Here is a 56,163-nt window from a genome sequence, read left to right on the forward strand (position 1 = left end):
CTCGCCCCATGCTAAAACTAAATATTCAAAGGACATGAATTTAATGGGCTACTGGATACAGGTGCAGACCTTAGCATCATCTCTCGTCAAGAATGGCCAAAACATTGGCCATTACAACAAGCCACTCAAACACTTCGAGGCCTAGGAGTGGCAACTAATCCCCATAGAAGTGCAATGGTATTAGATTGGAAGGATCCTGAAGGATGTGAAGGAACTATACAGCCATATGTATTGGATCATCTTCCTGTAAATTTATGGGGACGAGATGTCCTAGATCAATTAGGTTTGACATTAACAAATAACATCAACCAAAATGCACCCACTATTATGACTAGACAAGCTTTTAGGAAAGGAAAAAGATTAGAAAAACAAGAACAAGGTATAGCAGCACCAATACAAATAGATCAAGGAACGGACAGACATGGGTTGGATTTTCAAAAAGGACCACTGAGACAATAAAAATCACTTGGAAATCAGAAAGACCAGTATGGGTTCCTCAGTGGCCCCTGACTAAAGAAAAGATACAAGCAGCCCATGACCTGGTCAAACAACAATTAGCAGAAGGACATATACAACCTTCTGTATCTCCCATAATACTCCCATTTTTGTCATCAAAAAGAAATCTGGTAAATGGAGATTATTGCAAGATTTAAGAGCCATTAATAATGAGATGGTTATTATGGGACCTGCTCAATCAGGGATTCCTCAATTGTCTGCCTTGCCAAAAACTTGGTATGTTTTAGTTATAGATATTAAAGATTGTTTTTTTTTCAATTCCAATTCATCCTGAGGATAGTCCACGTTTTGCATTTACTATCCCTGCACTGAATCATGAAGGTCCTGATCAGAGATATGAATGGAAAGTACTCCCTCAAGGGATGGCTAACAGCCCAACTATGTGTCAAATTTATGTTAACAAAGTAATCCAGCCACTTAGAAATCAAAATCCTGAACTACAAATATTTCACTATATGGATGATGTATTATTAGCACACAAAGATAAAAACACATTGCTAGAATGTTATGCCACACTTACAAACTTATTAAAAAATTATAGTCTAGAGATAGCAATAGATAAAGTACAATTAAATTTTCCAATTAATTATTTAGGAGTTCTATTATCCTCAACCATGGTCCGTCCACCAAAGATTCAAATACGAGTAGATCAACTCAAATCACATAACGACTTTCAAAAGTTATTAGGAAACATAAATTGGACAAAGCCTTATCTAGGTATACCAACAGGAGAGTTGGGACCTTTATTTGATATCCTAAAAGGTCCATCAGATCCAAATTCACCCCAAATGTTAACGCCTGAAGCAAGAAAGGCATTAAAAATCATTGAAACATATATGGAAAATATGCATTTGGATAGAATTGATATAAGTTTGCCTTTATTATTTATTGTACTATCAACAAAAAAATATTCCTACAGGAATATTTTGGCAAGAAGGTCCATTATTATGGATACATTTATCTTATTCTCCTAACACTATTCTTACTAGGTATCCTGAGGCTGTATGACAATTAATACTGAAAGGAATAAAAGCAGCAAAGGGAGTGTTTGGAATTTCTCCCAATAAAATTATTACTCCATACACTATGAATCAAATTGATGAGTTAGCTAATGAGTTAAATACTTGGGCAATAATCATGTGCAAATCTAATGTTTCATTTGATAACCACTTACCATCTAATCTTTTATTGTCTTTTTGGTCATTGCATCCTGTAATTTTTCCAAAAATGACAAGAAAAACACCTATCATGAATGCTCCAAATATATTCACTGATGGGTCAAATACTGGTACAGCAGCAATAGTTACACCTGATCAAACTTTTACATTTTTAGTACCCAAACAATCAGCTCAAAAGATAGAGCTTAATGCAGTATTACAAGCTTTTGTGATGTTTAAAGATTCTGTATTTAATTTATTTTCCGATAGTCAGTATATAGTTAATGCTATAGTATCCCTTGAAGATGCTGGTAGGATTTCCCCTTCCTCTACTGTTTTCTCTTTGCTTTCCACTATACAAAGTCTAATCTGGGACCGAAAAGATCCATTCTTTATAGGACATATCAGGGCACATACAGGATTGCCTGGAGCCCTTAGTTTGGGCAATGATTTAGCAGATAAAACTACACATGACATACATATTTTCTCTACACTAGAAGAAGCTACAAATTTTCATAAAAAGTTCCATGTCAATGCTAATACTTTACAAAAGCATTTTAAAATAACTAAGGAACAAGCTAGACAAATAATAAAACAATGTCAAAATTGTGTGACCTTTTTACCACAAGTTAATCTTGGAGTCAATCCTAGAGGATTGATACCTAACCATATTTGGCAGATGGACATCACACACTTGCCAGAATTTGGAAAATTAAAATATTTGCATGTTACAGTTGATAGTTCTTCTGGATTTTTGATGGGCTCCCTTCATGCTGGAGAAAAAACTAAAGATGTTATAGCTCATTGCTTACAAAATTTTGCCACTGTGGGTGTTCCAAAACAGTTAAAAACAGATAATGCCCCTGGTTATACTTTTACCTCTTTTAAACAATTTTGCTCAACATTTGGCATTACTCATATAACAGGAATCCCATACAATCCACAGGGACAAGGCATAGTTGAAAGAGCTCATCAAACTATTAAAATGTACTTATTAAAGCAAAAAGAAGGAATTGGGAAGGGGTATATATTCCCCAAAGATAAACTTCAAATAACCCTTTTTACTCTAAACTTTTTAAATTTGGATTCATCAGGGCTTAGTGCTGCGGAAAGGCATATGTGTCCAAAAAATGTACATAAGCCCAAGGTACTTTGGAAGGATATTCTAACAGGACAATGGAAAGGTCCTGACCCAGTCATTGTCTGGAGTCGGGGGTCTATTTGTGTGTTTCCACAGGGAGAACAGCAGCCGATTTGGATTCCAGAGAGATTAACTAAGGTCCTGACCCAGTGATTGTCTGGAGTCGGGGGTCTGTTTATGTGTTTCCACAGGGAAAACAGCAGCCGATTTGGATTCCAGAAAGATTAACTAAAGCGATTTCTACAGACCAAAAAGAAGATGATTTGGCTCAAATCCATAACAACTGATATCCAAAACTCCAGTTTGGCTATTCTTACATCTGCGACAGAACCAGGATGCTTTTTTCAATATCTATTTTATTATTGCCCTTTCCCACATCATGAAGTTCTATTTTGTTTTTTGAGCTCATACAGACCTAGGTTAATGTTTTGCTGATCAGTTCTATTTTTTGACTATAGAGTTTTTAAACATTGCAATGGAGATTTCACCTGTAAAAAGTTACAAGGCCTTTACTATTGTTATGTGTTGTATGTATTATGTGTGCACACTTGTGTTTTGTGTTATATGTTTGAATGTACGTATGTCCATATATCATATATGATGAGTGCTCATGAAAAAATGGATCCAAATATTTTTTTTCCATGTGATTTAAATGGTTTAATTTAAATTGTGTAAACAGCTGTTGAGGATTGTTTTAATATATGAACAAAAAAGGAGGTTAACAGATCTGTTTGTTTACTTTCACCTTTCCTTTTCATTATATTTAATAATTCTGTTCAAGATAAGGTACATTGTTAAGAAAATTGTTTTCTTTTAGTGCCTTCTGGAATGTTACATAATTTTTTCTTTAGCCATTATTGCCAGAATTCCATATGCTGATGGTGTCATCGGTGGTACAATTTTTCCAAAAGGAGCTATCACTGAACTGCTTGCAGAACTTGCCTGGACTATGTATCACTTGTATGCATTGTGAACTGACTTGTATGCTTTGTGAACTATCTGTTGGTACAGCGACTTGTGGTAGTGTTGGGGTATTTTTGCTGATGGTGTCATCGGTGGTACAATTTTTCCAAAAGGAGCCGTCAATTGGCTTGGTGTATCTTCCTCCCTTCTGCTTGTCATGGTCGTTCAGCTAAAATTTGGGGGCCAACAGAGGTGAGACAAAGAACCTCATCCCCCCGCTGGTACAAAGACCTATCCACAGGTGTGGCTGTATACTGGACCAGTAGTCAGTGACAGGTAAGATCCAATTGCAATGGTACCAACCTAAGATAGGAGGCTGATGCCTTGAGGTCAGCTCATCTGATAACGGGTAAGGACCATATGTACTATTGGACAACCTAAGGCAGGCACGGTCCCTAAGCCACATGCTTGTTGTTTAAACAGAGAGGGGGAGATGTTGAGAGCCACAGCTGAAGGGGCCCCAGCAAACTTCCAGCTGCCAGCAAAAACTTCCAGCTGCCAGCAAACTTCCAGCTGCCAGCTGATGATTGGCTCATAGCGGCCCCAGCAAACTTCTAGCTGCCAACTGATTGGCTCCTGTGAGGTGATGCTCATTGGGCTGTTTCCCCACCCTTTCAGACCACGGAGCTGCTCATTGGGTGACTTTTTTTGGCTCTGCCCATGTGACCCAGCCAATCAGCCTCAAGAGCAGGAGGAGTGGGGGAGGTTGAGAGGCTTGTGGGAAGCCGGTGGTGGCAGTTGGGCTCTGAAGGTTTTCCCGAAGAGCTGTTTTATTTGGCGTGTGTGATTCTAAAAATAAAGTTCGTTTCTTTTGACAAGTGGCTCCTGAATTGTGCCCAGCCAGACTGCGGCATACAGTTATTGCCCAGTCAGTTCATACCAATTAGGATGGACGATTAGTTACAGTGCTCACAATCCAGTTACTTCACCTCTGAGTATTCCTGAATTAACACAGGATCTTTTTACATAGGGAGTAAAGCACTTCAGGAGATTCCAAAAGACTGTCTATTGCTCTGAACTATTCAATTTCCACCACTTCTGTGCTTGGACTGTTAGGGCTTAGGAATCCTGACAGAGGAATATGCCATCCCCCAACACCCTTCAGGTAACCCTTTAAAATAGCCAGAGGAGTAAAGGGCAGGGAGGAGGCTTTTCGTCCTGCTCCTTCTTACCTTACCCATATGGACTGCTCAATTTGCATCCTCTACCTGAAACTCCTAAGGAAGAAAATATTCTTTTTTGTGTGGGGGATTGTATGGGTGACGAAGACACCCAATATCCATATCTGGTGTCTGACAGCCTTGGTGGTGGGTATTCTCCTTAGGGAAGGATGGGGCTGGCAGGCCTCTGAGGATGCCTCTTCTAGGGTAGTGGATAACCCTCCTGGATCCCATCTTCAGGGCCTTGTTCAAGAGGGGGCCAAGTGACCCAATCATTCCCACTGTGTTATCATACAGGTAGGATGGGATGACCTCAGTACTGGCCCTCGATTAAATGTTAGGTGTTTTAAAAGAGGGGAAATTTGCTGGAATCTAAAACTGAACATTCAAAACAACCTGAAGAGGACAAGAGGACACAGGATGTTGGATATCATAAAATAAAGAAGAAATTCCCAGCAGCATAGCCACTGCCACAGCTGGGTAGAAGCACCACCCAGAGCAGCCCCTCTGTGAGCAAAGTGGAAGGATAGAAGAATTAAAGGAACCCACATTTCTAGGATCCCGGAGGTGTGTGTGGTCATGGAGTGTTTAGAAATCAAGGACATTGCTTGATTAAACTGAAAGATGTGCTGCACAATATCCTTGGAAGGAAAGAACCAGCCATCTCCCCAGGCCATAGGAAAGGACAAGGGAAGGAACAATTTTGCAGCCACTTCATGGGGTTCGGCACCTAAAAGAGCTGACTCTTGGCAAACCCGAGATTGGCCTGAAATACAGGCCCAGGAAACACACGGCAGGACATAGGGTATTCTTACATGACCTGCAGAAAATCAAATGTGGAGAGAGGTTTAAACTGGGGACAACTGGTTGTGAAAACCTGCTGCACTCTGCCCCTCCCCCTCCAACCTGGCTGCTTGAAGGAATGGCCAGTGATTCAGAAGGATGACAGCCGGAGAGAGTGAGTTTTGAGACTAAACCCAACACCAGGAAATGTGGGTGCCACAGGTGACATAGGGGACTAAGTACTGGCTCCTCCACCACACAAGTGGAACCCAGGGGAAATCCCTGGGGACCTGTCTTCCAGAGTGGACTGGTAATTACTGGGCCCTGGATGTGCAATGATTTAAAATTTCCAGGCCAATTGGCATTCAGTGAAGGGCCTGGAGTTCACCTAAGCCTAAATCCTGCCTCCAGGAATTTCACCTATGGGGTGACCTCCCTCACTGCAGCAATCCAGAAGGTGCAGCATCATATTCCAGACGACCCTACCTGAAACTGAGAAGAGAAGCTGAGAATCTTTTGAAATCCAACAGAATGAATTTTTTAACTTTGCATTGAGTTTTTTTTTTCTTTTCTCTATTTAATTGTGACCTTAATGGTATATGGACATTTATACGTACACATATTTGGTTTGCTTTTCTCATTTCTAGCATCTTTGAAATGAGTTATTGTTTTTGTGGACTAGGATGTTTGATTATTATATTTTAGTTTTGTTTTGTATCTTTTATTTTTATTTTTAATTATTAAAAAATTTTACTTTATATATATTTTTATTTTACCTGTTTCCCTTGATTGTCTTTCTCTCTTTTCTTCTGCTAACAGCCAATCTTTATTGTTCTCTCTTTCACTCCTCCTTTAATGTTTTATTTCTATCTTATCTCCTTCTCCCTTGTAATTATCTAATCTTATACCACTTCTGTTATCTCCCTGTCCACCATTGGAAATTGTAAATTTTTTTTTGCAAATGTGCTGTTTTTATTGTAGGCAATAACTGATCATATCATTGCTGTTTATTGTGATAATTAACATTGTAGATGTCATAGTAGGAACTATTTGTTTTAATGCTGTATATTGTTTGCATTGGTTGTTTTAATACTTGACTCCCCTAAACAGTGAAGTACTGGAAACCTTCAAGAACACTGTAGATCCACAGGGGATAAACTCTACTGCTCAGATCCATACTGTCAGATGGCTAGACACACAAGCAACATGAAAATGCAAGGGAACACAGTGGAATGAGATGGACATTATTACCCTAAGTAAAAGTATAAAGACATGAATGGTGTGACTCTACTTTGTGTACAAGCAGAAATATGAAAAATTGTGCTATATGTATAATATAAATTGTAATGCATTCTGCTGTCATAACAAATTAGAATAAAAAATAAAAATAAATTTCAAAAAGCTAAAATGAAAAAGGCAATGTTGGGGTTTTTTAGCCCGCCCCCACCTTCCCTCCTGACCTGCAGGAGAGATTGGGGGAGCACGCCCCGAACCAGGACAGGCCAAGAAAGGTAAAGGTCGACTCGCCGCCTGCCCACACCTAGCCCTCCCTCCCTGGAGGACAATCAGATGCGCCAGGGAGAACTGTCAAAGCAGGATCTCGTTTAATGAGAAAACATACACAGCTAATATAATGTACAGGAGTCAATCAGGATAAAGGTCAGCAGGATGGGGAGAATTTACATCTACACCCACCCTACAGGCAATAATGTATGTGAGGGCAGAGGAGTTCTGAGCCTATCCTAGAGGTGGTCTGATTCTTCATCGCAACCCACGGCAATGCCTCTGGCTAATCGCTAGGTGCTCTCTTAGCCACATGTGGCTCCAGGACTGGGAAGCGGGTAGCAGCCAGCAAGTTAAGTTTCCTCTTTTCTGATGCAACATGCCCCACGTTACATCATGCCCTACATCTCCCTCGTTTTGTTTTATTAGCAGGTGTTTGCCTTACTCGAGAGTGTGCCTGTCTTAGGTTGTCCCCCTCTGGGGATCTTACCTGTCATTGACTACCACTCTGGCTCTTCAGGCAGGGTTGGCAGACCCAATGGGAAGCTTTAAGGACGGGAAATGTCTATCACCTATGAAGGAAACCTTTCTGCTCCCGGCTTACACCTGTATGTCCTGGTAGGGGCCATGACCAACCTCATAGGGTTCCCAGTCAGTATCTTGTAAGATATCTTGTCAGTATCTTGTTGCTGCCAGACAACCATCAGTTGAACAGCTCTGGCTCGATAAGGGAGCCACCCACCATTTTAGCCCAGTCCATAGAAAGCTAGATTGCAGTTCATTCCAACAGGTTTTAAGGTCTTCTTGTAGTCTCTTGATCTCGTCTTGGATGATACCAGAGCGATTGGCATAGAAGCAGCACTCCTCCTGTAGGAGCAGGCATAGTTCCCCTTCTCAAGCGGTAAGTAGGTCCAGGCCACGATGGTTTTGGAGTACTACTGTAGCCAAGGAATGAGTTGAGATTGCAGGTCTAAGATAGTGTTGGCACGTGGTGCATACCATCTATCATCTGCTGAGAAAGCTTATTGCACATCTGTAAAGAAGTATAGAGGCCAGCAAGTCCAGTTCCCATCCCCGTGGCCACGATGAATGCCATGAGGGAGACAATGAGGAGTCTGGTCACAACCAGGCAAAGTGTCCAGAATGGTCTTTTCATTTTTACAATTAAAAAATCATACCTCAGTGTAAAAAGTAACATAAAACTTTACACATCCTATTGATAACAGGTCCAGTTATAGAACATCAATGATATAAATAAATCTCCAATATGTTTTTCTCTTAAGCCTAAAATTACCGTACAACTTTAGAACACCCGCTTGATATAATGCTCTTTTAAAGCTTCTACCTTACAGACTTGTATACCTGGAAGATATGAACACATTAATAGCACCACAATTACACTGATGTTTTTATATTAACCAAATTTAGCTTTTAAAGAAATAACACAGCACAATTCTCTAAAATAACAGTTCTTGTTTAACCAGCTGTTTAATTTTTTTTTAAAGATTACTTGCTCTAGAAACAAGAAACAAAACTTAATAAAACACAATGTTATGGGTAAACTAATGTTTTAAGAAATCTTTGTCCTTTTAACATATGACTGATTGTAAGAACAAACTTACATAGACCTTCTTTATCACTTACTTAAACTCTTATTTATCACATAAAGATTTTCTTTATTTAGGAACACTTTTTTTTCTTCTATTAAATATGAGTTTTATATCTAGAATCTTCTAATTTCTTCTTTCCATCTGTTAACCTCCATTTTTTGTTCACATTTTGAAACAATCTTTGTAAATTTCTGAATTTAGGTAGATTATTTCATAGACCTCAACATTTTATTAGTTTTTTTTGAACACCTAGAAAAACTTGTAAGCTTAATTTTAAATACATCTTTACTTTCATCTGTTTACCCAATTTAAATTGAACTGTTTAAATCACATGAATAAAAGATATTTGCATCCATTTTTTAAAATTTTTCATGAGTGCTCCTCATATATCTGCCAATTTTCTATCATGGGTATGACATATGGACATACACACATACAGACATTCAACGCATAACACAAGTGTGCACATATAACACAATAGTAAAGGCCTTGTAGCTTTTCACAGGTGAAATCTCCATTGCAATGTTTAAAAACTCCACAGTTGATCAAAAAATAGAACTGATCAGAAAAACATTAACCTAGGTCTGTAGGATCAAAATCATGAGCTCAAAAAATAAAACAGAACTCCATGATGTGGGAGAGGGCATAATAGCAGAAAAACCATTTTGGTGTGCCAGCTTTGGAGTATATGTGTGGTTTTGGGAAGAGCATAAGGCAAAATCTACTTAAAATAGATATTGAAAAAAGCATCCTGGCTACCACCTGGGTTTGACTCTGCTTCTGATATCCCATCCTTCTTCCTGTAACTTACATATGGGTTTGAAGGTATTCCCACAAGTAAGCCTCAGGGTATTTTTACATTTGAAATAGGCCTCAATGGTGCTCATTAACATATCTATCCATTAGCCTCCAGGTGTGGGAGAACCATTGTCAGATGTAAGGATGTAAGATGTAAGGATGTCAGATGTAAGGATAGCTAAATTGGAGTTCTGGATATCAGCTGCTATGGATTTGAGATGTTGCTAACCCTGCATTTATAAAGCTCAGGAGGCATGAGAATGGCGTGTAGTCCCCCCCCTTTTTTTTGTATAAAGCAGGGCCAATCCTGAAGGGGCCCCTGGGGGGAATTTCCTTTGGAGGCTCTTTTCCACCCTCTCGAGGAAGGTGGCAAGATCCTTGGTAGCCCTCTGAGTCCCCACTGGCTCCTTGCTGGCAAATTTTTATGCTTCCACCCAAAGCTAAAATGTTCAAATTTTTCATTTTATTATTTTGCCAATTTGAAGGAAACTGTTTTTCTCAGGTGGCGCTGGAAGGCCATTCTCTCTCCCTATCGCCATCCCCCGGCAACCTCAGATGGCCTTGGGGGAGTGTCCCGGACTCGAGCTGCCACCAAGCTGCCACTGGGCCGCACAGGGAGCAAGAGCCTATGAGACTGTGCCTCCAGGTCGGGCGGGCAGGTCAGAGCTCTGGCTCAAGCAGTGGCAGCCTGGGACTCTGCTTGGCCCCGCCCACACAGCACCCACCAGGCCTGGCTCAGCTCGCCCTGGCCTGGGCCAGTGGGCCCTAGGCCGGTGTCTAGGCGGGGCGCCTCCTTTGGGTGACGGGGCTGGAGGGCACCCCATTACTAGTTTAAAGGCTTCCCCCCAATATCAAATTTGGACTTACAATCCTTTTGCCAAATGAAATCCCTTTTTACACTGGGGGCAGGGCATCTTAGGTGGACTTTGATCTTTCCAGACCCTGGAAGATGGTTTCAGCCCAGGGCGAATTAGGCCCATCCTCTGAGATGGTCTTTTTTTGAGGTGTTTTTTTTGTTTGTTTGTTTGGTTTTTTTTGTAAGAGGGCGGAGAATTTCTGTGAGGGGGAGGGATGACAATATGGCGGAGGCCATTCCCCATCCTGTCTACCAAGTGTTCCGGGACAGGGGAAGTTAGTGTGGAATTTAGGGGACCAGGCCAAGGATTGGTGGTAGGAGGAGTAGGTGTTTTGAGGGCAGATAAAAGGGTCTTGAGGGGCCAGGAGAGAAACAGGCAGTCCCTCAGAGGGGGGTCCTCTCCCAGGTTAACTTCCCTCTTCCTCACCAACTGTTCTGTGCGGTCCCAGGTGGCCCAAAGCCCAGGGGTGGAGTGGGACAGAACGGGGGATGCAGACGCCCAGGCGCCAGTGGGGCCTGCAGCAGGCCACGAGAAGAAACACCTGGGGCTCCCACAGGCCGGCCTGGCTCCCTCTGGCAAACCTCTCCCTCCTCCTCCCCCTCAGCCATCTACCAGGACCCCACAAGTGTCAAGGTTTCCCAGACCTTTTTGGCCTGCACATCCAAGATCTCTAAACCTCGGCTTTTGAGCATAAGAGCTGGGTCGTTATGCCTAGTGTGAGATTGCCCCATCTTTCCAGGGATACCCTTACCTCGGAAAACTCGCTTGATACTCTCACTCTTGATAAACTGAGTTCTTCGTGTCCCGCGTGGGGCCCCAGATGTCGGGGTTTTTAGCCTCCCCCCTTCCCTCCAGACCTGTGGGAGAGATTGGGGGAGCATGCCCCAACCAGGACAGGCCAAGAAAGGTAAAGGTCTACTGGCCGCCCACACCCAGCCCTCCCTCCATGGAGGACAATCAGACGTGCCAGGGAGAACTGTCAAAGCAGGATCTCGTTTAATGAGAAAACATACACAGCTAATATAATGTACAGGAGTCAATCAGGATGAAGGTCAGCAGGATGGGGAGAATTTACATCTACACCCATCCTACAGGCAGTAATGTATGTGAGGGCAGAGGGGTTCTGAGCCTATCCTAGAGGTGGTCCGATTCTTCATCATAACCCACGGCAATGCCTCTGGCTAATCGCTAGGTGCTCTCTTAGCCATATGTGGCCCCAGGACTGGGAAGCGGGTAGCAGCCAGCAAGTTAAGTTTCCTCTTTTCTGATGCAACATGCCCCATGTTACATCATGCCCTACAAGGCAAGAGAGCAAATCACCCCAAACAACCAAGGTACTCCAATAACAGAATCCATTGACACTACAGTGGAAGTAATATCAGAGAAGGAGTGTAGAATGCACAGAATCAGACTGATCTGTTAAGTAAAGGGTAGTATAGGAAGTGAAATCAAAGAGAAAAAAGAGGAAGTAAAAAATTACTTCAATAAAGAGACAGAGATTTTGAAATTACTGAATACACTTTCTTCTCAGCAGCACATGGAGCCTTCTCTAAAATAGACCATATCTTATCCATAAAGCAAGTCTTAGAAAATAAATAAAAATAAATAAATAAACAATATCTTGCATCCTATCAGATTGTAAGGAATAAAATTAGAAATCAATGATACAATAAAAAATAGAAGCCACTCTATCACCTGAAGACTAAATTATATGCTATTGAATGGCAAATGGATAGCAGAAAAAATCAGGGATGAAATTTAAAAAAAAATACTTAGAGGTAAATGAGAATAGAAATACAACATATCAAAATCTGCGGGATGCTATGAAGACAGTCTAAGAGGAAAGTTCATTGCATTGAGCTCATTCATTAAAAAAATAGAAAGTCAACAAATAAATAAACTAAGACTACATCTCAAAGGCCTAGAAAAAGAAGAACAAATCAACACCAAAAGCAGTAGAAGACAGAATATAATTAAAATCAAGCTGAAGTCAATGAAATTGAAACAAAAGAAGCAATCCAAAAAATCAACAAAACAAAAAGTTGGTTCCTTGAAAAGAATCAATAAAATTGATAAACGCTTATGTCAGGAGCTGCCACATAGGAGTAAGCATGCATGGACCCTTAGACTTAAGGGACGGAGGTGTGGGACTGGCTTCCACTTGCAGCATGAGAGCAGGTGGACCTCACCTTCACTCGGCAGGAGATTGAAGCTCTGGGAGTGGGCATCACCCAATGAGACTGAAACACCAGTCCCTTGCCACATTTGGGTGTAATTTTCTTAAGTGTCTTCCCCTCAATAAATAGGGCTTCAGGTTGCTCTCACTCTCTTTTGTCACCTCTCTTGCTTCCCTTGTGTGAGCTGGGGCCAAGGAGCCATCAGTGAACCCCAAGAAAAAGGTATTTTCTCTGTCTCTGTGTTTTCTCTATTCAGTGCCAACCCAATTTACCTAGAGTGACCCTGACTAATTTAGTCATATGTTGCAACATGCTTAGCCACTCTTATGAAGAGAAAGAGAGAAAATGCAAATTACTGAAATTCGCAATGAAAAAGAAATATCACAATAGACACTACCTATATACAGATGACCAACAGAACCTATTTTGAAAATTTATACTCTAATAAAATAGAAAATCTTGAAGACATAGACAAATTTCTAGAAACATATGACAGACTCAAATTGAATCAGGAAGACATAGAAATTTTAAAAAGATCAATTTCAAGCAATGAAATTGAAGAAACCATCAAAAGCTTACCAAGAAAGAAAAGCCCAGGACCAGATGGATTCTCAGCTGAGTTCTACCAGACCTTCACAGAAGAACTAACACCAACCCTCTTAAAATGATTCCATGAAATAGAAAAGGAGGGAACCCTTCCAAACAAATTCTAGGAAGCTAGTGTCCTCCTGACACCAAAACAAGGCAAAGACACATCAAGGAAAGAAAACTTCAGACCAATATCCCTGATGAATATAGATGCAAAAATTCATAATAAAATACTGGCAAATCACATACAGAAACATATTAAAAAGATATTGCACCATGATCAAGTGGGGTTCATTCCAAGAATGCAAGGTTGGTTCAATACACAGAAATCAGTAAATGTAATCCATCACATCAATAGACTTAAAAATAAGAATGATATAATATCTCAATATATGCAGAAAAAGCATTTGACAAAATACAGCACCCCTTCACGTTCAGAACACTAGAAAAACTCGGGATAGGAGGAACATATCTCAACATGGTAAAAGCTAAATCCAAGGCCAGAATCATTCTAAATGGAGAAAAACTGAAAGCATTCCCTCTGAAAACTGGAACAAGACAGGGATGCCCTCTTTCACCACTTCTATTCAACATGGTTCTGGAAACTCTAGCCAGAGCAATTAGACAGAAAAGAAAGAAATTAAATGAATACAAATAGAAAAAGAAGAACTCAAACTATCCCTATTTGCTAATGACATGATTCTATATTTAGAAGACCCAAAATACTTCAATATTTCTAAAACTTATAAATAAATTCAGCAAAGTAGCAGGATATAAAATTAACACCTATAAATTAATTGCACCCCTATACATCAGTGATGAATCAAATGAAGAGAAATTAGCAAAACCCCCATTCACAGTAGCCTCAAAGAAAATAAAACATTTGGGCATCAATCTAGCAAAAGAGGTGAAAGGCCTCTACAATGAAAACTACTGAACACTAAGAAAGAAATTAGAAGACCTTAGAAGATGGAAAGATCTCCCATGTTCTTGGATAGGAAGACTTAATATTGTCAAAATGGCCATACTTCCAAAAGTGTTTTACAGATTTAATGCAATTCCAATTAAAATCCCAACAATATTTCTCATATAAATAGAAAAAGAAAACATAAAATTTATTTTGGAGAATAAGACCCACAATAGCCAAAGCAATCCTTAGTCAGAAGAGTGAAACAAGAGGTATCACAATACCAGAATTTAAATTATACTACAGAACTATAGTTACAAAAATGGCATGGTATTGGCACCAAAGTAGACTTGTAGACCAATGGTATAGAATAGAAAACACAGATGCAAACCCACATAAATACACTTAACTCATACTAGAGAAAGGTGCCAAAATCATACATTGGAAAAAAAGATAGCCTCTTCAACAAATGGTGCTGGAGAAACTGGAAATTCATATGCAGCAAAACAAAATTAAATCTCTAACTCTCACCATGCACAAAACTCAACTCAAAGTGGATCAGGAACCAAGGAATTAGGTCAGAGACCCTGCACCTAATAGAAGAAAAAGTAGGTCCAATTCTTTATCATGTTGTTTAGCCCGCAATCAGCACCGGCTTCATGAATGAAGGTTCAAAACGTTGAGAAATCTCTAGGGAGTTTTGAATTAAAGAGACAAGATTCTAATTACCTTTAAACCAGCTCCAGGACGGCTTCTCCTAGCTCCAGCCTCCAGCCACCTATTATGGTATCGAGGTTTACTGAAGAGGCTAGCGAGAGAGAGAGAACACGCCAGGGAGTGGACTTTTATGGGGGAACAAAAAATTCTGGGGAAAATCCCATCCAATGAAGATTAAGGGGGGCAGTGTCCCAAGGTCATGGGCGATGATTGGGTCTTCAGGGTATTGGCAAGACACGCATCCACATGGACAAGCCCTCGGACCTGAGAAGGGTGGGGAAAGCTCTGGACACAAGATGTGCCTAAGCGCCTCTCGCCCAGCCAGGGAGGTAACTCAAATCAAGTGCAAGGATGACCTCCCATAATATTGGATTAGGTCCTGACTCCCTTAACAAGATTCCTAAAGTGCAAGAAATAAAATCAAGAATCAATAAATGGAATGAATTTAAACTAAAAACTTCTTCTCAGCAAAGGAAAAAATCAATAGTGTGAAGAGAAAGCCTAAAGAGTGGGAGAAAAATCTTTTCCTTACACACACCAGAGAGAGCACTAATCTCCAGGATATACAAAGAACTCAAAAAACTTAACACCAAACAACAAATAACCCAATCAATAAATGGACCAAGGAACATAACAGACTTCAGAAATACAATTGATCAACAACAAACATATGAAAAAATGTTCAACATTGCTAGCAATTAGAGAAATGCAAATCAAAACAACTCTAAGATTTTATCTCACCCCAGTCAGAATGACAACTATCAAGAATACAAGCAATAGTTAAGTGTTGTCAAGGATGTGGAGGGAAAAGGTATACTCATACATTGCTGGTGGGACTGCAAATTGGTGCAGCCAGTATGGAAACCAGTATGAAGATTCCTTATAAAACTTGGAATGGATCCACCATTTGACCCAGCTATCCCATTCCTTGGTCTATACCCAAAAGACTTAAAATCAGCATACTACAGTGACACAGCCACAACAATGTTTATAGCAGCTCAGTTCACAATAGCTAAACTATGGAACCAACCTTGATGCCCTTCAACAGATGAATGGAAAGAAACTGTGGTATACATACACAATGGAATGTTACTCAGCATTAAAAGAAAATAAAATTATGGCATTTACAGGTAAATGGATGGAGTTGGAGAATATCATGCTAAGCGAAGTAAGCCAGTCACAAAAATCAAAGACCAAATGTTTTCTCTGATAAGTGGATACTGATCCATAATGGGGGTTTGAGGGCATGGGAAGAATGGAGAAACTTTGGATAGGGCAAAAGGGAGTGAGAAGAGGGGAGGGCGCATGGGAGTAGTGAAGATGGTGGAATGAGATGGATATCATTATCCTAGGCACGTGTATGATTGCATGAATGGTGTGACTGTACATCATGTACAGAGAAATGAAAAGTTATGCTCCATATATGTACAATGAATTGAAATACATTCTACTGTCATGTTTTACTAATTAGAACAAATTTTTAAAAAGAGACTTCTGGCTGTATCTGTGAGGATGTTTTCAAAGATGATTGGCATGAGACAGCAAATGAAAGGGGAAACCCACCCTGAATGTAAGGAGCACTATCCAATAAGCTGCAGGCCCAGATGGAACATAAAGTGAAAGACATGAGGAAGCCTCAGTGGATGCAAGCTATATTCTGGAGCCAGTGCATCTGTCACTGCCCCCAAGGCCTGTGGACATAATGTAATCCCACCAGCAATTCTCCAGGGAGCTTCCAGGTCTTTGGTCTTGGGACTTTGCCCACATTATTGGCCCCCCCTATTCCTGAGGCATCAGGTTCTTGGGTTGAGGAGCTACTGATTCCTCTGGCTCTCCAGTGTGTAAACAGCCTTTGTGGGGCTATGCAGCTTTTGATCCTATAAACCAGTCTGATAAATCCTCTTTTATAATCACACACACACACACACACACACATGCACACACACACACACACACACTCACATACACATACACCCTGAAGGAGAATCTTCTTCTCTTAGGGTTAAAGTTGCCTAAAACCAGACAAAAGTCCTTTTCCTACAATTGGCTGAATTATGACACAAGTTCACTCTCAGCCTCAAGGGCTGAGGGCACTGATTGATTGAAAAACAATGGGATTCTGTAAATTAAGACAGAGATATGTGGGAGGGCCTTAATAATGCTAGAGACACTGAACCCCTGCACTCTGATGGTTTTATTTTTGCCAGAAGAAGTGGCCTCCTCATCTCAGTGGCAGGAGCATCCCCACCACTACCCCTTGTGGGGTTGGCCTCTCCACTTCTCCCTGAGAGAACTAATCTTACAATGTCTATGGAAACAGTAATGACCTTTCATGACACAATGCAAGACAATGCTGATACGCCTGAGGACTCAACCTCACCACCCACCTTTTACCTGTAGACTCATAACCAGACTCAAGTGTTGGCAGGTCCCCTAGAGGTGAAGTGCATAGTGTTGCCCACAAAGTGCTATTCTCTGAAGGAACTTCTTGAGTTTTCTAATTTATACAAGCAGAATTCATGGGAACATGTATGGGAAAGGATTTTAAGGATGTGAAATAATGATGAAAGGACATAAAAGTAGACCAGGATTGAATTTATTGATCTGGACCCATGAAGCAGACATTCTGGGTTTAATGTAGCAACTCACAATGTTAAAGGTACCTATAGTTTATTTGGCTCATTGTCAAAAGGTGAATCAAAAGATGGCCTACTATGACTGAGAATAGAGAGATTGGAATGCTGAAGTAGGGTTGCCATGTAAGACCTTCATGTCCACATGGGAAGGGTCTAGAAGGTGTGCCCTTCACCACCACTTTAATAAACAGATTTGTGAGGGGAGCACCAGCAACCTGGAAGAGCTCTATCATTGTTCTTCTCTGTATGCCAGACCTTACGGTGGGAACCACAGTCACTCAATTGAAAAACTTAAATGTGATCAGTTATAACTGGATCCAGGAATGTCAGGGGCCAAGTGGTGGCATTCAACTTCTAAAGGCAAAGTGAGAGACTCACCATAGTGGATGACAGAGGAGAAGCAATGAACAGAATGGTCTGACTCATGTAGATTTATGGGACTGATTAATCATGGTGGTCCCAAAAGTTATAAAGATGGGAGACCTACTAAATTCCTACTCAACTTAGATAAGCAGAAAAATTCCAAGGTAAATATACAAAAGTTTACCTTGAATCATAAGAATAGAGAATCACAAACCCTCAAACTGATCCCAGACTTGAGCTAGTTTATGGATCCAAAACCCCTTGAGGAAGAACCCAAAAATTTTAATGTTGATCTTTCTCCCATCCTTTCCCAAAATGGCCTATGGTCTTTAACTGTACATTGGTAAAAAGGAAATAATTCTAGGAGATCAAAGTAGAGTCTTATGGTAATCAGCAGGTCAATGGAATTTTAGCCAAGGTCCACTCACAGTGGGTCCAGTATGTTCCTGAATCCATCCTATGTCTCTTTCCCCAGTCTCAGAATGTATATTTGGTATACATATACTCAGCACTTGGAAGAACTTCCACATTGGTTTCCTACCCTGTGGAGTGAGAGCTATTAAGGTGGAAAAGGCCAAAAGAGAGTTATTAGAGCTGCCTTTATCTGAAAAATAGTAAATTATAAGTAAAGTATGTCCCTGGAGAAATTACAGAAATTAGTGGCACAATCTAGAACTAGAAAGATGCAGCGTTGATATTTCTTACCACATGCCCATTAACTCTCCTGTTTGGTCTGTGCAGAAGATCGATGGATTTTGGAGAATGATGATTGATTATCATAAGCTTAATCAGGTAGTGACTCCAATTGCAATTACTATACCAGCTGTAGTCTCCTTGTGTTATGGTTTAGATGTGGTGTCCTTCAAAAGCTCCTGTGTGAGACAATGCAGGAAGGTTCAGAAGAGAAATGATTGGGTTGTGAGAATCTTAACCCAATCAGTGAATTAATCCTCTGGTAGGGATTAACTGGTAACTGAAGTGGTAGGGTGTGGCTTGATGAGGTGGGAACTGACCACAGCTTTGGGTTTATATTTGTATCTGGAAAGTGAAGTTTCTCTTTCTGCTTTCTGATCACTATGTGAGCTGCCTCCCTCTGCCACACTCTTCTGCCATGATGTTCAGACTCACCTCAAGCCCCAAGGAATGGAGCCTACTGTCTATGGACTGAGACCTCTGAAACCATGAGCCCTTAAACAAACTTTCCTCCTCTGGTCAGGTCTACAGTGGTGAATAAGGTGACTAAAACACCTTGCTTGAATAACTTACCTGGCAGGCAGCTAATGACTAGGAAATGCCTTTTTCTCCATCCTTCATCATAAAGGCCCACAAGAAGTAATTTATTTTGCTTAACAAGGCCAGCAATACACTTTCACTGACTTGCCTCAGGGATATGTTAACTTTCTACCCCTGTGTCATAACTTAGTTCACAGACATCTTGAACAAGATATCACACTGGTCAATTACTTTGATGATATTACGTTGACTGGACCAAGTGTGAACTTGTTGGTGAAGCATTTGTATGTCAGTGGATGGGGATTAAAGCCAACTAAAATTCTAGGGCCTCTTACCTCAGTGAAATTTCAGCAATGTGGGGCATGCCAATATAGCCCTTCTCTAAAGTGAAGGATATGTGCTTCATCCAGCCCAAGAAGGAGGCACAATGCCTAGTGGTCCTATTTGGATTTTGGAGGCAGTGCATTCTTCATTATCTAAATGTGTGTTGTTGTTTTTTTTCTGGCTTGCCTGTTATGTGACTCAAAAAGTGGCTAGTTTTGAGTGGGGCCCAGAAAAGGAGAAGGTTTTGCAACAGACCCAGACTGCTGTGCACACTGCTCTGCCAGTTGGACCATATGACTCATAAGACCCAATGGTATTTCAGATGTCTGTGGCAGAAAGGGATGCTGATTAGGGCTTTGATAGGCTCCATTGCGATGGAGGCCCTTGGGATTTTGGAGCTAGGTCCTGACATCATCTTCAGACAACTTCTCCTCCTTTGAGAGACAGTTCTTAGCCTGCTCCTGGTCCTTGGTGGAAACTGAATGCTTGACCACAGGCCCCCCAGATTACCATGCTAAAATAGTAACTCCCTGCTTTTCTGTGGTGGTGGTAACGTACTGTGAGGGGTTACTTTGCATTCACAGTTATTTCACTATTCTCTTGGTCTCCCTCCTTTGCTCCTGTTTTTAGTAGGCCTCTTTATAACTTTGACTATGCTGTTACATTCTTAGGAAGTAAATTTCTTGCATGTCCCAGTAAGCATGTCACCTCCCATTTGCTCTGTTCTTGACTTCTGGCCTTATATCTTACTTCTTGCAGCAGTTTGTACCCTACTTCAGACCACCTAGCATGTTTTTCTAAACACTATGCTTTATCTCACAGACATTACCATCTCAGTTAACAGACAAAATGCATTGTTCAAGATTAGATGTCACACCTGTAAGGGGTAATGCAGAACCCCAGTGACAGGGCACATTCATTGAGAACATTAGAGTCACAAAACCCCGCTTCACCTCCTATCCTTACTGGCAGATTTGGGAATGAGAAAAATGAGTGGTAGAGCAGATGTGACACTTAGGGGAGGATCAGAAAGAGGTACTGTGATAGCTAGTTGCGGGTGGGGAGTGGGCACACCAAGAGGAGGGGAGAGTTGGGAGGTAAGGTCTGTGTCAGACAAAAACTTGCAAAAATACATCATTAAGTGGGATATTGGAAGTGAGTGTTTGAGGTTACATCAGCTGCTAAAATATTGAGTCCTTTCTGAGAGTCAGTTCTACCCAGCAACTTCCAGAAGGCCATAAGCTCCCCTTCTCGGGAGTTCTGCAAGGTGACCACTCAGAGGATACTATGAATAAGATTTGTGTCTCTTCTAAGACTGGATTTTTCTGAACACTCATTAACTTTTAACTCCTGCATATTCTTTTTGTGGTTTCTACTAAGTGTACTTCTACATGCACTTGCTTAATTTAGTCACGAGGTCACTACTGTCTGCTGATATGAGATCAGAACTGGTCACAGCTTGTCAGGAGCATGTGATGGCAAGTTCTCCAACATGTTTTCCATTCTTAGCATTAATATGACATCATTTTTTCAGCTTAATGTGCCAACCAAGTCTGTCTTCTTGGATCATAATGTAGTGTTTCATATCAAAATCATCCTTAATTTCTACAACTGACTGCCAAAATGCTTTCTAAATCTGTTTATACTAATTTGCATAGCTGCTAAGCAATTGACAAAATGTCAAGATTCAACTAAGCACTCTCTTTTTTGAGAAATGCTTACATTTTAGGAATATAATGTAAGAGTTTCCAATTGGTGGTGTGAACCTTGTGAATATATCTGGGCATCATATCATAGTGAATATATTGGCTCTGTTGCCCTACAAACACCTCTGCCAGCCCCCCACGAACCTCCGTGAACCACTCTCACCCAAGCTTGGCTCAAGGCACACCTGTGCCAGCAGAGGGCAGCAAGGGGTTGGAGTATGTGAGATTGGGGGCGTTAGAAGTGTGGTGGCCCGCATGAAGTGACCAGATGGCTTTTTTTTTTTTTGCAGTGGGAGAAAGCCATTAGCCATTCAGTCAGGGACTGGAACTGAGGATAGGGACAAAGAGGAGGATTATGCAGAGTAGTGAAGAATATGGACTGTCCTTGCTCCATGGGTGACAATGAGCACTTTGGACCTTTCTTTCATCACTCCTGACTTGTGCCCCATTAAAGGAGTTGAATGAAGAGATTTCAGAAAAAGCTTGTAATTATTGTGTCCTCTGATCAAGTATGAAATGATCATATGTTAAAGCAGGAGGGATGGAGTTTAGGCCCAGAGAATAAGCATGCTCTGAGATACAGGAACAGAACACCAGCAGGGAGGGAGGCTAGCGTCAACCCTGCCTGAAGACACTCAACTTTCCCATCCTTTGGGGTGGGGTTGGTGGTTTCTACTGGTGCAGACATAGACCTGGGGTACCCAAGCCTCCTCTGTGCTATTTTCTATTCTACATTTTTGCATCCCAGAAGCTGTGACATTGAGCTAAGCCCAGCTCTGAGCTCTAGATATCTGGGTAAACCCCCAAACCAAAAGTAGTCTCAGGGGGCCCTACACAGGGCAGCTATGACAGGACAGCTCCTCCCAGGGCCACCTCATGTGCCTTGGAATCAAGGTCTTGTTGCAGTCTGCTCTTGAGGGTTACAGAGTGCTTCCACTTCCCTTCTACTGTTTCGCCCCCACAATGATCTATGAGGTCAGCAAGATGAGACAGTTTTATTCTAATTTTATAGATGAAGAAATTATGAATCATAGAAGTAAAGTAGCTTGTAGTGTCAGACACTACATTAGAACTTCTCTGTGCTCTAAAAATCCCCTGGTCCTTACCCCTCGCTGCTTCTGCCATCTGCATTGGAATTACTGCATTATGTGTGTGTCCCCCACCTTGTTCTGAAGATGGACAAGCGTCTTTCAACTATGTTCTAAACTCACCATACAGTGGTGACACAAGGCGCATTGGTGTCACGTGAGGAGCAGAGGGGGACATAAAATTTCAGGTAGATCTTTGAGTTCCAGAGGGATGTGTGTGGGCACTTCATGGACACATAAACGGACACACTCTCTTTCCCAGAACTCCCTTCCCTGAAAGATACGCTGCATAGTTGATAGAACCCATACAGAAGGAACGTGGAAACAAGAGTGACGATAGAGAGGTGACATCTGTGGTGAATCTGTCACCTCTGCCCGCAAACAAGCAGCTTACAGAAACTGGGGACAGTTTCAGGAAGGCACAGTTATAGACACACAGCCAGATAAGCTGGAAAGGACATTCATTTGACAGGTCCAGTCCTGTGAGTGGGAAGGAGAGGAACCAAAGCCCACAGAGGACAAGGAGAGCCACAGGCCCTGGGCTTAGCGGTTTTAGTGTAACGTGTTGTCAACAGGATCGCGCACTCGGTGGCAGTGAGGTAGGGAATCCACCAGCAGATAAGGAAATAACAATCTTATCCGGTCTGCAGCTGGTTTCTACAAAGTCCACAGTATCAAATTATTAAAGGTACATGCATTGCCCAGGCTGTTTTAATGCTAATAAAAAGATTATGGAATGAGTTAGAAAAAAACATTTTATTCAAGATAATCTCAAAATTTGGTTACTAATTAAAATATGTGAGTCAGATATCCAAATGTTCCTGTATTTTTAGCTTAAAACTTAAAGTTCTCTATTTTATATTTTAATGTCATACTCACTTATTTTAAAAAGTAAGATTAGATATGGTAAATGAGTAAAAAAAATGTCATCCATGAGAAGATGACTATTGTGCTCAACCTCTTTTGTGTAACCTATTTCTGTGGCTTGACTGTGTCTCCTGTAGTTTATGGGTTATTCAATTAATCCTCAACGCAACAGTGTTGATAGGTAGAATCTTTAAGAGGTGATCCATGAATGGATTAATACCATTATCATGGGGGTAGATTCCTGATAAAAGAATGAATTTCTCTCTCCTCTTCTCTCCATCCTTCTTTCCCTTCCTTTCTGATTTCACCATGGGATAATGCAAAAAAAAAAAAAAAAAACGTGGAGTCCCTCTCCAAATCTCAATCTTGGACCTCTCCAGTCTCTAGAACTATAAGAAATAGATCTTATAAATCACCCAGACTCAGGTATTCTGTTAAAACAGTACAAATTTACTATAATAATACTCTAATTATATGTGTTTCAAAAATACATTGAAATGCTATCTTTAAAAATAAGTTCCTTGTAACAACACTGTCATGTCTTAAAATAAGCAACAGTTTCTTGTTTTGAAGTGATGCAAAATTCCCCTCCCCAAAATATACAAGCATTCTATTCTTTCTAATGTTTTCATATCTCTTTTTGGTTTCTGGATCACCACCTCCACATTCCGCTCTCCACTATGTCAATCTCACAGGCGATGGACTCCCACCCTCATATGCTCCCAAGTTTCTTCTCCAAATAGAAAGAAGGAAATGCTGGTTATCTCTCATAATCAACTTTTATTTCTCAGGACACTTATTCATTAATTTGACATATGCGCTATAATGTACAGGCACTGTTCTATTTGTAGGAGAGAGCGCAGTGAGCAAAGTAAGGACTTTTGATACTTCTTAGATTGTATCATGGTTGATCTTACGGGGAAAAATAAGGCAGGAGAAAGGGAGAGAGCCAAAGTTCAGGGAACCATGATTTATAAATAAGACAAGAAGTACTATTTAATAGGTGATAGTAGCTCTTAAAGAAGAGACAGTCATTTGTGTATCTGGGGTGGGGAGTGTTTTTCTCTAGTGCAAAAGTCTTGAGGTCGAAGTGTGTTTGGGATTCAAAAACAGTGAGAAGTGTACAACAGGCTCAGGAGAGTGTGATAGGAGTTGACATAAGACTGGCAACCAGCTGGCTATGGTGGCACATGCCTGTAATCCCAGCAGTTTGAGAGGCTGAGGCAGGAGGATTGTGAGTTCAAAGCCAGCATCAGCACAAGTGAGGTGCTAAGCAACTCAGTGAGACCCTGTTTCTAAATAAAATACAAAATCGGGCTGGGGAGGTGGCTCAGTGGGCAAGTGTCCCTGAGTTCAATCCCTGGCACCCCACCCCCAAATGGTAACCAATAACCATCATGTGGGGATTTGGAGACCCTGGGAAGGACTTTGCATTTTATTCTAAGTGATATGGGAGACAAGTGGTAAAACAGAGACTACCATGATCTAATATGTTAAAAGTATCACCCTGGTAGCCTGTGATAGATTATAGGGGACTAAGGTAGAAGCAAGGAAATTAGGTGGCTGTTGCAATAGTACGGGTAAGAGATGGTAGTGGCAAAGGTGGCAGAAGTGACTTATTTCTTCCAAGGCAGAGTGTTTAAGTCAGCTTTGTGTTACTATAATGAAATACCTGAGAAATTAACTTATAAAGAGAAAAGATTTTATATAGTTCTTGAGGTTCCAGTCCAAGATTGGGTGGCCTTTTTACTCTGGGCCTCTAGATAGGGAACCAGATAGCAATGGCAGGGACTTTGTGGTAGAGTAAATTGCTCATATCATCAACCAGGAAGAACAGAGAAATGAAGTGATGAGGGTCCCACAATTCCCTTTGAGAGCTTGTCCCCAATGACTGAAGGAGCTCCCATAGACCTCACTTCCTAAAGGTCCACAGCACCTCCCAGTGACACCACTTTGGAGACCAAAGCTTTAACACATGGACCTTTGATGGATACTAGCTGTTATGGTTTGGATATGAGATGTCCCCCACATTCTCCTGTGCTAGTATAGATGATCCAGAGATAAAATGGTTAGATTATGAGAGCTGTCACCTAACTAGTCTATCCTAGTTTGAGTGGACTAACTGGATGGTAACTGTAGGCAGGTAGAGGAGGTGGGTCCCTTCCCCTTCCTCTTGGCCTCCTGGCCACCTTGAGTGGCGCAGTGCTACTCTCCCACACCCTCTTGCCCTGAGGTTCTGCCTCCCCTTGTTCCCAGAGCATCCACCAGCCATGGGCTGCACCTCTGAAACTGGGAGACCAAATGAGCTTTCTCTCCTCAATGCCGAAGTCAGGCTGCAGCAAAATAACCCGGGGGGGGGGGGGGGGTGACGAACAACTTGAGTTTATTGTAGGACAGGAGCGGTATTTATACATTCCACACAGCTTATCTTAATTAGCATAAACTAGATACATCAGTCAACCAAAAAGGAATCTCCACACTTAATGGCTTTCTGGTGTTACTTCACAAACCACTCCCTCTGGCATTTTGCCAGGCGCCATCCAGACTTGTTTACAGACCCTAACACCTCAAGTTGTCCTTGTCAGGTGTTTGGATCACAGGGACAAAAGAGCTGGTTAACACACTGTCCGTATTCAAATCTTAGCGCCTAGAGAATTTGCTGACGGGGGGGATACAGGGCGTGGGAAAGTGCAGTCAAGGATCATCATAATTTTCTGGCCTGAAACACGGAATGATTAAAGCTGCAGTTCAATGAGATGAACAAGGCAGGTGGGAGAGGAGGTAGAGGGTAGGCCAACAAGAGTCTGGGCCCATGTGAAATTTCAGATGCCTGTTAAATAGCCGACTGGAGATGGGAGTGGGTAGCTGAAGGGACAAGACTTGAGTTCAGAAAAGACAGGCCTGGAAATAGGAGGGAAACGGTCAAACCAAAAGACTGAATGAGATCACCTAAGAAATCAAGCTAGAGAAAGTCACCATGAAGTCTAAGCACCGAAACCCAGGGGCAGTTCAATATAAGGAAGAGAGACTAGGCAGCGGCCAGCCTCAGAGAATGAGAAGCCTTAGCAGGGAAAGCACCAGAGAGAGAATGGAGTCTCCTGGTCCAAAGTGTCCCAGAAAGAGGGAGTGATCCACTGCCCAGTGCTTCTGATAAGTTTTTATTTTCTTCAAAGCAATTTACTTTTGCTGACTCTGACACCTGGCACCGAGAAACAGTGGCCTTGACCCCTTCTGGAAGCCAAGGATCCCCATGGCCAGAAGAGGCCAGCCAAGTGCAGTGTGGGGACACAGGGACACTACAGGGCGGGACCCATCGTGTCTGCCTACTGGTCCTCCCACACGCTGGTTCTCTGCTTTGCCTCCTTACCCCAGGCAACCTGCCATGGACACACAGCTGGCTTTCACCAAGCTTTCTTTGCCCTTGTTAAAGGTCTGCGTTAGTTAGTTAGAGTTTCTTCCCGGGGGGTGGGAATCACACTTGGTTTACCTCCAGTTCACAGTCATCGGGATCGGCTCTAAGAGCTGCCTGTGATCTCATCAACTGTCCCTTTTCTTAAACCCAAGCGCACTACACCATACCCTGGGAACCCTGCCTCCGCTCTGAATCATCGTATCTTCAACACCTGTCTCTTTGCCTTTAGATAGACTAACTGCTCTATTTATTCAAATTTTGTGGAGCAGCTACCGTGTGCCAAGCGCTTCTAGACCCTGAAGATAAAATGGCAGACAAGGTCCTTTCCTTCCCCGAAGCTTGTCGTCTCATGGGGGCAGAAGGAAGTACAGACATTTTCCAAGAACCAAATAAACATGTAGAATTATGTCTGTGGTAACAAAAAGGTCGATGATTCTTTCCCCCCTTCTTTTTCTTTTTGCAGTATTGGGGATTGAACTCAGGGGCACTTTACCACCAAGCTATATCCCCAGCCCCCTTTAAAATGGTTTAAAATTTGGAGACAGGGCTTTTTATTCAGGCTGAAACTTGCGATCTTCCTGCCTCAGCCTCCTGAGTCGCTGGGATTACAGGCATGAGCCACTGAACATGGCTTTCTCTTCTTCCTTCCTTCCCTTCTTTCCTCCTTTCTTTCTCCATCTTTCTTTCGACTGGGTCTCCCATGTTGCCCAGGCTGATCTTGAGCTCTTGACCTGCAGTGATCCTCCTCCCAAACATTTATGATGAGATCTTGCTCCTGCTTTTCTTATTCACTGAGGCTTGGTGTAAGGTCTGATGCTTCTACAAAGACGGGAGAGAAACCTCTAGGTCTATAGATGGAGTAAAGTTCACACTGCTGGCAGGCTGGAGGAGGAATATACTGGGATTGAACCCAGGGCATCATACATGCTAAAAATGAGTTCAATTTTAAACACATTTGAGTTTGAAGGGTCTTTGAAACATCCAGTTTGATTGGAATTGAAGCCTATCCCCCCATCCAAAGGCAACTAACTGCTCTTCATTCACTTATTGATGCTTCCAGAAAGAGATACCACCAATGTTCCCAGGTGGGCCCAAACACCGATATGCATTCCACAGCAGCACAGCATCCATGCTGCAGAGGTGCCCAGCAAACCTATTGACTACAGGATCATCACTTCCTTGGCAATATCTCAGTTTGATACAACAGTAGAAAGCTGGTTCCCAGTCAACAGAAACATCACCACCAAGACCAGGCAAGACATTCAGATCAAAAATGTGCCTGCAAGTCTTCATGTATAACCTTTGAGAGTCCACATTTGTCTTCTAGTTAGAGACATTGGGGATCTCCTTGGTAAAGGGGGTGCTCCAACCAATAACAAAAGGACATTTCTATATGGCTCTTCATTCCCAATGCTCACTCCCCAAGGCTGTGGGGAACTGTCAGCCTATGCACTTCAGAGATTACCTATGTATTCATCCCACCTGAGATCTAGACCCCAGGATCTTCTTCTGCGAAAGAAAACCCCATTCCTCCACTTCAGGGGGAAAAGAACCCTATGGGCTGTGTCCTCCACACTGGTACTCCTACCCGTCCAGAACTTGGGCCTGTTCTAATTAAAGACACACCCCATGAGGAGTATGGGTTAAAGGTCATGTTTACCTCCAGGAGAGGGGGAAGCTGAGCAGAAGCCAGTTCCTTATGTAAAGCTGGATTTCTCAGAGATCTTTCTTATAAGTAGTCTCAAAAATTGCTGATTTTTATAATGTTGTTAAAGTCATCTTTCTGGCTCATGAGAAACTATATTGAAAGAATATCAGAAATAACACCACAGAAAAAAATATTTTAACTAGAGCCCTACGGTCATCAGTGAGTTCGATTCCCAGATTTGCTTTTTAAAACTCCTTGCTTCATAAATGGTTGATTTGAGGGCCATGAACTGTTCACTTCACATTTTTCTAGTATTAACTGTTTGAAATTTTAAAATATCTCGTAGTAACTGTTTAGAATGTATGTAAATAAAGGGCTGCCGGAATTTCTCAAGGGGAATAAAGCAATTTACTTCCTATGTCAGCATAGGCTTTCTCTTTTGGTTCCTCTCACACGTTATTTGATGGGGCAACCCCAGGATTTTTTACTGATCTCATTCTACCCCATCCAGGCACCTTCCCATCTCATGACAGTTGCTCTCCATATCTTCTCAAAAACCTTTGCATGGTTCTTTCCAGGAACAAGGAAGAGTATGACATGAAACACAAGAGGGAAACTGTTTAAGAATAAAATATCCGCTCCAAAATTATTTCCAGGGCAGTTTCTACAGAATAGCTCTTCTCCATCTTCTTTTTGTTTGCCAGGAATTTCAGGAATAAAAGCAACTTTAAAACCTCTTCTTTCTATCATTGCCACATTTATACAACTATGGTACCAAAAAAATGGGAGACACTTCATGATGTAAATGCCACTGGTTTTAAAGTCAGAGTATTTGGGTTCCTGTCCTGACTTTTTTAATGAAATATTATATAACCTTGTAAAAAAATACCTCCCTGGCTCTTAAATGCACTATGTCAAGACTAACAAACAAGTGTCAACCTATGAGCCAAGTTATGATTAACAGTTTCTTGTTGGAATCCTTGGTCATGCTCTCAATGATTCTCATAATTTATAGATTCCTTTGGATCTTCTACATCATCAACATGTGATCTAAAAAATAAGGAAAATGTCTCTCCTTTTCTAATCCATATACCTCTTATTTACTTTTCTTGTCTTGTTGCTTTGGCCATTATTTAATAAGTAACTCATTGATTAATGAATACTATCAGTGACTGGAGAAATTCTTGTCTTTGTTCCTGACTTTTTATTATCTCTAAATGTTCCTTTTCCCTCTCCTCCTCCTTCCCCCTACTGCTTGCTCTACTCTACTTGCCCTTCTATTGTTATTATTATTTTAATTAGTGCATTATAATTATAAATATAAGTGCAACTCATTCCAGGAGTTTGTACACGGACATAGCATAATTTGATAGAACAAGAGCCTTTGTGGGAGATTCCAGATCCAAATCATAACAGTAAGTATTGAATTTTATCAAAGATTTTATCATATCATCCAGATGATCACATGTTGTTTTGCAATTATTCAATATGATGGGTCATGCTGACAAATTTTTATAATATCTGCTCATTCTCACATTCCTGGGAACTCCTGGGGGTTCCACAGAACTCAGGGAAACATTTACCAATTTATTGTAAACGATGTTACAAAGAATACAGATGAGTAACCCGATGAAGAAGAACTGAGGAAAGGGTCCAGAAGGTTCCTAAGTACAAGATTTCTGTCCATGTGGAAGTAAGGTGTGCTACCCTCCCAGCACATGGATGTGTTCACCATTCCAAAGCTCTCTGTACCCCATAGTTGGGGGATGTTTTTGTATACTTCATCAATAAGCATGATCAATGATTAATTCAATCTCCAGCCTCTCTTCCCTCTCAGAGAACGGGAGATAGTGCTGAAAGTTCCAATTTTCTGATTATGGACTATTCTTTCTGGTCCTCCATCTAACCTACTATTACCTGTTTTTGAGTTTCTGAAAGGGGATAGTGTATAGCTCCCATTCCAAAACTAGCTCAGAGCCCATCAAGGGTTATCTCCTTAAAACAAAACGTTCTCCTAACATCCAAGCAATTAAAAGGTTTTTAGGATAAATATATGTCGCAAGCCATCCATGTGCCAGCTATGTGCATTTGAGCATAGGAGGGAACTGGACTGACATTGCTGCCTGATGACAGTCAGAATGACTCATCTCAGTAACTAGCAAAGGAGGGAAAAGTAAACTGTGCTGTTTCTCTCACTCTGCCTGTGATCCCACACAGCGCCTGTGATGGGTGTGACTTTCCAAGATATCAGTCAAACTGCTGACCACAACGCATCATCAAGCAACACTCCTCTCTCTGAAACCCAACCCCTGCATTATTTGGGTGGTACTTTCTTGTGGGAGGCCAACCTTACACGTGACTGAGTTACACTCCCTGGCTGGTTGCTGAGGCTCTCAGTCACAGAAATGTGGCACCCTTCTTGGGTGCGAGGGTCGGTGTCTCGTGCATGGGTGTGTCTTGCTACAGCCCCATGGGTGAAACTATGCTCACCTGTTCCTTTGTAATATAACCCCTTGCCCTGTTTAGGATAGAATCTTCCATGGAAGTGCCTTGTGTGTGTCCCCTTCTCTTACTGTGCCCTTGGGTATGGACTACCCAGGTGTCAGTCAACCTGCTGACAGTGGACATCATGAAGATACTCAGCCCCCTGAAACCTGACCCCTTGCCTCATTTGAATAGCTTCTCTCCAATAAAAGGGGTCAGTGCGTGCTCTCGCTCTCTCTCTTTCTGCAGACCCTTAAGGTCAGAGGAGCTGTCACAGTGACCCCCAAAGAAAAAGGTATTGTGTCTCTTGTGTGGTTATTTTGTGCAGCCCAGTTAGCCCAGTTTAACTGGAGTGACCCCTGAGCCTTTTAGTCGCAAGAACAAAAACCCAGCACTTTCTATCAAATGTCTTTTTCCCCAATAAATACCAGGATTCAGGGCATGCCCTCTCTCTCTTGCCTCTTGCCTACCTGGCTCTCCTTGCCCTCCAGCATGGGAGCTTGATTCTTGAGGCTGCAGAGCCATCTTGAACCCTGGAAAAGGAATTGTGTGTGTGTGTGTGGTTTCTTCACTGCCTGCCCAATTGACCTGTAGTGTCCCTGATTCCATCACATATTGCAACAAATATATGTATATTTCTTATTATTATATCAAAGCATCACAAGCAGTATTCTTATAATTATCATGTCGTCCTAACAAATTGATCCCTTTGCCATTAAAAATATCCCTCTTTTTCTCTTTTCTCTAAAATTAATTTTATCTCATATTAATAGATCCACTCCAACCTTTTTAAGTCTAGTGGCTGAATGGTATATCTTTATTCATCTGTTTACTTTTGACCCATCTGTATCTTTAAAGTGTGCCTCTTACAGACAGAATAGTTTGAGTTTGGTTTTTTTAAAATCCACTGTAACAATCTTTGCCTTTTAATGGGAATAGTCTGTCTATTTACACTTAGTGGGATTATTGATGTTGTTGTAATTGGATCTACCATCTTACTGAACATTAAATTGTCTGCCTAAATTTTATTGGCTTGTAGGATATCTTTAGATATTATAAGATGCTCATGGGATGTACGCATGGCAAATATCTTCTCCCACTCTGATTTGCCTTTTTATTTTCACAATGGTCTCTTTTGCTTAAAAGAACCTTTGATTTTGCTGTAATATACCCTAAGCCTTTGGTTTCTTGTGTGTAAAATAGGATCTACAGAAGTAGCTCATCAAGTTCTTAGAAGGAATGAGTAAAAGAAAGCAAGGACTTTCAGCATAGCTCCAGGCACTTAGGAAAGCCCAATAAATATTATTTTCTAGAGTGCCACCTATTTGTTCCCCATCTAACCTTCTATTTCTTGTTTTTAAGCTCTGAAAGGTGGTACTGTACAGCAAAAAAGGGGGGGGCAGGCCTTATGGTTTTGATCAATTCCTAATCTAAATCTATGATTTATGATCTGCAACAGAAGATAGTTTCACCATCTTTCGGTTCAGGTTACTTTTCCCTCCTTTACTATTTGCTGAGATGAGTCATCCTGTCAATAGGATGTGACCTCCTATATTTAAAAGAGGTGAGCCCTGTTAGAGAGAAGAGGTTTCACTTTAGTGACTAACACTCAGAGAACCATATGGCAGGTTCACCAGCATGCCTCCTCTTCATCTGTCTCCTCAGCCAGCTCACAGGTGAGTCCATTCTCCCGACTATCTTCCTTATCCTGAGATGTAGCTTCAGGTTCCTGGTTCCACTTTGAAGCTCTGGCTCAAATTAGAAGGTTTTGCCTCCTTATCTAGCATTGCTTTTTTTTTTAACCAGCCTCTGGTCTCTGGGTAGGAAGGGACAATAGGGAAAGGAAAAGGAATGGTCTTGGGGACCAACTACCTTTTGACTGTGCCAGAAAAGAAAGGACTAAAAGAAGTGGTTCTGGGTATAAGAAGACCTATGTTCTACTACAGATTCTGTATGAATTCAGTCTTGATTGTCTAGTCCTCACTCCCTGAGAGGGCAACTTGAAAAGTGCAATGATGCAATCGTATATTTATTTATAAGCATATTTGCTGAAATGTATTTTAACTGTATTTTAATGATATATGCATAACAATGATATCAATGGAAGAACCAGTTGGATTTTCTCTCTTAACCCACGCAATCCAATCCATCTGTCCTTAGAAAAACAACTCTTACTGTAGACACTCTAATCACATGGAGGACTGAGGATTTTTATTCACAGGTATGATAGTCTGGGAAGATTTTAGTATCTTTATTGTTCTAATTAGGAGTCTCGCAAGTGAGAAATCTTTCTCCTGTCATCAGATTCATGGGGTACCACTATACTAAGTGCTTTCCTTCTGAGCACTTAGTACAGCTGTTCATTATGCGTACCCCAAGCCCACCTGAACTAACTTGCCCCAAACCCCACAGACAGCACCTCCAATCCTTTCCTCCCCATTAGCTGGCCACTAAGTGGTCCACATCTACAGACTCTTACCCCTCCTTGAATTCATCAGAACTTTGTACTGTTAGGAAGCACCTGGTCCTAAGCGGGTGATCTGGAATAGGTTTACTCTAAAAATCACTCCCTGAACGGAAATGGTGACCAGAAATGGAACTTGAAGCATTTGAGATGGGGGAAGGAATACCAGGGCTCTGAAAAGCCCCAGGTGTCCACCTGAAACCTGAACTGTGCACAGCAAGGTGCAAGTGTGAAAATCTGTCATGGGGTCTTCCCCTCTGCCTGCTGCAGGAGACAGTGGGCAGTCTTGTGCTATGTCCCCCAAAGTTGAAAGGTGTCAGATATCATCCCAGAGATTGTCCAGTGGGCAGGTCAGTGGAAGGAGGCTGACCCTAGACAGCTGGGCATTTGACAAGGGCATCCTGGGATGGACTTAGTAGCTCTATTATTGGGGGCAAGTTACTCACCCTATATTCTTCTCAAGTGCATAACAGACAATGAAATCTAACTTGCAAAATGATTGTAACCTTTTAAATGAGATGTCAAATGCAAAGTGACCATAATCACTACTTAAACATCCAAGGTGTTTTTCATACAATTTCCTCAGAAATCTGTAAGACACATATTATAATACCTGTTTTACAAGTAAGAAAATTTGGGCTCATAGAAGTCAAGTTTCATGGGAAACTTGAAAATAGCTACACAGCTATTAAGAGTCAGGGCAAAGATTGAATTTTCAAGACTAGTGCTCTTTTCATCATACTAAACTGCCTAACACTGAAGTTAATACCACTGAAGCTGGTTCTTGGTTTCCTTAAGAGGGGCTCAGTTACTATGTATTTGAGCTGATTCTTCCACGCAGAGAGACTCAGGTGGGATTTCTTTCCTCTCCAGGCACACAAGTCCAAGTCAGGGAAAGGAAAGGCCCAAGGAGAACAGGTAGCAGTGTTTTAAGGAGGTGGCTATGCCAACAGGAAATCACTCTGGCCAAGCTCAGAGGGCCCAAGGAGTAGCTCTTACTTTTTTAGTATTCTCATCTGAAAAATGGGTACAGTAACCTATCCCCCTCACTTTTATGATGATTAAATGACCCAGTAGTTTTAAGGAGGCAATTTATAAATGGAAAAACATGAAAAGAGGTGAGAGGATATTGCAGGGGGTGTTGCAAAGAATCAGAAGAAATAAGGATGATGTGGTAGGAAACGAATGGGGGGCAGAGTGGTGAGGAGCTTGGATGGGAATATTAGGGTCGGATAGTCAGGGAATAGATGTATCAAATTGAGAGATCTGCAAGTTTCTATTCTCCATGTTTCACATGATCTTTCCAAGGGACATTAAGAAAGCAGAAGTTGGCTAAAGAGCAGTCTAAACCATTTTGTTTTATTTTTTTAAGGGGTGATTTCCTCTTAAACAATAAAACCTTACACAGAAACAAACATATAAATAACTGTAGGTATAGAGTTGAAGCCTCTCTGATGGGGGGCATCCACGCCATAGCCTCCACCCCATCATCCTCTGTCCCTACACTTTAGCCTTTAGACTCCCCAGCCCTAAGCTTCTGGGAATTATACTGCATTACTCAGACTCCCAGGGCAGCAGTTGGGGAAATCTTACCTTCAGAGACTTGGTTCCTAGCCTTCCACTGACTTGGGGCATATCACCCTAACCTGCTGATCACCAGCCTCCTCATCCATGAAACGGAATTGGACGAAGCAGTCCCTAAGGCTCCTCCCCGCTCTGAGATATTCTGGTTCTTGGTCTCCTTAAGGAAGGAGTCACAACATGCCAGTGCCTTCATGGCGTTCCACAACGAGGCACCAAGCGCTTGGAGAGGTGCTCGGACACTGGGCTGGCAAGCAGGGAGCGGGTCTATACTCCCTCCCCCTTATGCCTTCCTTCTGTACCGCCACCTCTTGTTCTGGCTGCATGACGATGTGCCTTCCTTGTCATCTGGCTCCTTCCTCCACTCAATTCTTAAACCTTTGGAGAACAAGACCAAAAAAAAAAGGAAGTGACAACAAAGAGGAAGGGGGGAGGGGTGACAAGGGGGGAGGAGATCTTATTTCTTCCCGTTAAGGAGATCATCTCAGAGCCAATGCTCCTGATGCCCAAAACATCTGAGCCTGGGTCCCCTGCCCCAGCTCGCTGTACCTCCAAAAGCAGGTTGGCCGGGGGGTGTTTCCTGCTTTCTTAGCCTTCTGGCTCACTTTGCTCAGAAGCCATGCAGAGATGTTTGGGGAGATCTCCTTTTTTCACTTTTAGCCATACTTGCAGAAGTAAGACCCCAAAATAAGAAGCTGCCTCAACACCGGTTTCAACAGCCCCCTCACCCTTCATTCCCCCTCCCCTCATGTGTCAGGTATCTGCACTTCTCAAGTGCTTTCAGATCCATATTTACACTTTGACTTCCTCAAACTGCTGGTAAATTAAGGTGTTATTTTTTTTCTCCAATAAATATTCCAAAAACTGAAACTCAAAGTGGTAAGTGGTAAACAAGCCTCTCAGAGGAACAATCCCACTTCTTTGTGACCTTAAGAAAGTCACTCAGTCTCAGTATTCTAATCTTATAGAGTTTAACTTTTCTCTCATGGAGTTGTTCTGAAGATCAAGAAAGATAATGCCAGCCAGGCATTTGACACAGGCCCTTAATCCCAACAGCTGGGGAGGCTGAGGCAGGAGGATTGCAAGTTCAAAACCAGACTCAGTAAAACTTAGTGAGGTCCTAAGCAACTTAGAAAGACCCTGTCTCAAAATAAAAAAATAAAAAGGACTGGAGATATGCTCAGTGGTTAAGCACCCTTGGGTTTAATCCCTGACACCAAAAATAAAGAAGAAAGAAAGAAAAACAATGCTGTTAAAGTTACTAACAATTTACAGAGTGGCACCTAGTGTTCATTGCTGGGTCTGTGATTATTGGGGGAACCAGAATGGAATCCAGGGCTCCTGACTGCCAGTAAGACTAGAACCCTTTTTAACACTTCTGCACATGGGGCGGGGGGAGTTAGGCCATTCCTATGCCACTTTCTGGTAAAACCCCGTGACTCCATCATCTATAACATCATCATGCCATGACTCTCTGAGGAGGACCCCATGACTTCATCACATGTCTCTGGGAAGGACCCCAGGACTCCATCCGGAACCTAGTGCTAATAGACCGGCCATGGGCTAATACACATCAAAAGGCTTTCTCCAGTTACCACCCAAGGATATATTTGTTTCTGGAGAATTTTAAAAATGAAGTAACATAAGTGGTGAATTTTCGGGGCATGGGTGTAAAAATAAGTGTTAGAGACTTCCTTGTGGGAGAACTTCTTACTGGGCTTTATGGGTTTTGAATAAGTTTTATTTTAGATGGACAGAGATTCCTCTCTGGGCCTGAAGTAGGAAGTGAACTGACGGTCAGGAGAGGGAGGAGGCCTGGCTGACCATCTGCTGGTGGCAGTGGGTAGCAGTCTTGGGTTTCGTATCTTTTCACAGAATTATAGATAGCATCATCCTAACCTTAGAGCAAAAGCCCTGGGTTTTCCTGAGGTATGACAACCCTCAGTCACGCGGCACCCACTGTGCCAGAGAAGAGCTATCATTATAGCCGAGTGCCCTCAGACTTACCAAACCATTTAGCTGCTATGAAAATGAGAAAGGGATAGAATAGATGCAGAGGAGGCAAGTTCCGGCATTCCCTGCTCTGACTTTGGAAAAGCAACCCTCTGGAGACGATAGACAAGCCTCACAGTGGTCCAGTCCTCCTGGACCTTTAGGTGAGTATTGGTAGTTACTCATCTCTAGAGTTTTCTGATCCCACGAGTCACATTAAGCCCCTCTACTATGCACCCTAATAATACCTGTTACTTTCTTTTGTATCACACATACAAGTGCTTACTTACTTAATGACCATCTCCCAACCCCATGGATGCCCGAATCATGACTGTCTTGCTCCCCAGTTATGTATGTGGCTCCTAAACAAATGCCTGTCATAAATGTGAAACTAAATAAATTCTTGTCCAAGGCAGAAATAACTGAATGAGACAAATGTGACCTGCTTTGATATGGTAAAATACTGTAGAGCCACACAGCGCAGGTAGCAAAGCCACCATACAAAGGGAGCTTCAGTTAAGCCCTGGACGGCTGAACAGAAATTCTAGTCCCTTTTTTCTGGATACCTTTTTCCAGCCGGCTGAGAAGAATGGATAAAACTGGTTAGGTCTCACCAACCCTGCCCCTTATTCTCTGAACCCACATTTAGGAAATGGCAGGAAGTTATTTTCCTCTTTCATTCTTCTTCTTCCCACCCTGAAAATACACTTATGATAGGACAATATACTCCATCTGGTTAGTGCTGGCAATTTGCCCTATGTCATCCTCCAATTTCTCTCCAAGGGACAATTCATTGGAAGGCATTTTTTATACTCTCACACAATTTGCACATGGGGTATTAACCCTGAGCAAATAGCACCATGTGTGTGGAAGATTGAAATGCTCATGGCTTAAGTGCATGCATACATGCTGACACACAAAACCCATGTGCTTGTAATTTTGCCACTGAAGTGGTTTGAATGTGGTTTGTCCCTGAGAAATTCATATGCTAGGAACTTGGTTCTCAATGTGGTGGCACAGAGGTGTTGGAACATTTAAGATGTGAGCCTAGTGGAAGGTGTTAGGTCATGAGAGTGACACCTTCAGAAGGAATTCACGCTGCTGTCCCAGAGTCGACTCTCTCAAGAACATGTTGTTATCAAGCAAAGCCACCCGACATTGACCTCTTCTGCACACGATTGGTTTTCTTTCAATTTCTCTGCCTTGTTGTGATCCAGCCAAGGGATCCCTCACCAGAGGCCTAACAGATGATACCACACAATCTTGGACTTTCAGCCTCCAAAACTATGAGCTAAATAAACCTCTTTTCTTTATAAAGTATCCAGTTTCAAGTATTTTGTTATTGCAACAAAAAATGGACTAATATGCCCCTGAAATACCCTCCAAAAATCTAATGTGAAAATGAAATTGCTCAAAGATTGCCTAAATCCAGGAACTCCCTTGGGGACAAGGGATATCCAATATTTATTTGACTTCAAAATATTTACTCTTTCTATCTCTATTGTAGAAGTGAAAGAATAAATGTATTAATTGATTAAAAATTTTAAAATAAAATTAAGTATTTACCAGAACTTTTTTGATATGCCTTGAGATGATTAGAGAAGGCAGTCTAAAAGCATCCTGGCCTTCATATTGAAGAAGTAGGGAGAGTAGCTTTTTAAAAAATCAGATTATTTGACTGGATAATTTGATATATCTTCAGGGAACCAACACATATATTATGTGCTGACTGGTAAAGTATAGGGAGAAAAGCTTTTAAAATAGGAACTTTCTCCTAAAATACATTTATCCAGGAAGAGAAACTAGTACTTTTGGACATAAACCTAGCAAAAAGTTGGTAGAGACCTTAGACCTGGAATCGAAGGAGTAGGTCCACATCTGATTTCCTCACCCTGAGCTCTGGCAGAGCAGCTTGTGTATGGGGGTTACTCACTAAAGAACGTGAAGGGGAAATGGGGCTCAACGATGTCCAAGGACTTTGGACTTGACACCTGAGCACTGTAGGAGCGTGGGAAAAGGGAGTAAGGAAAAGAACTAAAGTTGACACTAATGCCACTGTACTTTCAAATTGAGTGATACATCCAGATTGAGTCCAAGTTCCCAGAACTGAAGTGACATTGAGTTAAGTCCTCAAAGCATCACCCACTAGCTATGTCCCTTGGATAAGTTACTTAATTTGTCAATTTATCTATCTATCTATCTATCTATCTATCTATCTATCTATTTATTTATATCTCAGAATTCCTATGAAGTCAGATATTAACAAACTTTTGCTATTAAAAAAAAGATAGTAAATATTTTAAGCTTTGCGGGCGATGTGATCTTCATCAATAGGATCTCTGTTGCAAATACTCAATTCAACCTTAGAATTGCAAAAGCAGCCATAGATAGACAACATGTAAATGAAGACGCATGGCTATGTTTCAGTAAAACTTTTTTTATAAAGACAGGTGATGGGTCAGATTGGCCCACGGACTCGAAGTAGCCCAAAATGGGCCAGAATGCCTAATTTTGCAGGATTGCTTCAGGTATTAGGCAGAATCTTACAGAACATTTGAATTTTAATAGAGACCAAGGAAATAAATCACTAATGGAGTGATTTTGGAAATCCGGAGAAGTCAGTACCGAGAGGTCCAACACAGAAATTTGTCTTTTTTTCTTGTCATGAGTGACGTCAGTGCAGGAGTAGTAGAAAATATTGTGGTAAGAGAGTAAGTTGTTAAATCAACAGAAACTCAATGCTTGGTGGGTTTCTCAGGGCCAAGTAGGCACACAAGGCCTGCAGTAGTTTAAATTTCTTTTGAAAGAAAAAGAAAATGGACATAACAATAATAAATGTAATGAATACAGTTTGGATTATATTAATTTAAAAAAAATGTTAATCCATTTATTTAAATGCATATAGCACATAAGTTACAAATTCTCATTTCTACCACAAGTGAGAACTTTTCCAGATTGCCCCCATTTCTTCCTTGAGTGTTTTACAAGAAATTCCAAGTTACATCCTGCAGTCTGAAGGTTAGAGCTGATCTAGATCTGTCTGTGGGTTTCCCTGCAAGGCACTGAGCGAGATCCAGGGAAGTCATGCATGTCTGTGAGAAGGGAGACAATCTTGCTCACAGTGGCCCCTCCATGTCACCCTGCTAGTCACAGCACAAGTATTGGTTCCTGCTGGATCGCTCCCCACCTCAGCTGCCACCAGAACTAAGCAAACAGTCCAAACACCCAAGGCTCTATTTATGTTCATACCAGCTCCATCAAAAATTATAATTAATATTTAGGAATATTCCTTATGGAGGAATGGTCAACCAATGTAAAAATGTACAGGATCCAGGCAAGCCATAACCCTGGCAATCGACAGAGCTGTCAGCATTCTACAGTGTGGGTTTTTTTATTTTTTATTTTTTTCTCAGGGGCACTTAACCACTGAGCCACATCTCCAGCCCTTTTTTGTATTTTATTTAGTGACAGCATCTCATTGAGTTGCTTAGGGCCTCAATAAGTTGCTGAGGCTAGCTTTGAACTAGCATTCCTCCTTCCTCAGCCTCCCCAGCTGCTGAGATTATAAGTGTGTGCCACCAGCCCAGCCCAGGCTTTTGGTTGTTGTTATTCTAATTAGTTATACATGATATAACTATAGAATTCACTTTGATACATCATATACAAATGGAGTATAATTTCTTATTCTTCTGGCTGTACATGATGTAGAATCCCACCGGTCATATACATGTACATAGGATAATAATGTCTGATTCATTCTACTATCTTTCCTACCCCCCAACCCCCTTTCTTCCCTTCACTCCCCTCTACCTAATCTAAATTAACTCTCTTCTTCTCTAGCCACCCCCCTTATTGTGAATTAGCATCCACATATCAGAGAAAACATTCAGCCAATATGGCTTATTAATATTGCCTTCGTTTCTTTTGGCTTTCCATGACTGAATTAATGAAATTCCTTTTAAAATTTTTAACCTGAACCCAACTAATTGTGGGGGGGTCACACTGAGCGACCAGCATTTTCCTTCCCGTGATAGGTAAAGGTTCTGTCGGTCACTTTCGTAGTGATCTGGCCACATTCATAGTGGCCCTAGACACTGCCTGATCCTCAAAGTGGCAGAATATGTCTTCATGGGTAGGTGTGCCTTCCTGCAGCCCCATGGATCGAGCTGCGCTCATCTGTTCCTTTGTGGTATCACTCCTTGCCCTGTTTGGGATAGAATGTTGCATGGAAAATACCCTTTGTGTGTCTCCTTCTCTTGCTCTGCCTTTGGGAGTGGGCTCCCTAGGTGTCAGTCAACCTGCTGACAGCAGACATCATGAAGCTAGACTCAACCCCTTGAAACCTGACCCCTTGTCTCATTTGAATGGCTTCTCCTCAATAAAAGGGTCAACAAGTGCTGGCTCTCACTCTCTTTCTGCGGATCCTTAAGGTCAGAGGAGCCATCATAGGACCCCCGAAGAAGAAGGTATCTCTGTCTCTCGTGTGGTTATTTCATGCAGCCCAGTTCCCCTGGAGTGACCCTGAGTGTTTTGGCAACTAATCCCAATGACTACAGAGGCTGAGGCAAAAGGACGGCAAATTTAAGGCCAGGTTGGGCAATTTAGTGAGACCTGGACTCAAAATAAAAGTAAAATAAAAATACAAAGGACTGGGGATGTGGTTCAGTAGCAGAGCATCTCTAAGTTCAGTGCCCAGTATCAAAATAAATTTTAGAAATAAAATTAAAAAGTTTAACCTGGTAAATTATGTTAAGAGGCAGAAGAGAACATAACTTTGGGTTTTGTTCTTTTAAGGAGAAGACCTATAAGTATTTAATTTTAGATTGCTCATTTCTAGGAACCTTGTATAAGGTCTCTGCTATGTTGCTTTCTCGTCTATACAATATGTGCTTTAAAGTCTCCACCTGTGGAGCAAAGCACTTCACTTATCATGTATGTAGCTGTAAGGGTTATCCATTGTGCCTCATGTTCCTGATTTGTAAGAAGGGTTTATAAAAAAATTCTTTTAAGGGTTGTTTTAAGAGTAAATAAAATAGGAAAGACAGTAGAATGAATCAGACATAACTTTCCTATGCTCATGTATGAATGCACGACCAGTGTAACCCCACATCATGTTCAAACACAAGGATGGGATCCTAATTAGAATGGGTTGCACTCCATGTATGTATAACATGTCAAAGTACACCCTACTGTCATGTGTATCTAAAAACAACAAATAAAATGATAAATATGATCATACTAAGTGCTTTTAGACTGTTGGACATGATCTAAAGTCTCATTGCCCCAGTCATTCTTGATTTTTTCCCTTAAATTTTAATAGGTAGAAGATGAATGAGTCCTCATACCTCCTCACTGAAAACGTCTGCTTGGCTTCTCTAAAAGTTTCTTGAGCAGTCATTCTTAACTGTTTCTCACTTGGAGTCACATACTCATTAATAAAAATGATTCCTTATGGAAGAAGAGTCAACAAATGTAGAAATGTATAGGATCAAGGCACAGAGGCTGAGGCAGAAGGATGGCAAATTTGAGGCCAGGTTGGGCGACTTTTTGAAGTCATGTTCTCTGGGGTGAACCGAGACTTTGGTGAAACAAAAATTTCTTGTGGAAGTAACCCTCTAATGTAATTCCTAATAGTTTGAGATAAGCTATTTTTATCACTATTTTTATCATTAGCTCTCACCATCCTGATCCATGATTGCAAACCACTGCCCATGTTCAGCAGGCTTACTTTATCAGCTTGCACTTAGCTCTCTCTCTGGGGCAATGTGGCAGTACCAAAGGAAGGACAGCAACCTCTCCACTTGTCCACTCACAGGGACCTGCCCAGGGTGGCATTGGGCTTTACAACCGGAGGTATCTAGGAATGGATGGGTCATCTGCAGTCACCCTTTGCAGGCAGAGAGTTCTGATCTCAATTATTTCATGTGATTGAGATTCTGAAGTGCTTCCTGGGGGCTGCTTGCGTAAGATGAGAATTTTTCAGGATCTTCTCAGGACCCAAAGGGGATGGTGAGTAATTGGTGGCAAAGGCAGGGACTCAGACTTATTTTCTGATTTTCCGTGTCTGCAGCCTCTGGAGCCCTGAAGGAGAAGTTTGGTGTCCTTGGTGGATCTGTGACCTTTTCTGTGGAAACTTCAATACAGAATATTGACAGTATTGTCTGGATCTTCAATTCAACCACTCTTGCCATCATAAAGCCAGGTGTGGCAGACAAAAAAGCCACTATCCTTATGACCCGAAGTCATAACGAGGAAAGGATGATCTTCTCAGGCAGTAACTATTCTCTGACACTCCTCCAACTGAAGAAGAATGACTCAGGGATCTACCGTGTGGAGATGAACTTCTTATCCTCTCAGTCATCCTTCACCCAGGAATATGGGCTACAAGTCTACGGTGAGCAGAATCAGTCCTAATAGTGGGTAGCTGCCATGGGGAGAGTGTGCACTCCCTGACAACAGCAAATGTTCCAGAAAAGGATGGATAAATGCTTGGAAAGAATATGGGAGAGAAGGACTGGGGTTGTGGCTCAGCGGTACAGTGCTCGCCCAGCGCATGCAAAGCCCTGGGTTCAATCCTCAGCACCACATAAAAATAAATAAGTAAAATAAAGGAAAAAAAAGAATATGGGAGAGAATTCATGGATGAAGCTGACCTCTTTACTCAAATATTTTGTAAGAGACTGTATGGTGTAGTACTTGGGCAACATGAGAAGTGGCAACCACACAGATCTAAGTCAAATGCTTGCTTCTCTATTTACTAGGTGCGTGGGCTTATCCCAGTTATTTAATTTGTTAGAATCTTATTTTCCATATCTGGGAAGAAAGCAATATCTACTTTAGGAAGATTATTGGATATAAGTGTCAATCCCAGCCCTTCCACTAAAGATTCTAAGCATTTCTGAAAAAGACATAAGGGTCAAAAAGAAGATAAAGGCTAGGTATAATGGTGCATACCTGCAATTTCAGCTACTCATGAAGATGAGGCGGGAAGATTACCTAAACCCAGAAGTTAGGGGTCAGACTATACCACATAGAAAACCCTGTCTCAAAAAAAGATTGATAAAAAGAAGATAAAAATATCCACTCTGTTTCTGGTATAGCTCAATAGGAGAAATATCTCCTTCCAAATCTAGACTTAGGAACCCACCACCCAGGGAAGTCGAATTTACAAAATAATTACTCAGTTACAAGAAGAGTACTTGCCTCACTCACCCAGCTTCAATAGCAGGGAGACCAGGAAATGGGCCTCCAAGACCATGCACCTCAATCTATATGTCTTCCATAGGGACATGGTCAAAGGAAACAGAAGATGTATATTCTATAGGCAAACTAGCTGTAGGTGGGAATAAAAGAGTACATACCTTCTTCAATTCCATGTCCCCAATCTTTAATGGCTCAAATCTGTAAGTAGAGAAAGAAAATGATGGACAGCAGACTTGACCTCACCAATCAACCAACTGCTCATCCTTGGAGAGTGGAAGAGTGAGCACAATGGAGTGCCACTCCTATACTGTCTCTTCAAGGAAATCTCAGGACAATAAGTGATGGCTGCATTATTGTTACATAATTATTTCTTTTATTATTGCAGTTATTGTCACCGTGGTTATTGCTATATAGTGGTGGGCAAGAACTAGGTAGTTCTCTTTCCTAGGTTCTGCTCTGAATTGCTGTTTTCTCTGCATTCTGAAGCTCCTTGGGGAGACTGAGGTTCAAGTTATCCAAGGGTAATTCAGATAAAGGAGAGCTGTGAGCATAATTTCCATCCCAGGTTGTTCTTTGTCTTTCACAGAGTGCCTGTCAAAGCCTAAAGTCACCATGGGTCTGCAGAACAATAAGAATGGCACCTGCGTAACTAATCTGACATGTTCCATGGAACAGGGAGGAGAGAATGTGACATACAGCTGGAATGTCCTGGGGCAGAGAAGCAACAAATCTTATGATGGCTCTATCCTTCCCATATCCTGGAGTCTGGGAGAAAGGGACACGGTCTTCATCTGCACGGCCAGGAACCCCATCAGCAGTAATTCCTCAAGTCCCATCCTTGCCTGGAAGCTCTGTAGAGGTGATTGTCCCTTCTTTTTAGGAGCCTCTGGTCTGGGTAACTATACCTTCTTCAATTCCGTGTCCCCAAAGATCAGGCCCTGTGTAAAAACCGGTGGCCTGTGGAAAGTCATCAGGCTGGGAAGAAAGTGGCAGATGCTCTAAACTTTGGGTCATATTTCCTAGTTGACTTTCTCCCTTTTCAGGCCTCTACTCATTCTCTCTTTAAAGATGCTGATGGCGATGGTTCCAATTTCCTCCTCACCTTCCTGTGTCTTCTGTTGGTGGTCTTCACACTCTGCACCCTTGTGCTGATGTTTCATTTGACTATGCGGATAAAGAGAAGAAAAGGTAGGGCACGTATGATTTTTGTCCTCATCCTCATTCATCCACTGAATCCCTCATTTATTTCTCGAGCATGTATCGAGTTGTATATGAGGCCTGGTGCTAACACGATACTGAGCTGAAGAGGTCATCGTGTCTGCCTTCAAGAAGCACACGGTCAGCCAACACTCTTCATTCCAGATTAGAGAGAGAGAGAGAGAGAGCAAGAGCTGCAGTCCTTGCCTTCTCTCCTAGGACAAAGTCGCACTCCAGTGCCCACTCCTCTCCTTCCTTCAGAGAGAGTCACAAAGGTGGCCTTTCTCTTGGCACAAGCTCCATACTATTCACTCTGCTCCCTGACCTGGGAGGTGGTGGCCTCCAACTTTGATGCCTCCACGGACCAATACCCTCCAACCAGTCCTTCCTAGCTTCATCCTTGTCAGAGTCCCCAAACCAGTTCCAGTCTTTTCCATTGGTTCAACTCCAAGATCTCTCTTTCCTCCCCACTTCAGTGTAGACACATTTCTCCTGGAGAAGCTGGGCTCTGTCTCTCTCCATGTGGCACCCCATTCTCTGTGTCCCCAAGCCCTGCTGATTTATCTTCTTGGGCTCCCACTGATACTGTCTGTGTCCAATATCAGGAAGGGACCCGAAAGACTTTGAGACCTCCCTTCCCTGTTAGAGCACTCTGAAAGCCTTTCTGACCTTCTCTGCTTCCCACTTTGGTCACCTCGGCCCAGAGATCAGGAAGTGAAATTACAAGGGCAACTGATTCATCCTGATTTTTTTTTTTAGGACTTTCCTAATTTTAACACTGAAAATCCCTGTCCCCAAAAGCCTGAATTAGTAAGATGGCTGGTCCTTTTAAGTGGGCCATCCAGGTGGGATGGTGGGCCAATAGGGAGGAGGAGTGGTCAGAGAGGCAGACTTTAATTCACTCTCAACTTGGTTTCAGAGCCCATTGAGGGTGAAAAAAGAATGGACATTCATCAGGAAATTCCTAATGTCTGCCCCCACTCCGGAGAGAAAACAGTGTATGAAACGATTTGCTATGCTCATGTGAGTACTTTCCCTTTCTTCCTGGGACCTGATTCACCTCTCTGAGACCCGCCTTGTTTTACTTAAGATTTTTTTTCATGGGTTTGGTTAACATGGGAAGGGGGAGGAGGAATTAGGATGGATAGTCCTTAAAACCCAAGGCAACTCCATCTCCCCCAAGTCTTTATGAATTTGCTTCTGGGTAGAAGTGAATTCACTCCTGGGGCACCTGATTCTCATCCATCGGTAACATTCATACTGTGAACGTTACATGAGTCACCCTTCCTCCCCACAGTTCACAGTGTCCTCTCCAGGGGCCTGGTTACTCTTGCATAAGGCAGTGTGTAGTGAAGTGTGACTTTGGTGTGATGTTTGAATCATGTTGTCAGAAGACGCGCTGCTCAAGAAATGCTTCTTTCCTGTGGGCTGACTCCAGGAGGGTCACAGTTCATGAGAGTTACATATTTTATGTATTTTTGGAATTCATTTTAATTTCACAGGATGAATAATGCAATAAACAAACCTAAGAGCACAAAAACACGAATTAAATCAATGCTGTGACTTCCTAAAAACGTTATTCATAATCACTGTAATCACAGTCACCAGTTAGAGCACTTCCCCTGAGCCATCCATTTTCCAGAACCCTCTTTTCATCTTCTCCCACCTCCATTTCTCCCTCTTGTGACTCTGAGTCTCTCTCTGATCTTTTCTTTCTTTATTTCCTTTTTCTTTCTTTTTTCATTTTTTGTGGTACTAGGGATTGAACCCAGAGGCCCTCTAGCACTCCTGGCCCTTTTATATTTTATTTTTATTTTATTTCTCTAATTTGATGAGGCTGGCCTCAGGCTTGAGAACCTCATGCCTCAGCCTCCCAAGTCACTAGGATTATGTGTGTGCCATCTCTGGTATTTTCTACATGACCCAGGTTAGGTGATGATTCCTTTTGTTTGTTGTTTGTTTTTATAGAAAATTAATCCAGCAGAAGATCCACTAAATACACTTTATTCCACTGTGCAGATACCAAAAATGGTAAGAAATTTAGAGCTGAGTTTCATCTAAATCGTCCTATCCCTTCTCCTGGTTCATGTTTAGGTTAAAAATCTTGGACCTCAGGAATCTCATATTCACTGGCATTAAAATGTACCTCTGGTAGTCCCCCCATCCCATTTGCTTAGGGGGTTACACAAGAATATGGGGAATTTAGAAAAGAATTCTGTTTTAGGAGTCCAGATGAGGGTAATCAGGAACAAATTGAATAGGGGAGAAATTCTAGATGGGAATGATAATCAGAAGGCTTTTGACTAAAGTCATGAGTGAGGAAAAAGGCCCTGGCTTCATCTGTGCCTGAGAGGAAAAGGATGATTGGGGGTGGGGGAGGGGCTCCAGCCTGCTCCTGAGCCATGGGGCAGACCATAGGAGAGAGATTTCCATTTTCCCTTTGGTCTAACTATGTTACGTCTGGTTTGCACCCCTCCCCTAGTTCAACGTGCTAAGACTTAAGGCTCATTCTTTCACAGATGATGTGTGGGAGAAGCACTTGTACCTTCCTAACTCCTTTCCCTTCCTCAAACAGAACTGATATATGGGGATCTTGAAAGCAGTTTGCTTAGTGACATGTCAAATTCATTGGCCATGCTTCTATGAATTATTATAAGTTCAGTTCATTAAGTACTCAGTAAGATAAAGATGGGTTTATCCTAAAGAATAGTTTCTCTAAACTAGGAGGGATTTGGGAGCAAGCATGGTGGAGGTTCCGGTTGGGTACCACTGGACATAGTGAGTGTCTGGGATGCAGAGTCTTCTATGGTAGACCCAGATCCCTGCCCACCTCTAGTGTTCTGCTTCCTCATGTCGCCTACAGGTGGAGAATCCCTGCTCACCGACCACCACGCCAGACACACCCAGGCTGTTCACCTATGAGGATGTCATTTAGACATCAGCATGCTGCCCTCAAACCTCACTCCAGAGGAAGTACAAAGAAATGCATCCACTTGTCCAGAATACCTGGAAGAAACCATTCCTAAGCATACACCTTTGAGTTTAGGAGTTCATAATTCTACCAACTCCTGAGAACTCTCTTTAAACCCAGAATCTATATCACTTCCCATATGGAATGTGACTGTGAATTTATCAGTCAATCTCTAGAAAAGGCTGAATATCTCTACTAACATGTAAATGCATATTAATATCTGCCTCGGTCATATTAATGATGGCCCCAGGACAGGGCTTGGAGTCTCATTCCAGTCCAGGGTTAGGAGGACAGAATATACCAAGAATCTGGTTTCCAGGAGGGCAAGAAGGCCAGGCCAGACAGGTGTGTCTGGCACCAGCAGGTGTAACTGCCAAAAATGAATGAATGAATCATTCACTATGTACGGGGCACTGTTGAACTTAATTGGGCAGATGTGCTCTCTGCTCTCATGAACCTGAGCACTCATGAACTACTTTTATGGCCAGTTATGGGAGGCTTAACACAAATTCTTGTGTATCAAGTTCTGAATACACAAAACTTGAAGGTCAAAGCTCACAAGGACACAGAATTGTGCATGGGCAAGAACAAGAACACCCCTCTACTCTCAGAACTCCTACCACCACCCCACCATGGCCTGGCTTAATTTGTACTCCTACGCTGCAAATAAAAGCCTAGGCCTTGTTAAGGTCTATACAGGAGCCTATCTCGGTGCAAAAACTCTACAGGCACATTTTGGGTCTAGTATGACACCTAGAGTTGGGATGTGGGGCCTGGTGTATGAATTACTTGTAAACTTTCAAAGTGTGTTTCAATATTTATTAATAAGCTTTGCTAGGTCACTTTCACAAATAAGTCAGACATGATCTCCTACCCCTATAGAACTCACCTTCTTTTTAGTGAAATGGTAAAGACTTGGGGAGGGTGAAAAGTAGGACTGCACTTGATGTGTTCCTGATACATGTTTTGAATGGAGACACTAGGAAGGGAACTGGGGCCCAGGGCTGGGATATGAAATAAGGTGGACAAATTGTGTATTTAAATTTGTGAAAAGAGTAAACATCTGGGAGGGAAAACGTTTGAATATAAGATGGCCAAGTTAAGAGAAAATAAACTTGCAAGAAAAAAAAATAAAGAGAATGAACTCAGGCTGATGTGAGAGGAAATCAAAGTTAAAAATAGGAGTAGGTGTGGAAACTAACCCATCACCACCATGAGGGACTCAGCTAGGCCCACCCAGAGCTGGGCAGGTGTGGATTGCCCAAACCATAGCATGATAAATGCTGTATTTATTGCTACAATTTTCTGGGGGAATGGTGGGGAGTGTCCCTTTTAATAAAATCATGCTTTGAGGAAGGGGTGTTTTTTCAAATTCTTACAACAGTGGGGGGCGGGCGGGGAGTGGGTGGATAGCAGCACTTGGAAAGAAGAATTATTTATGATAAGGCTAAGATGGAAGCCAAGACTTTAAACTTTTCCAATACCAACAGGGTACTTGTGTTACCCACACTGATGTTACCGCAGCTATGTTAATGTGCCACATCCTCAGGACCTGAAATGAGGTGAGACACTAAAGCGTAAAACTTAGGGGGGGGGCAGAGGGGAAGGGTGCATACCAAAATATTTTGCATTAAGATAAATGGTATTTTACTACAATCATTTTGAAGATCAAAAACAGTTCAAAAATTAATGATCAAAATGTCAAAATGTTAAATAAAGGGCTGTGGCTGTAGCTCAGAGGCAGAGCGCTTGCCTAGCATGTGTAAGGCACCGAGTTCGATCCTCAGCACCACATGAAAATAAACAAATAAAATAAAGGCATGCTGTCCATCTACAACTACAAAAAAAATTTTTTTAATCTTAAAAAAAGAAAGTACTATGTCATGTCAGTCTAAGACTAATAAAAATTGTTATTTGCTGTTTGCCAAGCTACATCATTGCTCCTCTTCATGCCAAAGCCAGATGTATCTTCAGGCAAGAATTGCAGGGAGCCACCCCTGAATGACTTGAAGGCCTTCCCTCAGTCTGGAGCCAGGGAGATTTAGGTTTGGCATTATGAACTACTTTGTGGCTCCTGTCACTCAATGAATTGCCCAATGCACATGACCCCTATCTCCACTCTACTAGGGAGACCGCTCCAGTAGCTCCAGAGTTGGGCATAACCTGTTGTAAACTGGACAGCCACCTCCTCCCTTATTTGGCAAAGAACATTCCATGGAAATCTTTGATGTTCCCCCCGTATAAATAAAACAAGCACGGGCTCCATCTTGCTTTTGCTGGTATCTTTTCAGCATGGAAGCTCAATCCCTAAGATTGGCTGGTCGGTCCTGCCACCACTTTTTAAAATCACTTTTTGTGTCCTGTGGGTTTTTTTCACCATTTTTCTCTTTCTTAGCTTTTGTCCTACAGGCAGCCCACTCCACCAAAAGGAACCTTCACTTCTACCACCCACGCAGGATGTGGCAGGACCCAATAGTCTAACTGACCAAAAAAGAAAAGTCACAAATTAATTTCCAGTGTCCCTAAACTGAGGTCATATAATCTCTCTGAATGAAGCCTCACCCAACCAGAGCTCAGGTGTTTGCCTGACTCTCCTGGGGGCGGGGGGCATGGTTCAGATCTTACCAGGATGCACCTACCCAAACCTCCCAATAATAGATAAGTGTCCTAGGACCTCCTCACTGTCCCCAATTTACCCCCACTCTAGCCCCACAGTCCTTTACTAAAGGCCAGATTCTTTCATATAAATGTGTTCCCTAGGTCTTCATAAGACTCCCATGAGGTGAGCTCATCTGAGGTACTTGTGTCCAACAACAGAAAGTGAAATAGAAACCAAGAGAAATAAAGAGACTTGTCTAAAGTTTTAGACTTCAGTGTAACACCAAGACTAGGAGGAAAAAAAAAAGAAGTGCCCACTCCACCACCATCTACTTCTGCAGAGGAGGTGGGAAGCCGGGGCTCAAAGTTTGAGGGAGATGGGTGCCTCTTGTCAGTGCAGAATGGGGAAAGGATAATAGCTTTGGAAGTAAGCCTGGATTCAGATTCCCCCACTAGCACAGTGACTCTGGCCAGTGACTTGGGTTCTGTGAGCCTCTGCTTTCTTTCACTGTGGGGATTATATGAAACAAGTGTAAGCACTTGGCACACTTGTTTCCTACATGGAAATTCATACACGGAACATGATAATTAAGGGAATAGTTCATAAAAATGGTTACAACTTCCTAAAAGCAACTTAGGATAAGAAATGGAAGCACTAAAATAGAGAATCTGTCCTTGAAAGAAAAGTATCTGATTTATAGTGAAGAGGAGCAAAAGGAAGAGGGAAAGTGGGAATTCGCTTCCCTCAGAGTGTTGAAAGAATTTAAACACAGTGGTGGTTCATTGAGCAAAAATTGGATTGAGAATTATCTGTCTCAAAAAGCATAGTGAGAGGGCAATTGAGGCCTATTTCTCTCCCTTACTGAGGTCTATTGTCATAGACCTCAGTGATTAGCATCCTTTATTGTCTTTTTTTAAAGGCATTATAACAAAACAAACAAATGCAAAATTATAGGGAAAAAGACATTATAAAATTCACTTACAAAAATATGCACTGTGTCACTATTTGCATTAATAAAATTCTGGAAACAAATTGGAGTCAGGCCACAGGCAAAGGTTAAGTGAACACAAACAGGTTATAAACCTAGAAAGTGTTGTGAAATAACAAGTGAAAGTAGAGTGTAAAATTCAATGTGCTGTATGATGGCAAGTATGTCCAAAAGACACATATGCATAGAAAAACTTGGAAGGAAATACATCAAAATACCAATGCTGATTGAGAAGAATGAAAGTTTAGGTGGCTTGGATTTTTTTTTTTATTTTTATGTTCGTTTTCCAAATGCTTTTTAATGGGAAGGTGTGTATTACATAATAGAGCAGAAGAAGTTTTAAACAGAGAAGAAAGAGGTGTGTCACTAGGAGTGGCTGAGGGGAAAGTCTGAACCTTTATGTTGTAGGTGTGGGTAGGAGGATGGAAAGTGTCCCCTGAGTGAGACTAGGTGGGCAGAAGGGAGGAAGCCCCTCCAATGATGATCGGAGGAAAGAATTAGTCTGCCTCAGAGAGGGTAGCTGAGACTGTGGAGGTTATGAGGTGGGAGAGGGGAAGAGAATTGCTAGGCTTTAGAATGCATCCTTCCTGCATGTCTCTTCTCTTGATAGCCTACTCAGATGGTAAATAATTAAAATTGATCATCCTAGTTATCACCCTACCCCCCTTTTAAGCCAGTGGCTAAATGGGGATCCAGGGAGACCAATAGATTTGGAATCTGGACACTCAGTAAGATCTTTTCCCAATGCTGTCTGCAGATAAAGGCTCCCCGTCCTGAGCTCAACCAAGCAAACAAAGGAAACCACTAGCTTGTGAGGGTTAGAAGTCAATCATATCCTGAGCACACCACATGCAGACCTAGAGCAGTGTGGTTGGGAACTTGTGAAATGTGAGCAATGGATTCTCAAACACAGAAACTTGATGAAGGGAAAGGAGAGAAAAGCTATCTCTCACCTGTGACCCTCACAGATGAGACAGACGGGGTTTAAATGGACTGGCTGAAACATTAAACTAAGAAGAAGGCAGCGAAAAATCACACAACACAGACATAAGTTTTCAAATCAAGGGCAGGCAGCTATTAGACCTTAAGGGTCAGCTTCCACACTGGAAAAGAAAATGTCTTGCAGGGCAATAGTCTCAGGAGTGGCATTTCTTTTTCCTTAGACAATGCAGTCTGAATCCCCTCAGACAGAAGTGGAAAGTCTGAGACCACTATGTGTGGAGAGACCTATACAACTGTGGTTGGGAGGCTGCTGTCACTGGGGAATAGAGATTCTGCTACTGAGGTTTAGGAAATTCCAATTCTTATACTTCTCTTACACTCCAAGGCCAAGTTGAGGCTATTCAAATAGCTCAGGCATGGCCCCCACATATCCCCCTTTTTACTTTGCAAATAATGAGCTGTTATTTTAAAATCCTAGATTCTTGTTCAGGTATTTGATCAGCTAGAGAGGTAGGATCCAAAAAAAAAATGATTTTTGCTTTTTTGGATATCCTGGATGTAGTGATGTAACTCCAAAAGATCCAGGCTAAGGCAGATGTCATACCACAGATGCCACTGCCATGCCCGGAGGCCTCTTCTCTGGGTACAACCTCAGTTACCTTGATGCGAATTCCCTCATGACCTCCATGCTGCTGCTGCTGAACCAGAAGTCCCCTATCATTCAACCGCCACCTGCACCACTACTGCCATTGCTGCTGCCTCTGATTCCGCTGCTGCCGGCCTGAGATCACCTGGCGGTCTTCTTTCTGATGCTGCTGCCACAGAAGAAACCGCTGCCCCAGATGCAGCTGAAGCTGACACTGCTGCTGATCCCCAAAGATCAACTGGTGACACTGTCCCCACAGCTGCAGTTGCAGCTACTGCTGCAGCCACCACTATTGCTGACACACTGCCTGCTGCCAACAACCACCACCACTACTGCTGCTACCATGGCCTAGAGGACTGCTTTGGGGGGAGACTCCAGGTTTTGGTCACATGTAGCTGCACCCATTTTGGGACACCAGCCAAGGCCTGGGGCCTGGGTGTCAGCAGGTTTATTACCACAAGAGCCTCTGTCTGGGGACTCCAGCTGGGACCTGCAGGTCCAGTGTGGAGGTACCTAAGGATTTGGAGGAGCCTGAAGTCCTACTGCTGAGAGTTCTGGGGGCCCTTGTCTTGCTGCTGCATCTCAGGGTTGCTCCTTTGCATTAGTGTATCCCTGTGGTCTCTTTGCAAGTAGGAGCAGCATTGAGATCTTGGAACTGCAGCGTAGCCGAGCCTGAGATATGTGAAGCCCAGATTGGTGGGATAGTAACTAGGTCTACGAGGGCTGATCTGGGCCTGGTGATCCCGAGAGATGTCAGAGACAGGGCTGAGAAAATGTTGAACACTGATAGAGACAGTTTGACTTTCCAGCAAGATTTATTTTATTTTATTTTCCAATTTGCTAATATCTCTACCATATTTGGAACAGGATGTTTTTATGCATCAGTGTTTGGAGGACAATGATATATGAATAGTGTTTTGCTTTTTTTTGTATTCTTATATCTTTAATTTTTTGTCTTTGTTTGTATTCTTTCTCTCTCTTTTCTATTTTCTTGGATTTTGTTTCCGACTTTTCTCCAACCAACAGCCAATCTCTGTCAGCTTCTCTTCCACTCTTCCTCCCTCAAGAATATCACATACTACACTACCTCAGTTATCTCATCCACCATTTGAAATAGTAAATCCTTTTAACAAATATTCCCTTTGTACCATAGATAGTTATTGAACTCATCATTTTGGTTTAATGCGAGAAAGCAGTAGACACCTTAGTGGGAGCTATTAGGTTTAAGGCTATGTATTGTGTACACTGGGTGCTGATGATATTCATCTCACCAGTAAATGCGAGGTGCTGGAAACCTTCAGGGACACTTTAGCTCTACAAGGTAGAATTTATCCTGCTTTAGATCCATATTTTAGGTGGGAAAACACACTAACAACATTAAAAAACAAGGAGAATAAAGTGCCCCAAACAAAATAAGATGCTTCAACAACAGAAGTCACAGATAACATAGTAGGAGAAGTGTTCAAGAAGGAGTTCAGATTGTATACAGTTAAATTGACATGTGAAGTAAAAGATACTATAAGGAGTAAAATCAAAGAAAAAAATACAGGAAGTGAAAGACCACTTCAATAAAGAGTTAAAGATAGTAAAAAAACAAGCAGAAATCCTCAAAATGAATAAATCAGTAAACCAAATTATAAATTCAATAGACCGCATCACCAACAGACTAGATCAACCTCGGGACTGGGATTGTGGCTCAGTGGTAGAGTGCTTGCTGGCATGTGTAAGGTGCTGGGTTCAATCCTCAGCTCCACATAAAAATAAAATAAAGATAATGTGTCCACCTAAAACTAAAAAATCACCTATTTAGTAAAAAAAGAAAGAAAAGTAGAGTTGAACATCCAAGAAATATGGGATAACATGAAAAGACCAAATTTAAAAGTTACTGGAATAGGTGAAAAGCAGAGATACAAACCAAAGGAATGCACAATCTTTTCAATGATATAATAGCAGAAAATTTCCCAAACATAAAGAATGAAATGGAAAATAAAATACAAGAGGCTTACAGGACCCCAAAGCTACAAAATTATAGCAGACTCACACCAAGACACATTATAATGAGAATGACTAACAGAGAATAAAGATAAAATCTTATACAGTTTTCCCAGTGACTTAAACACTCAGACCTCATGCCCACACAGGGATGCCACTTGTTGCTTGTGACTAAAACACTCAGGGATCACTCCTAGGGAACTGGGCTAACTGGGCTGTGTGAAATAACTGCACAAGAGACAGAAATACCTTTATCTTTGGGGTTGCTGTGATGGCTCCTCTGACCTTAAGGGTCCACAGAAAGAGAGAGAAAGCCCACACGTGTTGACCCCTTTTATTGAGGAGAAGTTATTCAAATGAGGCAAGGGGTCAGGCTTCAGGGGGCTGAGTCTAGCTTCATGATGTCCACAGTCAGCAGGTTTACCAGCATCTAGGGAGGCCACACCCAAGAGCACAGTAAGAGAAGGGGCCACACAAAAGGTGTTTCCATGGAACATTTTATCCCAAACAGGGCAAGCGGTAATATTACATAGGAACAGGTGAGTGTAGCTCCACCCATGGGGATGTAGGAAGGCATGCCCATGCACAAAGACACAGTCACTTGAACTCTAGAAGAGCAGGGCTGTCTAGAAGCATGGGTGCCACCTGATGCCACATCGCCCAGCAGGGGAGTTAACTCAGTCATGTGCAAAGTTGGTCTCCCACAATCTTAAAGGTTGTGAGAGAAAAAAAATCAAATTATATATATGGGGAAACCAATTTGAATCTCAACTGATTTCTCAACCCAGACCCTCCTAGCTAGGAGGTCCAGGAATAATATATTTCAAGCTCTGAAAGAAAACAGATACCAACCAAGAATTTTATAGCCAGTGAAATTAAGTTTCATATTTGAAGATGAAATTAAAACATTTCATGATGAGCAAAAATTAAAAGAATTCATAACTAGAAAG

General features: G+C 42.0%; 1 protein-coding gene and 1 long non-coding RNA gene across 3 annotated transcripts; one reads left to right on the forward strand and one right to left on the reverse strand.

The window, feature by feature from the left end:
• Window positions 1-7,305: 7,305 nt before the first annotated feature.
• LOC124082540 (uncharacterized) lies at window positions 7,306-35,247 on the reverse strand. Its single transcript, XR_006848421.2, has 2 exons — window positions 34,696-35,247; window positions 7,306-18,748 (listed from the first exon to the last, which is right to left on the reverse strand). It is a non-coding gene; the product is annotated as an uncharacterized LOC124082540 (long non-coding RNA).
• Window positions 32,190-49,402, forward strand: Slamf7 (SLAM family member 7). Of its 2 annotated transcripts, none has more exons than XM_046428982.1 (7): window positions 32,190-32,314; window positions 42,746-43,069; window positions 44,465-44,737; window positions 44,947-45,066; window positions 45,995-46,098; window positions 47,044-47,106; window positions 47,939-49,402. In XM_046428982.1, exons 1-7 carry the CDS (start codon window positions 32,260-32,262, stop codon window positions 48,008-48,010), a joined length of 1,011 nt encoding a protein of 336 aa, XP_046284938.1. In that variant the 5' UTR covers window positions 32,190-32,259; the 3' UTR covers window positions 48,011-49,402. The 2 variants fall into 2 exon arrangements, with proteins under 2 accessions (XP_046284938.1, XP_046284937.1); XM_046428981.2 differs by lacking the exon at window positions 32,190-32,314 and adding an exon at window positions 35,158-36,839.
• The last annotated feature ends 6,761 nt before the right edge of the window (window positions 49,403-56,163 follow it).

Source organism: Marmota monax, unplaced genomic scaffold (genome assembly GCF_021218885.2).
Source record: "Marmota monax isolate L192 unplaced genomic scaffold, Marmota_monax_Labrador192_F-V1.1 WCK01_AAM20220418_F8-fsc00145, whole genome shotgun sequence".
NCBI lineage: Eukaryota > Metazoa > Chordata > Mammalia > Rodentia > Sciuridae > Marmota > Marmota monax.

Coding starts and splice junctions, on each gene's coding strand:
- Slamf7 (XM_046428981.2), top strand. CDS start 36,734: ATGCAGAGGAGGCAAGTTCCGGCATTCCCTGCTCTGACTTTGGAAAAG. Junction 44,738..44,946: donor TGCCTGGAAGCTCTGTAGAG/GTGATTGTCCCT, acceptor CTCTCTTTAAAG/ATGCTGATGGCGATGGTTCC. Junction 46,099..47,043: donor AAACGATTTGCTATGCTCAT/GTGAGTACTTTC, acceptor TTGTTTTTATAG/AAAATTAATCCAGCAGAAGA.